Genomic DNA, 55826 nt, shown 5'->3' on the forward strand with positions numbered 1-55826 from the left:
CACGCTATATGGGGCGTGGAAAAAAAACAAAACAAAATAGAAAACAAATATACGTCGACGAAATAATTAAAACATCAAACCAAAGGCAGTTTTTATAACGCCCATCACATCGTACGAATAATATTATATTCACTGCAGTATGTCGTCTATTATAATATATCATATATTATATTATTATTATAATATATGTGTGATTAAACGTCTCGTATGTTTCGTGTTTGTGCGTTGTTAATTGTATGAATGAAAGGCAGAGTGCTAAAGTGTTGTTAAATACGTATTTTAATATCAGTACTCAAATACTTTTAAAAATGTAAATATTTTCCAATTACAATATATTATTTGAATACATTTTAAGACTTAAGTGCCTAGGTATTATTCTTAAATTACTATATTTTCTACTTTTGACGTAAAAAGTTTGGTTTGAAACTACCCCAATAAATAAGTATACTTATTCAATTTATTCATATTTTATGAATCATATTAATTTAGTTATTATAATCCGTAGTGGTGAAACTACTAATTGTGTTAAAAATATAATATTAAAGTGTATATAAATAAAATAAAAAAATCTAATCTAATGATGGTTTTTAGTTTTTATGATAAGTTAGTAGATTTAAAATATAATATTATATACATATATAAATAAATAAATAATATAAATATTTATTTTATAATATTTATTCAACACTCAATGCTGTAATGTCTGTTAATATAGATATTTTTTAACAACGCTTTACGTATATTAAGTAAATCCATTATAATACATTTAGTTAACAATTTTATGTTTTATTGTCATTTGATTTAGAAACGATAGCACAATCTATTTTATTCACTTCCTACGAACCGATAAATAACGTATAAGAAAACGTCCATAAAGTGTCCATTATTAACACAATCAAAGTTATGAGTTATGACTCATATCCGACTATAATAAAAATAAATACATGCGGTATAATTTAATATTGTTTTAACAACCGTGCTATTTAGGTATACTTTACCACATGTATCATACAACAAAGAGAATCGTAATCGATGAATAATTTTATATAACGATCCAGCTACAATAACAATTATTCTACTTGAACATTTCAAATCTTATGGCAGGAGCCAGGAAGTACTCATAATATTGTACACTTGGATAAAAAGATTTTTATTTTCTTATAAATTACCGATATAATTATTTAATCATAAGTAACTTCATGTAATCAAATAATGATTGCATAATGTTTTATCGCTATGTGTATATATTGTATATAAATGTAGAGTCGGTATTTCTATAAGATACATTTTATATAGATATATACATACATATTATATGTATAAAAAGACGATTATTTTAGGAATGAAAAATAAAGTCGTCACGTTAATTACTTTTTTCTCGTTAAAATTTAAATCATGATCAACGTTCATTGCGCTCCGGTGTGCATATAGTTCGTAAAAATATGCCCCCCGAAAATATTATTTGTTATCTGATCTTTAACGTTTCATTATAGCTTGAGACGAGTAGGTATTGTGCATAAAAGATATCGTTGATGAATGCATTTCTGTTTGCTCACTGTACAAAAGAAAGGTAATTATTGTTTGCTGTATTCCGGTGTTTTAATTTCTACGCAGACTTTTTAATACTTCAATAATGACTGTGTAGGTTATAAATCAACAAGAAAATACATTTTTCTTTTTCCATCGTGGTGTATTATATTTCATCGGTATATTAAAAGAATATTATTCAAACGGACAGTATGCATACTAAAGTTTCCATTAAAGTATAAAATGTGTTATTATAATATGGATTGTTATATCTTACGAACTTACGAATACAATCATTTATTAAAGACACAATATACAAAATACATACTATAGCAAAATATTTGTAATCATCTTCAATACATGTTATTCTAAATATAAACATTATCTACATATTATATTTTTAGATAATAATTACTTCTTTAATGGTGTATTTACTAGTTTATTTTTATCATATTTTTAGTCAAATTGTACAAAGTTGTTTATTGTTAAACTCCGTTAGTATTTCTAAAAAATTAGAATTTGAACAACACCTACCAAGCATGTAGGATAATAATAAATTATAAAATATTATATATTTGATTCTTATAAACATTTTCGTAAACTATAAATTAGAATATCAATAAGATCAATAATATTAAATTAATATTAACTTTAAATAATTTTAGCTTAAGACTTTTATGTTAGAATTCCGTCATAATTAATTTCTTCATATCGGGTAACGATTAAATACATAATTAGACTTAGTTAATATTATAATCGCTTATAATTTTTAGTTTTTTATAGTTTATTTAGAATATTGAAAGTGCATAGACCATAGTAAATTAATAGGAATATAAACAAGATATATTAAAAATATAGTCTATAAGTAATAATATTATATTATATATTTTTTGTACTGTTATTTGTTTAATAGAACTACATAGTTATTGGCCTACATTTAATTATTATTTACATTGAATTAATAATACGATGAATAAACTCAATTAATAAATAAAACGATTATATTATTTTCGATAAATTTTATTCTTGATTTATCAAAAAAAACATTGTTCAATTATTATTCTTAATGTTTTTAAATTGGTCATTTGCATGTATAATAGCGCTTTCAGGATGTTATAATAAATTAGGTCATTGAGCAATTTTCATACTGCAATATAAATATAAAATATTGGTCTCATAATATTTTATTCAGTATTGCATCTTAAATTGGATAAGTAATTGAATAAACAACTAATGAAAGTAGAATAGTAGTTTGGAATAATAATTTAGAAGTTAAATTTTTTATTATCAAATGTGCCTAGCTCAATCATCTTAACATAGTATTATTATAAAAAATAAAAATATTTGTTTTATGTAATGAAACAAAAGATAAACAAATGTTGCTTAGTTTAGTATTCCCAAATCCAATTGATTCACATAATAAAAAAATAGAATTATCTAAATTAAATAGTTGAACAGATCAATATTGTTAAAATAAAACATAACGGCACCTTTTTAATTTATATATTATATAATTAATACTATGTAAATAAATTAAACACTAAATTATATATTTTTATACGTATTATTTAATTTGAAAATAATTTACTTACTATATATTAAAAAAAATTACTATACTAAAAAATATTTAGTTTTTAAAATTTGCTCGATTTTCCGTTAGAATATTATAGATAGGTATATTGTGCTAAAAAATGATTTGAAAATACTGATAAAAATATTTTTTAAATTTTTTATAAATAATATTGTATATTTAATCCTAATTGTAAATACAATATCATCATACAGAATATTTAATTTTTATTGATTTATGAAAAATTCAAACTAATTATATTTTATTATTTAAATATGCCATATTTGTTTTAGATAAAGTTTTAGATAAATTTAAAAAGTTTTTAATCAAATTTCAAAAACAATATTTAATTCACTATTTTTTTTTCATTATTATTATTATATAGGTATTATAACCTATTAATTATTATAATATAATTATTATTTTTTTTTGTGACTAATAAGCATACTAATTAAAATTAACTTAAATATGAACCAATAATCTTAAAAATAAAACATAGAAGACATATTATTTTATTTTAAATTTTTAGTGTTATATTTTATTATTATATTGATTAAAATTGTTACAGTCATTTAACATTTACAGAACTTTTAATTAATTGTATAAACAGAATGTAAATTCTATAAAACATGACTAAATAGTCTATTAAGTATAATAAAATATTGAGTTAATCATTTTTTTAAATAAATTAAAAAAATTAATATTAAAGCACATAAATAAGTTTTATTATTTTTAATCATACATACATCATAAGATTATAAGTGCCTACCTATATATTATATATATATATTTTTTAATTATTAAAAATGAATTTACACAACTATTACTGTGTGTCTATATTATTTGACTATAAACCGCATATAAGTACTTATTCAATTAATTAAAAACATTTTTCTCTTTGATGTGATTTAATTTAATTTATTTTTATGTTTTTACATATAATATAGAGTCAATTTTAAGAAAACACTTAAAAAAATAAACTAAAAATTAAGTTGTTAAATATGTTTAATAAAGTTATAGTTGAATATCCATAACTACAATGGTAGGTATCTAGTTTATAATTATTTAACTCTTTTAGAAAATTAGCTAAACAATGAATGTTCTTTTTTATATACAACACAGAAAACATGTTATACACGTTAACACCGAATCTTAAACGATCTAATACTTAAATTTCAGTTATTGAATATTTAATTTTAAAATCTAAATTCGTTTTAAGAGCATAAGTCATTAGTTTTTATTCTCATAACAAGAATCGTTTCCAAACGATCTAGTTCATTTCACCGCATTGGAAAATTAAATGCGAACATGTTTTTGTAACCACGTACAGTAAATTTCTATTAATTCTTTGTGATATTCGTTGAAACGAAAATCGGAGTATATAATTATTTAATATCGTTATTATATCTTGGTTTATTACATAGAATATTTTTTTCAGGAATCGAAGTTGTGTAGTCGTATTTTAATAATAATAAGTAGTTTTTACCTCCGAATCAAATAAAGCCGGTAATCAACTTTGACTTACAATGCTTGCGTACAATGCACGTTAATTGCGAACGGATTCCGGGCGTATATACTCGAATTAATCTGAAAATATCCAAAGAAAAATATTTACTCGGTTTTCCTTTGCTCGGCGACAGATGAGGAGTTTTTGATACAGTTTTCATCTGTGCGTATACATTATTTATGTATATGCTTTATAATAATACGGCTACGATCATATTTCGAAAGTTGTTTGCTTTTCTCTCGAAAAGGGTTTTCGTCGTGCCGAAAATCAACTATCTCTTCAGCCCGGGGGGCGCCACCTCGGCACGGCAAACAAAACGTTTTAATTAATACACATCCGTCGACGAGTGGCGCGCACATACACACCGCAGGGACCGCCGCTGTGCGTACAAATCGTCGTCGTATTGTCTTACGCAGGCTGCATTGTTGTTTGACTTCTTTGCTCGTCATTAACGAAGAAGTGCCCTGCGATATAATATTATGTATTACGCGAAATAATAGGTACACAGCCACAGTTTCTTAAAACGTATATATTATTCACTGGGAGATCCAAAACTCTGCGGCGCACAATGCACTTCGTTATTGCTGTACACAATATTCGTCTTGCCAAATAAACCTTTTACATTTTAGTATATTTTTCGAGATCTGTCACATCAGATGAAACCCTCCAAAAAAAAAGTCAAGAAAATATTTCATGACCAAATTATAATGGTTAGATTGTGTCTACGACATTGAAAGAACGAGTGCACTCACAATAAACTTGTATATTATTATCAATCTCACATATTAATTCATTAGGTATGTTTAATATTACTAAGAGGATAATTATATTGCAGGCTGGTGTGTAATTAATGCCGTGGCGTATTTATGTGAAAACTGTGCGTATAAAGCTCCCGGTTTTTGTCACCAACCGATCTGCCTGACGTGCGCGCATATTAAATTAATTTAATATGAGTAATAATTATTATGAACGACTGTCTTCGTGTACATGTACAAATAAGCGAACGGGTCCGTACTTTAGAAACCGCCACAACTGGTAAACGTTACCGCTTGTAGGGTCGTTAATTTAACGCGTAGAAGTCGACGACGACAAAGTTATTGCACCTTCGAATAATAATGTAAGTGATAATAACAATTTATATACACATACAGCCTACAGGGGCGTATATAATGGGGGAAGTGTGAGTATGTGATCCCAATGGTCTTTTTTTATATAGATAGCTATCAAATTCCCTTGAAAGTAATCTTAGTGAGTATAGTATAATATCTTTAATAGTGTTATAATTAAATAGTAGATTTGACGATTAGTGATAATGCGATTGTAAGTTGTAACAACCATATCACAGAATAACATAATAATAAATGCATATATACCTATAACCAATAACCATATGTCCTATAAGAAAAACACTCTATGACCCTACTACTTAAAACCATGGCGTAGACCAAAGTGTACCACTCTTCACTCAAAGCATTATGTGTTATCTACACTGATCTATCGAGCACACTTAAGGAAAACATTGTCTGGTAAATCAAATTTGTGTTACAAGTAACTCAAAATTCATATATATGTTTAGGTTTTTTACTTTTTCAATCGTAATGACTTTGCTCAAATAACGGTGCACTAACACATTACTATTAATCTCGAGGAAGTAATAATAGAAAAATTGGCCAAAAACAAAAGAAAATTGTATTTTATTTATTCATTATATACAATATAATTTATATAGTACAATGTACATTTTGAAATAAGGTATATTAAATATATACTGTTTATTATTTATCATCATTATTCAGTAATTCAGTATATTATATGTAGTTGATATTAATTTACATAAGCTATTTTTTTTATTTTCCACCTAATAATATTATGCATACGCTATCTCCGTACTCCACTCATATAGGTACGCACATTTGACATTTTAAATGCTGTCGATCTCGCTATAGATTTCCGTGCAGTTCTAGATAATACGCTAGTCATGAATCCGATTTATCGAGAAAGCCGAAAAAATATTATTGTTATTATTATATTTATATTTTATAGTACAACGCTGGAAGAGCTTAGCACCCCAAAATACGCTCTCGTAATAGTACTATATCTATCACAACTTCTATTTCTGACGGTCGTCGACCACGCAGCGTCACGATTTACCGGCCTTTTCTTGGTGTTTTACGCTTTGGAGACCTATAAAAATACGTAAATGTGTGTGGATATATTATTACATTATAATATAATATATAATATATGAGTATATGACACACCAACAGTGTCTGTATAATGTTATGTGTATACGCATATAATATTATGTGATGTCCGAACCATTTGGCAATGTACTCGCGGCCGAAAACAAACGGCAAACGTGAAGGGTGTCGTGCTATAATATATACATGTATTATATCATGTGTGTGTATAATAAATGTGGACGACGAAAAATATCAGCCAGTATACGTCATTCTAGATGACGACCTCGTCGCAGCCTCGAAGGGTGTTTCGGTGGCGACGATATTTCACCATCGTACCGTCCAAATGTTTGGTCGTTTCACAAGAACGGTGTAGTACGTCTGTATACTATAATACTCCGCAATATAAGTATGTATATATATACATGCGATATATCATATAATACACACCGTATTTCCTATAAATATACGTACGTATAGGCGACTCGGCGTCCGAATTTACATACGGCGGAGAGGACGCGGTCGTGAAAAAACGATATGGTGAGCGATAAAATCCCAAGTCGAAAATATTCATACCCCGTGAGCGGACCACAGACGCCGAGCCGACCGGAAGACGACTATAATTCCGCTATATCATCGACGATCTATTATTATTGTTGTTCGCATAGTAAATTTACGAGTCCGTTTGTACATAAATATATACAAGGGGTTTCGCATATATTATATATTATTTTGTATTCGCCGCGTTCGGATGTTATGGAATTACTGTAGTGCCAGTAATTCGAGTGAATGTCGAAAACTCAAAAAGGGATGGTGGTCGTGGATTTCACTATTATTTTCGGTTCTTGCAGTCGATCGATAAAATTCTGATTATAGGATAATTTACATTCCATATCACAAAGCCTCAACAGAAAACAAAAAAAAATCTTGCTATAGAGAAATTAGTTAAGTATAATAATATAATAACACAAATTTGGTTCTAATTTGACTGTGGCTTTCAAAAAAATTTCATTATACAAACAAGCAACTTTCAAAAATATTTTTATACTAACATTTAACTGCTCCTATCTTTATTTATATATATTTTATGGATTTATCGTGTATTGGATATGTAAACTTTTATTTCGTTCATCCGCTTGTATTATATCCATTGTATATTTTATCGTTTTTCCACTGAAGTATATATAATCGGTACCACTTTGCGATGGACGTAAATTTGTGTTACATTTAAAGGTTGTTGGTACGGCGCGCTACATAAATGAAATGACCTTTGTACGAGTATTCATTTTACGAACTATATTGGCGCACAAAAAAGAGGATAAACGCGTAGGTATTATTTCCATAGGTACTGTTAAAAGTTAATACTTGTGTGTCCGTTCTGGTGAAAACGTATGGACAGTTGTAGACCGTACAGTGCATTGTTATTGTACTATACCTGTATTATTGTGTATACGGCGATAAGTGAACCGTGGTCTTATATATTAAAACGTCAGCGGATAGAGAGGATCAAAAAAGCACCCGTTAGTTTTTTTGATTACGATTCAACGACGACGGCTGATCGTGGAAAATTCCCCAAGAAAAATCGAAAACTCTAATCTCTTTCCGAAACGGTTTGTTTTAAAATGGAAGAAACGTGTCCGAAAACGGTGCCCGTCTAATCCCGTGCGGCCGCCACCGCCGCCAGTCTGCAGTGTCCAATACACGCTTACATATCACATATATAATATTATTTATAAAGTATATATTATATGCGAGATACGACGTATAGTGCTTAAGCCGCTTTTGTCCCCTATCGGTCGACCGTGAACCAAACTTCGTATATATATTTTATTCTTCTTAATTCGCGAAATAAATATTACGTGTGTGTGCGCGCGCGTGATGCCAGTTTTTCCCGGTCAAATCAACCGCGTCGCCAAGCAATACCTTTACGCAATAAAGCTTTTAAGCATTATCTGTATACTCGAGTTGGTTGTGAAATCTCTCTTAGAAAAAGAAAAAACAACAATAGTCAAATACGTCCGATTTCCATCGGAATCTGGTAACAGTTTCCGTAATGATTTATTTTAATTGGGTTAACCCCCGAATGACGTACCGCGTACGTAGCTATTCGTCTAAATTTCCGTACTAATTAACAAAAATGAACAAACCATAAGATAAATAAATTGCATGATTTCCTTGACGGAAATATAATTGTAAATTATTCAAAACAAATATAAAATAAAATAATGAAAAAAATAACACTGTTCGGGAGGTAGGATGCGATCTCACCCTCGAGACACCATACACCTAATATGTTATGCGTGTTAAATTGTATGCGCGAAAACAAATGGACATTCGACCGGCCGATATGATTTATTGCTCGCCGTGGACGTAGAACCCTTTCGGATGACTAAGAGGGCTAAGAGACTACCGGACATTAGCAATTCCGATGAGTTGAGTTTCCGCCAGCGTATCCACACCACTGTTTATTATTTATTATTCGAGCTGCTACAGGGCGATATGTATGTACGCACTCGACGGGATCTGCCTGAGTGCAAATATTGTACTTAACCAGTGTAAAGTGTACTCTTGTGTTGTCGCTTCTATGAAGTCGTGTTTCACACGTTCAATTTTTGAAGCATACAACATAATCACGATTTCACATAAAAAAAAAAATGCTAGAAAGTACGGTCACCAAAGCGCAAATGCATTTTTTAAAATTCACTTAATTATATTATATAAAATAGACTAATAAGTAATACTAAAATATAATAGTACACAGTGGTTCTTCTTTTTTTGTCACAACTTAAATCAAAATGAATAGGGTCATATTCGATCATAACCAAAGAATATTATAAATAACATTAAAATCCAAAATAATTTTGTACATTATTAGTCTAATGTCTTTAATAGTAATAAATTGTAGCAGTTTAGCACATGTTTATGATTATAATTTTACTCTCTACTATATAAAGTATAATACAGTTAATAAATGTCTTAAGTATATTATCTCACTATATATATAATATATATATTATAACATAGTATCGTTTGGTTTACCCAATCACTCACGACTCACAGCAAGTCAATCCTTAGCCACCTGTACTTTGGTGACAATTTATATAATATACTAATTAATTCATAAATATTACGTTTTTTTCTTTTATATAGATATGATTCAATTATGTTTCAATTTGTTTTATTATCGTTGCTTAAACAAGGCACTATATTATACTAACAGTAACAAAATAATTTAATATATTATAATATTGTTACTTTGCAACGTCTCTTCTAGCTGAGATACATGATTAAACCACGACCCCTAAACGTAGAACCACGTATATGTGTATATGTGCGAGTTTGGTCGTATACTTCACTATGTCCTGTCTAGGTATATATCATAATATTACTGTACCGTATATCATATAACGGTGTGTGAAAATTCGGATACACCCATGTGCGCTGCGTTTCGACTAGACCCGAACGGAACCGACCGCATCGCCGTGAACTTGTATATTTATTATAATAATATGTTCACACACGCAGTTGATTAAAACTGAGCTCAAAAGTCCCTTATGGGTAACCGAAGTCGGCCGCACGTGATTTACGACCGTTTCCCGCGATAATAACATAACTTCTTCGCGCGTTTGCGGGTCGCCGCCGAGTAGAGCAAAGGCGGCGCGGCGGCGGTCAGTGCCGATTCTGAATAATTAAGCTCGCCCTACATATATACGTGTATATTAACCTTAACCTACTGTATTATACATATATATATATACCTGTATAGTGTATAAATATAAGCTCGACAGGGACGTCGTTAAAATTTGCACCATATACACACACCACCGCCAAGGGACCGATAAATAACGGTTGGTCGGCTTTTATTCCGATGGATAATTATTTCCTTCCAAATTTTATACCTTATAATAATATATACGTATATATCTCCGTCCGAATAAAATGGAATTGGAGTGCTCTGGTCGACTCGACTACCGGCGACCGGGTTGTATAAAACTCACATTGTTCCCGTTCGTGGACATAATATATTATATTATACAAGTTCCTAATATTTATATATATTATATATAAGTTGTACATAATACATAATATAAAATATATTCAACTGAGATCAAACGATATACTACAACTATTATCGTACGATGAAAATCGTTCTAAAGTTAAGTGTATAATTTAAATATTTCTGAATTAAAATTTTCGTTATTGTTGTCTATACTTACAAACTTACCCACCTTTTTAGTTTAATATTCAGGCAAATATAAATATTTAATATTTAATTAACTATAATCTTAAATTAAACCAAAGAATTTTCATTACAACTTATAAGATATGCTTATAATTAGATATAATATAATAAACATATCACAAAATGCATAGATAGGTACTATCATTTAAATCAATTTCTAATGTACATAATTAGTTTAATAATATATTATAAATAATTGAGATAGAATTTCAATATAAATTATACAATGTATATTTTTAAATCATTGTGATTACTACTTATTTCTATATTTAAAATAATAAAATATAATATTATAATTTATTCGACATTAAGTTCCTAAATCAAGTAAATCGGTCAAAACAATAAACACAATTATGAATAAAATAACAATAAATTTCATTGTATAGATTAGTTGATATTAATGATAGAATTCAATGATACTAAACTATAATACATTTTTATATATTAAAAACTATAGCTAATTTGTGTCAACAGATTTCTATACCATTTATAGTAAAGAAATCTAACAACATTTTTACTTTAACTACAATATAAACATTTAATATAATATGAAAACAAACTTGTATTACTACAAATACTAATATATTGTACAGTGCATAAGTATTCAAAAAGAATATTTCAAAATTGTTTTAACAACTTTTGTATAGAGAATTTAAATTGTTTATCTTTTTTGTGTTGAGCTTATATGTTGAATGTGATGGAGATAATTCAAAATTTAAGTATATTGTAAACATTTACGTATTATATTCGATTATTTATAACTTATAAGAGAATAATCCAAGTAGATATATTCTTTAATACTTACTTGATATAATACATTTTATTCAATGATTTTAGAATGTTCTTACTATGCCTAACCTAATCTAACCAAAATAAGATTTAATTAAATGGATTTTATTCACTTCGTCTTATTTTAAGTTCTACGTATACATTTTTTTCATATGCATATTCATAAACTATAATCTATACTAATTAGTAATTAAACCTGTTGGTACTTATATGCAATATGCATAATAAATTATCTTCGTTTTAATAGCAAATTATCAATATTATCTAGTTATTATCTATATATATAATATATTAGTGTACACTAATCGCACACATGTTTATATTTTATAAATAATTTCTCAAGTGTCTTAAATTATGAAAAAAATCATGACTTTTATGTAACAAAAAAATTGTCGCGTGTATATAGATTATTGTTTTACATTAAACTGATATCTATAAGAAATGACAAATTTAATAAGTAATTAGGTCTCATGTATAATTTACTACATATGTATTGCAATATATATTATTATTGTTCAGTAGAGCCTATTATCTTCTTGGAGAATAGATAAAAATAAAATAAAAATATATTATACTAAACTATTTTAACTAAGTAAAAACCAATTTGTATTGTAATAAATATAAGACGTTAGACAATTTGAACTATTATTGTACATTTCTTTTTTTTATGTAATATATTTCCATAAACCATCTACGCAGCTAATTCAAATAATAAACAAATATCTAGAAATACAGAAGTTCAACAATAATGAGTGGATGTTAAGATGATTTTTTGATTTCAATAATAATATCAACACTACTATCATCTATACTTTGTAGTTTTTTTGTTTTCATTGATTAAATTACCTACTCTAGTAAGCAAGCTATGTATTCTATTTACATCAAATATACTTTGTTGTATAAATTTGCAGAATACCTATTGAACAATTGATTTAATTTTATAACCGTTTTATTATAATAGTGTTAATACGATTTCCATTATATTTTCAACTTCACTGGTACAATGTTACATATTATGTATATTGTGTTCTTTTTTTTTTTTTTACAGTTTTTTGAACTTAATTATTTATTATTTAAAATGTATACCACATTATAATAATACGATAACTATTTCGATTATAGCTGTGCACTTCAGTTTATATGCATTATTATCTATTTAGGAAAATACTATCGTCGTATTCGTCTACCGGACATTTGTGTATAAAAATAATATTATCATGCATATACAATATCAAATGTTATCTGTGCAACACTATATGAATAACATATATTCATATTTAGAATTATATGAAATACAGGATGTGACTGTGTGAGACCGGTTACACACTATATTAATAGTGTGTACACTGTACAGTATTCAAATAACATTGTATACGCACATGACACGTAACGAAAGTATATAATATACCAAGCAAAATCCACGACGATTTTTGGCCTATATGTTTCAAATTTTGACATTTTTACTTGCTCTGTCGGCATCCAGTCTTGGTTTGCTGCAGAACATTAACGGTAAGTATATCTCGTCTGACGCTAAGACATCGATTTTCTGCTTTTTAATGAGATATAATAATAATATATACTATTTTTTTTTTGCGTATCTATGTTTCAACTCTTCGCCTACACAAATAGGTGAACAATGTACGACTATTCTTACGGCGGGCTACGGATATCAAAATTGGTACAACGCCACTGAGTATCTGCCGGCAAATGCTTTCGTTACAGGCGTCGCGATGTTTAAGTTTTACGTACAAGGGGCGAGTGATGCTCACATCATGTTAGCCAGGCAACCATATTTGTTCGGATACGAAATCGTTATTGGAGGCGGATCGAACAGTTTTTGCGATATACGAAAATTCAACAGGTACGCACAGTTATATAATATAATATAATGTAGTGCGTCTATATTATAGTCTAGCAGTATTTAATATCATAAACTTAACTGGATGTATCTATTCTCGTATTTGCACAAGTAGAAATTTGACGTCGATGGTCACCGTTGCCACGGGAAAAATTCTTGACAGGTTCATTCCCGTCGGTTTTTGGATACGCGCATCCCAACAATCTGGGCTGATTGAGGTTGGCAAATACGGTGAAAACTTGCCGTTTATTTTTTGGACAGATCCGGTACCGATACCGGTCAAGTATTATAGCTTCAGCTCGTGGGGCACAGCAGTTTGCCAATGGATGTTCAAGTGTATTCCCGACCCGTTCGCAATGGCGTCGAAGACAATGACGAATACGACAGGTTATAATAAAATGTATAAATAAACAATTGTATTTTTATGCCAACCAAAATACGTTGCGTTTCAGAGAGGACTGATTATACTAAGAGATTTTTTACACACATGGAACAACTCAGAAGAGACGTACTGAGAAGGCGTGGTTCGTACGCAATCGACCCGACGACAAACCCTCAGAAAGTGTTAAACGTGGTGATAACTAACAACTTTAAGTTCATACATTTGGTATGTACTATGTAGGACGTATGTATTATACTCAAATGAAATATGATTTATTTTATAATTACAATAATAAATGTTCCCAATGGTTAATATATTTTTTACATTGCATATTGTATATAATATTTTGTTCTGATTTTTTATGTTAAAGGATGTCATGACTTCGACGCTCACACTTCAGGGTATCTCCACTTTTGTAAGTATATTTTCATATTTATTTAGTGGATATATTATAAATGAGAAATCAGTTAAAGCAAAATACTGGTTATAATAGATTAAGTTTTAAAGTTCTAGAAGTTTCAAATAATAATCGTCTATGTATAAAGGATGGACTAGTTATCTTGTCAGTTATCAAGATTCAATACATACATTGTCATCAATATTAATTTTACTAAATGAACCCAGAACCACGATAAAAACATAATAAATTACCTATTATATTATTTTTAAATTGTTATTTCCAAAGGAATGGACGGACAACAGCATTAATTGGAACCCTCAAAACTATAAAAATATTTCCAAATTGCATTTATCGAACTTCGAACTATGGCAACCCGAACTCGTACTACACAAGTATAAATTATAAATTAATGTATATATTTATAATACAACTAAGGATAATTGTTATAGATATTTTGTAATCGCTGTTGATTTCCATTTTCAGCGCCATAGATCCAGCCATGAGTATGTATTCTGAATCGAAAATATCTGTGGACAACAACGGCCTAGTTATGTGGAGACCTAAATTTAATTTTAAAACTAAATGTGACATCGACTTGACAATGTGGCCATGGGACAAACATAAGTGTAATTTATTGTTGAGCACGTGGTCACATAAAGTATCCAATGTCTTCTATGAACTGAAAGATAGTCAAAAGTCTGTAAGTAATCACGTTCGATATGCTGCAAACGCACCTACATGTTATAAATATAATTGCTTAGTTGTGGTGAACTTTAAGTGTACTATAATATAATGTATTATGCATAAATTGATGTGTATGTTTGGTATTATCACAACATACAGGAATGTTTACAAGTATCTCATTCGGATTGGAAACTCGATAGGGTGACGAGCTTTTACGTAGAAGAAAAAACACCGTGGGACGATATAATGGCAGCCATCAGCAGTTCTGAAGATGATCCACCGCAAACCTCATTGCAGCTCGTAGTGGAAATATCGAGAAACACGAAGATTTTCGATAAATTGTTTTATGTCCCGTTAATACGTATGATTTTTATTATTTTTTTTTTTTTTACCTAAATATTATTTTAATGTCTAATTACTTTGCCAGATATACAAGATTATTCATCGGATCAGAACATAAAAATAAAATACCTAAATAGAAATTCTTAAGATTTGCAGAAAAAATATTTATAATATTAATGCGATTATAATAGATTTTTGTTTTTAGTAATCAGTTGTGTATGGTTGTCATCTTTTGGTGTAATGCCGAATTCTTCATCAAAAATCACGACAATCTGCGTGTCAATAACACTTTCAACATTGATTATTGTATACATGACGAAGTATGTACCGGTCTTCTCTAAAGTCTCGCCAGACTTGAGTAAGTATAATATATTTTTATATTACCTATTTAATAAGAGCTAAATAATTAGTTAATTAATACGTTTTAATACATTTCAGCCAAATGATTTATTTTAAATTTTATAATTTTATATAATGATAATGTTTTTTTTCGATTATGACATTTTTTTTTTTTTTGGTTATACGTTGGAATATATTCATTAAATTATAATATAATTAATATAATAGTAGATCTAAAAACAAAACTCTTGTAAATATTTATAATATACTACATCACATTTTTTATAAGTTGTTAGTCGTTTACCCTAAATTTAAATTTCAAAAAATATATTTTTATTATTACATTTGCCATTGACAGATCACAAAAGTGACATACTTACTTTAACAGTCGTGCGCCCTAAAGAACTCCCATAAATATTATTTTCAAAACAACATAAAACTTAAAGTATTTATTAACAATGTATAAAAAGTGTATAGTATATTATTTTGAATGAATAATGAATGACGAATATATTTCATATATATTCAATTATTTTAAGAGCATATTTTGATATGTTTGGTATATCATATTTTTTTAAAGTTAATTAGAGTTTTTTAGAGATTATAAACAACCTAATTTTAGTTGTAAACTTCTAATTTATAAAAATATCAATATGCGAAACTAACAATAATAATAAAATTAATAATATTTTTGTGACACGGCGTATTGAATAGACTAAAAAGCTACACCATTGTCGTATGCAGTTTATTTTACCACAACAATTAATATATAGATAATGTATAGGTCATTTTTATTTTAGTGCTTGGATACTTGAAGCTGATCCTCCTGATATCAATAGACGCGTTCATTTCAGCATTGCTCATAACAGTGCACAATCGTAAATCGACCAGCGGTCATCCTCCGTTCGCATTAACTAGATTCCTGACCACGCCCGTCGTGACGAAACTTCTGATGTTACCAAAATTAGATTCCACCCGGAGCCTCGTCAATGACCAGTTAGACCACAGACTCACCAAAACATCCGAAACCATCACCACACTATGGGATATCGTCATAGTCGCTTTTGAGCGAATCATATTCATAATGTTTTTAGCTTCCACAATGGCCATATTGTTGTCCATCAAGTTTTCCATTACAGCTTTATTTTGATTGAGCTTAACAGTATTTATAAATTATTATGACAACATGTATATTATGTAGTCACAATAGTAGCGTACTTATGATATTTTCTAGAAAGAAAAAGGGCGTTATGTATGCAAATTAAGTATAAGGATTGTTGAAATAAAACATCGTTTTATAAGATATACAAAACAAAATTTTTATTTGTCAACAAAATAGACACTTTTTTAATAGTATGGAAAATTTTTATTTATATTGTTTTATATTTTAGATTAAAGATAATTTACTAGACTAACCTAGTGTTATGAAAAATTACAGTTTTATATTATACGAATAATTTGTATTGTTGTATTACAAATTTGAAATTTAGTAATCACAAAGCGAATGATTTTGTTTCTTCATAATTATTAAAACAACGCGTTTGTTTTGTGTCATGCATAAATCAGAGTTGATACTATTTAATATATTTTTAGGGAGGTGTCTATCCTTGTGTTAATACCTTGCATCCATAATATTACGTCACTCAATAACATAGCTAGGTGTATTATAAACTATACAATTGTATGGTAATAAACTAAAATATATTCAAGTAAGTACATTTTATACATCATATGAAATAATTACACGTATCATTAATTATAATTTATTATAAGATAAAATAAGTTCATGACTATTATATATAAATTGTATAAATATATATACTTAAGAAAAATAAAACCTTAAAAATAACTCGATGTTCGAATATAACATTGTTGTAGAAAACATACCACGATGATCAAAACACTTTTAAATCGATACGTCATCTTTTTCTGGTTGGAAAGGATCTACCGAAGGTTCTAAATTAACTAATACGCAGCTAGTATCCCACAATTCTGCACTGACCTTTTCGTCTTTGGCCACGGCTTCCGGTTCAAATACCTTACAATCACTAAAAAATAAAATTCAAAACCAAAATAATCACTCAGATATAAAAACCATTTTGTATTATGTTGTTATAAAAACCGTTTATGTCATCGCAAAAATCGAAATTTAAAATAAATAAAATATAAAACGTGTATAAGCAATGAAAAAATGTAAGCACACTATTAAGTGTATACAATTAATCCAAGAAAAGTATACAGGTATTGGTAATATTTTTGCCCCATCAAATCACCTGTAACATAAACCACTTTCGTTAGCACATTTCTCGTCCAAAGCACAGTGTAGCGTGGTCTGAGCGCCTTGTTGGGGTGTCTTTACAGCGTACTTGGTGAAACTGTTGTAAAACCACGAAGCGCCAGGGAATACAGTCTGATCGACAAACCGGCTAAGTTCGGTGTTGACTACGCCTGGGTTGACCGCGTACACAGTCACACCAGTACCTGCACAATAAAAAACGTTAGGTATATTTTCCGTTCACGAAATTCACTTTCGTCGTATAATATATAGGCGATCGTAGTTAATGGTTACCGAACTTACCATTTAAACGTTTGGCCAGTTCTGCGGTAAACAAAATATTGGCCAACTTGGAGCGTCCATAGGCACCACTGGGTGTGTAGTTCTTATCCAAATTTATGTCATCGAAATGCATCTTTTGATCGCCCCCTGTATGGTATACACATCATTAGAAAATTTAAAATTTAACTTACAGCTTAAAATTCAAAAGTGTACCCATATAAATAATTAATACTAATGTTTGAAAATAACTAAAATTTCTCAAAGCTCCCGAAAATGTTATTAAATTTATAGTAAAAAGTATGGTAGTACTTATAGCAAATTTAATTAGCTTTAATTATTTAAGCTATTTAATTATTGTTTTAGTAGCTCATCATGGCTAGGTATATTATTACGACTTGATAATATATTCTAACCTAATAAAGTTCTACTATGTAAAAATCAGTTGTATAAAATCTTAACTGTGTTGGAGGATTTAAGCTGTTAAATATTTGTATATTTGTAAAAACATATATACGAGTGAGTAAGACGTCGATTCCAAAAGAATATGTTATTATCAAAATTGAATTGTCACTTAATTCAACAATGATTACATAATAATATTATAAAACAAATAATACAATTATCTTACATTTGTAAGCCGATGAAGTTACATTGATTATCCTAGCCGGAGCGGACTTCAGTATTCTGGGCAGTAACAAAAGCGTAAACAGAAAATGACCCAAATGATTAGTTGCCAATTGAAGTTCAATTCCATTCTCTGACAAAGTTTTCGGGCACATCATTATACCTGTACGAAAATTTCAAGTACATATATTATTATAATTACATATATATTGATTTAATTTTCGAATAATAGTATTTCATATCATTATTGTAGTTTATATGTGAAGTATCAAAAATCGTAGCAGGTATGTTATACTATATTATAATTAATAAGTATATTACAATATAATGTTCATGATAATACTCACCAGCATTATTTACTAGAATATCAATATTTTTCTCGGTACGCAATATCTCTTTGGCACATTTCCTTACAGATGCCAAAAACGACAATTCCAAATATTTGAAAACCAACTCCCCGACGTTTTTATCTCCTTCAGTCTGATTTTTGATACTGTCTATTGCATCTTGTGTCTTAGACGCACTTCTACACGCCATTATCACCCGAGCACCTAAATTGACAAGATAATTATTATGGTGTAACGTAGGTACCTATAGTATTAGGTATATTTATAATATTCCAAAAATAATTCTTTGCGCAACTGAAACCTAAATAGCAATAACTCAATATAATTATTATATTATGATCTTCAATTTATACTTCGGCCACATGAAACTTAAATCCGATATTGCTGATAAGTACTGATAGCAATAATTTTTGTTTTTTTTTTTTTTTATGAGACAATAAAATATACGAAGTTAAATATGGTATACTATAATTATAACCTTTAAGTATCATTTTTTAATTAACAAATCAAAGGAAAATTTAAACAGTTGTTACAAAATGTATTCCATTTTGTATGAAAAACATAAAAAAAAAATACATTATTTAATAAATCATAATACAACTACTAAAAATGGGGAGGAGGGTGACAAATACATACTCAAATCACTCTTACCTCTTTTGTAGAATTCCGCTGCCGTTTCTTTTCCGATTCCTGTGTTACATCCCGTTACAATAACAGTTTTTCCATCGAGTCGCGCTTTTGATGTACAGTGGCTCGGTAACAAATACTCCATGCTGAAATTTTAACATACTAGCTACAGTGGTTTAAATATTAACATAATATAATATATTGTACTGAATACTGAGTATTTTAATTTATCATCGAAAATATTATAATATTATACGAGTATTATATAACATGGCTGTTTTTCCCGGCTAATTTTATATTTTAAAATATATATAATGTGCTTATGCTATAGTTATATTTTATACGTCATCATAGATGCATTGCATGAAGTAATTCGATATCACAGTATTATATTATACCTATAATATACGCATGTATAAAACTATATAGACTTCATGACACACATCTCGTTCGTTTTTTAGTTACGTATTTCATTTTTAGTATTCATATTATATTATTATTTATTATGATGTATCATTTTTATACATATATACAGAGTGATCCACCGAGTATGCTCAACTCATTTTAATTTAATAATTAATACATTCAAATTCTTATTTTTTGAAATTTAAGTACTTAAGGATTATATTTTTAAGCACTTATATTTTGTATTCGTTTGAAGAGTGATGTACTGTGATCTATGGCATTAAATTAATTTATTTTTAAATAATAACTACATTATTTAAAAATAAATAAGCAATATGAATATTATGATAAGTAGTTGATTACAAAACTGCGATGTACATAAATAGATAAACAAACAAGTAGTTTCTGAGTTATTTAACTTTAAATTTCAAATTTAATAAATTAGGTCCATACCAAAAAGTTTAGAAAATGATGAGATTAGACTATGATGATTTGAAAATTATAATAATTAATATTGTTTTTTAGTTAATAAAGTTTAATAAATCAGAAAGTACTCGTTTGAATTTTTATTTAAACTGAAAATCAATACATATAGTAAAATTGAATAATAAACAAGATACTATTTTATTAGTATGAAAAATCTATGTATTAGAAAATAATGTTTTTAAGTAAATTAAAAATTTCTAAATATCAGAAAATTAATAAATTAATTATTAAAATATAATAGTTACGGATCGTTAGATGAGCCATAGCTATACTTAATCAATCATTCTATCAAAACCGATTTAATCATTTATTGATTAGCGTTAATACCTATTAGCATTTTATTAAATACGTACCTGTTATATTATGATATTTATAAGTTGTATTTATAAATATGTATAAGTTCGTCAATTTGATGAAATAGGTACTTCCTCAAAATTTGTCATAATTAAATATTTTCAAAATAATAATGTTATTATAAATTTATAAAAATAATAAGTTCACAACATTTATTTTTTTATACACATGACTAATAAAAGTACTTTCGAATGGAAAAAGCATAAATGAATATTATGTAAAACTTTACTCAAGTAGTCCTTTTTTAGGATTACCAACCGACAACTTCACTATTAAAATGGTACTATAAAACTAAATTATTTTATATAATGAAGGTACCTATAAAATACTTGTGCATATTTTAGTACTAATAGCACCAATGACTGATGCTAATAAGTAATAGATAGTAAATGTTAAAATAATTATATCAATATAAAAACTAAAATAGTAAGAAACAAGGACATATGAGTACACATTACATGTATTATATAATAATGGATAAATTATAATTTATTTTTATTATGTTTTTTATTTAATTGTGAGACTTTTAAGTTAAAATTAAATAGTTGCATACATTATTTATAATTTACTCGGTGATTTTGTAACGTTTAAGTATAATATTATGGAATAATCTGAATAGGTACAATATGCCACTAAAAACAGTGTCATTATTCATTTTAAGTATTAAAAAATAAATATACCTATCATGCATGCGTGTTTGCGTTAGTGTAGTGCAAGTATTATAAAAAGCGTGTGTATATTAGTATGTAAACAACAAATAGGCAATTATCCAAGTTAAACGTCCCATGATATTATATTATATAATCATATTATAACAACGCCGGTAGTGCAGCGCACAATGAATGACCTAGGTATATTAAAATATCAAAATTATTACTTAATTTAAATGTCTTACAGTAAATAATATAAATAAATAACTGCAAACATTATTTGTAAAATGTTTGATTATATCAAAACATTTTCTAGTTTTCGCACAATATGGTGAATGTTTATTTTTATTTTGTTGATATGAGTCTTTAAGGCAGCTTCCCAAACTGATGACATGATTAAATAGTGTGAGTAGTAAATTAGTACCAAGCAACCATTTCTTATATAATTTAATTTAATATGATTTGAAAGAGGTTTAAAAGATAGTATGATACTTGGAGTATTTAAAGAGCCTATATTAAATGTCTCTAGTTATATAAGGATCTTAGTATCAAACTAGAGTAACACCTCAAGCCCTCGAGAATATACAAGTTACTAAATTAGTTATAATTGGTTAAGTGTTGCACTAAAATATTGAACCAAGATGCTTTGTTAATGTATAGCTGATTACTGATTAGTTATTACAAGTCATAGTTACAGTAAAATAGTTACATTTAAACTTTAAAGTTACATTATTATATTTTATGTTTTTAATTCGAAAAATATTATGATGTTACTAAATGTTTGTTTGAATGAGGAGTTCAGATAAAATTACGTAATTATGTAAGTTATAACTAGAATTTTAAATTATTAACATTGGAAATGATTAAAACACTACCATAGTAACAAAATGTTACAATTTTTAGCTAATAGGTACCTATGTATGATTACAACAGCAGAGCATATTAAATAAATAAAATATATAAGCCCCAAATGGCAAACTATACTAATATTGTGCTGACTTGAAATATGTTTAACACGTCATGATACACATGGTCACATAAACAATATACTTATATATTATAAAAATATTGAAAATCATGTATGTTATAAAATAAAACAGTAAAACTTATAAGTTATAACACCAACGCTTGTTTTTGTAAATTTGTAATTTAGCTATGAGATGAAAATAAAGAAAACTAAGGGAATCTAGTTCAACGAATGAAATAATCCGTGTATAATCAAATCAACTTAATCAATACGCATTAATGTAATCGATATTTTAAGTGTTAAAACAGTCCCATGGATACAATAATAGAATATTAAACATTCATTATAGGTAATAATATATATTTCATTTTTTTCAAGTCAACATGTCTAAATTTTCTATATTATTTTATACATATTTATAATAATATCATATAGGTACTTTATATAATAAGCAAATTTGTTGATAAATGATAAGAAAATTGTTGTACTATAATATAATCAGTCATAGTAAAAACACTGTAAAATAATATCATCAATCGACTACAAATATTGTGTTACAAATTACAATCGATATAGGTATAATTAATACAATATTATACATTATAAACTATTTTATCGTAGGATAGTATCAACGTATATCGTCAGTATTATTATATACTGATTTCTAAACCAAAATCGATTAAGCAAAACTTGGATTTAATTTATTGTTAATGATAATTAATTTAAATTATTATGTATAACTCACCTTATTGTTGAATATTCTTCGTATACTTCTAATACTTTTTAATAATATTGTAATTGACGAGTTTTGCCGTTCGTATATAATATGGTATAACAGTATATTTTAATATTTAAAACATTTTGTATTAATTAATTGAATTGTGAACGTTATAACGCAAATAATAATGATGATGGTAATATACTTTTAAAAGCGTAACAAAATACTGTTAACAAGGGTAACAACAAGTTAAATAACAATTTACTGTGTAAACTTTTGATTTAATGATTTTTTTTCGATAAAACTGAACCAAATGACATTTGTATCATTCCACCAAAAAAGTTTACATTAGCGCATGCGGACGATCAATGAAAAGTATAACACGAGAATGATTAACATCATCATACTATTTTATTGATTGCCGGCATGTATAAATTATAACGTGAATATAGATACGAAACAGCAGTAGATAAACGGTGACCAGACTATAATATATGTTTTATTATTATACCACAACGTCATCATTTATTACCCGTGAAATGATATTTAAAAAATACCTATATCATAGATACGAAGTCAAATAGTTGATGAGTGTACACTAATAGGTCAAAGGTTTCTTTTAAATATAAAAATAAAATGAGATTAAAGGTATTTTATATTACTATAGAGGTAATTAATTGATTGCCTCCTTAATATCCGTACCTATACAGGCTATTTAATAATTTATAGTACATAGTTGAATAGTTCCATAATATAGTATTATTGCATTCTATTCATATCATCAACATAAATATATAATTGCGATCACAGTCCTGCGTAAAACTGTAATGCTAAATAATTAATTTAATATTTAAAACAATAACTCCCGTTGGAAAATACATTATGAATAATGACTCACAATAATATATTATATTATTATTTATTATATTGGTTTACGACATATTTCAGTATAAAAAATATTTAACACGTACTACGAACCCGTAATACGTATTCGTCTAAAATGTATCAATATAATATATACCTAGATACACAATTGATATGTAAATAATTCATAATAATAAGTTGAAATTGCACTTATGTTCTGAAACAATTGATGTTTTAAGGATCGAGTTTTTTCAATGAAAATCGTTACCTACTATTATATAGGTAGTCTATACTACAATTTACAATATTATGTATAACTTTAACTGAAATTTTAATATTTTGTTCAATATTTATAGAAGTCGTCAACTTGTAAGCATTTAATTATATTTTAAAACCATAATTGCATGCATTGAAAAAAATGCAAATTATGCAAAAACATGAGTAATATTTATATTTTACAATTTACATACTCATATCATGAAACGTTTAGATTTTCTATAAAAGTAATTTATTTACCTATTATAATAGGACATATGTAGATAGGTAAATGCCTAAAAAATATGCATTTTAAGTTTTCATTTAAATTCGGCCAATATTTTTGAGAAATTCTGTGTAATAATAAATCGCTATGAGTCTTCAACTTTTTCCTAGAAATATCATATATTTCTTATCTTACAAAAATTTAATGAGCGACATATATTATTATTACTTAATAAAAAATGTTTGAAAATTGTAGTCATAACACCCAAGCATTGTATCTCACCCCATGATTATACTAACGAACAATGCAATTAATAACCAGGTAACATGACTTAGTTTATAAAGTGTATATTTTACTCTGCAGACTGCAGCAAACCAACTTTTCAAAAAAAAAAAAATACATCTTTAACAAGAATAATGTGAGACAGTAATATTTATCATTAGATTGAGTACTTTTACACATGTTTTCTTTGTTTTGTTTTTATTTTCTCAGTTAATTAAATTTTGTTATTTACACATAAATTATAATTAAACGCCATTTGGCGTTTAACCACAGAATAAAATAACATTTTAATAAATACTTTCGACACGTTCAAATGATAATGGCAACGCGATCTACTGTCGTTGTTTTAAACTTATCTACGTGCAACATGGATGACTGAGTCTCCGTTAGATAATGTTGACAAACACAACTTTTGTTTTTATCGATCCTATCAAAATTTCCAAACAAAATATTAAATAACGCATTTCAGAATTTGACGGCGATAACGTTGGGTAAGTTGTTCGATCAATCATTTCAGAATTTTACTTAGAATGAAACAAAACTTCCCAATGATAAAAATGATAAGAGCCATTCAAGTACAATTATCATTAAACTTTGGATATTTAACATTAATTCATCATTTCTTCTTTAATAACAACAACAAAAAAAAAAAATTGCAACAGAGGTCTGAAACTGAGAGCACCTTTTTTATAAAGCGAAGACGTCTTACCATACACCATAAACAATTTACACTAACTTTATAAATAATAATTAAATAATATATAAATGTAGGTAACTCGTAACTAACACTTAATAATTTTCGTGTTGCTAAATGCCTAACATTAATTCTAAGACAAAATCTAGAAGATGAACATATTGAAAGACAGTGGCGCACCCTTGGTCGTTAAAGCCCCCCTTCCAAAAGAAAATAATAATAATAAATTATTTTTGCACTAAATTATACATTATTATAGCATTAGTATTGTCACAAAGTATAATAATATCACAATGATGAATGATGTTGTTTTTTTCCAAATTGTATTATTATGTTAGATACTAGATAGTAGATACACATTAATAATTCAATAGTAAGTGTACGTTTATACGTAATAATAAAGGCTTGTGTCAATCACCAATCACTTATTTCGCTGAAAATTATTTTTAGATTTATAGGAACCATTAACCAACGTATTCTAAGTACTAGCGATTACGTAGTTGGATCGGAAGCCGTCAACTTTGATCAATACTATATCGTATACGATAACAATAATAAAATTATTAAAAAATAAAAAACGTTTATTACCTGTAGAAGCGGCGTTAGAAGAAAATTCAATCGTGGAATTGTAAAGACTCGTCGTCAGACACATTTTTACTAAATGGTATATTCATCAATTTACATTTATTATTTCTTTACTTTATTCAAAAAAACTATTAGCTTATACCTATGCCTACTTTAGGTACCAACAAAGTAAAATACTTCAACTGGCAGACATAGATCTATCTATTGTAATTAAGCAAGTAGAAAGTGTAGTGTCTATTTTCCATTGACTTAGTAATGCGAAAAATTTAAGCAATTAATTCTAAAAACACAATAAATTTCCTCTAATTTAGACTTCATAATCTATTCATAGATAGTCTAGGTAACCTACACTCTACAGAGTTCAATCTTTATTCTATGGATTGGTTTTTTGCTATTAAATTTATTTTCTGATCAATTTTTAAAACAAAAAAATCTACTTACAATTAGTTTTAAAAGTATTTTACCAACTAGACATAATCCAATAGTTGATAAAATTTCAAGTTTTAACAATCTTTTCGAATTCCATGAAAAAGATTTGCAACAAAATGGTTTTTTTGTTACAAAGACCAAGTTTGAAATGTGGCACGAACAATTAAAAAACTGTTGCTATATTATACCGCTAAACAGTAAACACAATTGATGGTTTAAAATTTTAAATGTATGTGATTGAAAAGTATTTGAATCAATATTTTTTATACTTTTGAAAATATTCGAAACATAAGTCATTACCAGTAAGAACAAATACGACTATAAGAGATCGTTTTCCACACTATTGTGAATCCAAATACCTAATGAAACCTATCTCGGAAAAACGATCATTAATCATCATCATAATCATGTCCAACGCACTATTTACAAAAATAAAAAAAAATATATTAATAAAATAAGTTTAAGTATTATGTTCGTTTTTTGTGGTTATTTTATTTTATTATCTCTTTTCACATAATTGTTTTCTTAGTTTAAATTTGCTATTTTTAATGAATTGTGAAGGTGATACGTCAGTTAATTTTGTTTGTAAACGATTTTAGTAGGGGGAAATGTTCTCCGGTGTTCAACCAATTTGAAAAAAATCTAAAAACATTATATGATACAAAAAATTATTAATTCAACATTATACATGATATAACCTGTATTAATTCGTAAATTTTAAGACAATTAATAGGTACTTGAATACTAAGTATATGAGAACTTATAAGTTATAGATAATTACCTAGATATAACTTTACTTAAGTAGATACCACTTGTAGATTTTCTGTAGTCCGTAGCCGATGTAACATATAATATTATTCCTCCTCCGCAGACATAGTATGGTTAGCTGTGAGTACTGCCCTCAAATGTTCGTTTTCAGTTTTCAAATAATCTCTGAACGAATAAGCCTCGACCAGTTTAGTTTTGATTTCCGATATTTTTTCTTCGTCTGGATTCGGTTTTACCATCATCTTCCTGATGTATCTACACGCAGTAACAATAATAAATAAATATATTTATATGGTTGTTTAGCGTGTACAGCTAGAGGTTAGGTCTTAGCCCTCGCCCCTCAGGTATGATATTTAAACACATCGTATATTATGTATTTTATTTTATTTACTCGATGTTTGGAAATTCCATAACTGGGCACTCGTATAGCTCCATAAAAATTTCGGTGAACTTGTCCAGCACGCCCTTCCGGTCCAGATATTCGCGGAAGTCTTTGCGTCTGGTCATGTGTCCAATCTATGAACATCAAATATTATAATAATACACTGCACCGCGGAGCACATGCAGTACCGCCAGTACTCGAGGATCTAAGAACTTTAACATCCAGTAATAATAACCAAAAATGGTTGTTTTCATTTGAATAACTGAGGTGTAACTTAAATATTTTACTATAATATTAAATACCTTTAAAAAGAAGGTTTCTTAATTTGCTGTTACGGTAGAAACTGTTTATAATGACACCAGTGACCAGTTATAATGACATATTGGGTGTAATAACCCTAGATTGAAAGTCCCAGCAAAGCTCCTATATAGAGTTATATATAGAGTTCTATTATTGGTTATAATGACAAACGGTTATTATGACCTATTTTCCTTGGTCCTTTGAATGTCATTACTCATTATAAATAGTTTCTACTGTATATTTCATATTTTCATACCTAGGTATACTTGGTGTTCATACTAACAGCAAATAAATCTTGATATGCACACACATACAATATGGTTCAATAGTTCATAATGGTGAGTTTTACAATATTTATCGATTAATATTTTTAAATATTTAATTAATTTACTTACAATTATATTATATTTTATTTTTAAGAAATATTAATATATAATATATTGTTTAAAGTGGAAAATATTTAGCACCTACCTACATACATATTATAGGTTAAGTAAATTTTAATAAAACAGAATTTTTAATTTAATATTAAAAAGCATCTTATAAATTAAAAAATTACTCATACAAAAAGTATTTAGAAGTATAAAATTATTTAGCAATATTCCAAGAGATATTGAAAATTCGTTGATTAAAGGTTTAGTTAATAAAATTAATATAATAACTATAATATAGTTTATAGATTTCATCGATTATTACCTTATCACTGAATAGATTTCCGCTGTTCAAATAAAACTCTTTATCCTTAATTGGCTGGTTTGTCATTCTTTTTACCAAAATATCTTTACGAAGAAAAGGTTTTAAATAAATATTAATTTATTAAAATGTGGCTGTAATATATGATTTGGTAGGATTAATTTTCAATATTTTCAAATCTAATTGACAATACAATTACGTCACTACGTAACAGCCGTAACTATAATTATTATTATTTTTTTAATTGATAATGCCATTCTTTGATTTATAAAATAATTAAGGTCGCTTAATCTTTCGTTAGCCAAGTATTATAAACTTTTAATTTATTCACATTAGTTTATAGAAATGTTACAGGGACGTAGCCTGATGTAGGTTCGAGGTTGTTTGTGTAGCTGTAGCATACACATAAAATTGTAAGAACTGCTAATACTTAAAAAACGTAAAATAAAAAATTACTGATGAATCATAAATTATAATTCAAATTTCAAATAAAATTTTATTTTTTACTTTTAAAAGTTATTAGAATATGGAATGTGTTTAAAGAAATAATCTTGAGTCTTGACGACCACAATAATATTAAACAATGTGCTCCGTAAGTTAATTATTATTTTTAATATTTATGATTATTTCTTTATAGTTTATATACCTCAGTACCTCACAATCTTATAAAAAATAACTAGATAATGAGTAATGACTAATGAAAAATGATAAATGTGTTCTTTACACCATTAAACGTACCCTTATGCGCTTAACCATAAAAACGCCGATTATGTGATTTTCTCAAACCTTTTTTCAATAATTATTCCGATTTTCGAAATTTAAACTAGAATAGAAAGATTGAAACATTTTAGTGTTCGAAACAGTTGTTGAACACGCTAGCGTATTTTAGAAGACTCACTTGTAAGTTAGGTACTCACAAATACCTAACATTTCTAAGTATAAATAAAAAAAGTTTTTTTGAAAAAACCGCTTCAATAGGTGCCATATTAAAAAAAATTAAATTATTAAATTATTTTACGTTTTTTTCACTTACCTATATTTCATCCACAACACACCTTATATATTTTTCATTTTCTATGCAGAAAAATATATTATCATCTAATAGAATATGTATTAACAGAAGTAACTTGACCAAATATAAAGTAGTAAATTCCTTTTTTAATAACTAATTAAATGTGTAATATAAATTTGCTTTTTTTATACAATTAAAGTTAATACCTAAAGGCTAAATGCTTTTTCAAGGATTTATTTTGTTACAAAATCCGAAACTTACTTATACCTAATGCATATGAAGTTTCGAGTTTCAAAACCAGCTCCTTTACCATGAAAATATGTACATTATAAGTGAATTTTAACTTTTAAATGAACCAGATACTTATTATGTCAAATGTAGAGTTGCAAAAAAATACAGATTTTTAAATATTTTTTAACGTTTTTAAAACAATATTTAAACGTTTTTTTTTTTTGTTTAACATGTATTTTCGTTTACCTACATAGTTTAAATTATAAACAGCTTTTTTTGACTTTAGGGAAAATATTATTAATTGTAAATAAAACAAATCCACTTGTTTAGATAATTTGGAACCCTGATTAGAGGCGACGTTGATCGAGAAGCTGTCAACTGAAAGTGAATTTATGCGTCAGTTAAATAAATAGGTATTATTATAATAAGTGATCATATACCTAAAATCGTGTTCATTGTATTATGTCATTATAATATTACTATTACTTATTAGTACTACTATTAATTATGTAATATGTAGGATACATTAATACATAATATAATAAAATTAAAATATAGTATAGATAACCATAGTCAATGGATACTATATATCTAGTATCTATAACATTATAATACCTACACTAATAAAGGTAGGTACATTAACATTAATTAATTAATAATAAATATAATGGGTAAATGGTAGGTATGTTGTAAAAATTATCATTTTATAAAAAAAGAAACACGTTCTTATATTAGAACTTGTATGAGTGGTTATCTACTGGTTAAATTTAAATTCAATTTAATTGATAAGTTTAAATTTGGACAAAATGTCTTATCGTGGTGGATAGGTAACACGCAAAATAATATACCTATCTTCTATATGATATCGTCCAATTTATTCTTAACAAAGTATTTTTTATGTAATTAAACATCAATTTATTTATTTACAAAGACCTACTTTTGTCCTATTGAACCGACTCCGTGTCATTCACTTCAACCCGATCCGATCACACCAACTAATTTGGTTTAAAATTTAAATGACACTCCTCCTTGTACACTACACTTAACTGAAAGCCTTTGTGACCCCTCTCATTTACTCTTAATCTGTGACAGCGACTGTCCCTCTTTACATATCAAGCAATAATCATATAATTTTACTCAATTAGATAGGTACTTGAAATTTCTTAACATCTGCCCTACCAAACTGTTCTCTACGGTCAATATTAAATTTACAGTGGTCATCAAAAACATAATTAATTTCGTATTATATAGAATCTGGTTTCATTATTTAGTATTGTATTTGTTTTTGATTTCTTTCTATCTATATTATCATAATTTTGTATTACTAAAATAATAGTTAAACAGTCAGTCACTAACTAAAGCTAATTAAATTTTAAAAAAAAAAACAAGACTAGGTAAGTAATAAGTATATTATACCTATATCCTATATATAACTATGTTCAATATCCATATGAAATAATGATTGAATCAGAGAGGAAAAAAAATAGTTCACTCAAGAAAAGCTGGGTAATACAGCAACCAGTATTAATACAAAGAACACAATTCCTCATAAGTTAATTATACAATTTAAAATAATATATAATATTTAGTATTTTTTTGGAATGTAAACATATTTATATTTATGAACTCAATGCTCTTTTTTTATATTTATTATGTATTATAAATACAGTAGTTTCTTACTGAGTGCACCAGTAGATTGCCAGGGTCAGACAAATTGAAGAGCACAAGTCACGCACTCAAATACTAAATTACATAAACAAATACAATAAATGTTGTTCAACTTCAGTTTATGATTACTACAGATATATATACTAGTTATATATATTATATATCTATGGATTTAGTATTATGTTATATTATTATATTTATTTAAAATCATAATAAACTTTGTCACATGTGATAACAACTTTAAAATCCATAAAAGCTTTACAACAAAATTTCCTTCACAAGTTTACCATTATCATTGAGACTTAAGAGTAATATAAAGGGGTTGGTTATTTAAGTAATGCAATTTTTAAAACTTAAAATTTTTTTTTGTAACAATTATAAATATTATTCTTTATAAGTTATATATACTTTCACTTAGTCTGTAATACAAAATTATTAAAATGCAAACTTACATAAAAACTTGTCAGAAACCAGTCGAACCATGTATAAATAAGTAGGTATAAGATAATAACTGTTTTGTTAGAATATTAAATATTGAAATACCACAACTTGATGGCAGTACCGGATTGGCAAGATATAGGTCTACCGAATCTTAGAATTTCTAACGTTTGATTACAGCTATAGTTATTGTATAGTTTCAAATCAATTTTATTTCTACTAATGTTTGTACTAATTTATCACAAAAAATACGATCGAACACTCAAAAGCCAGGCTTGTTGGTTGTTACTAGAGTATAGAAGTAACACACAATTTTGTGTTAATTTAAAATTATATCTTATTCAAAAACACATGAGTTATTTCAAACCTTTAACTAATAACACCTAGAGAACAAAAGGAATATACTTAATAATTAAAAAAAAAAAAAAAACAATTAAAGAGTAATAAAATAAATATTTATTTCATTCATTACAATTGAAACAAATAATAAATTTATAAACTTAAACCAAAAGTACAGCATTAATACATCCATCATTCTCTGGATTGTTAGTAACTTGTGCATATTTTCCCCATACTACTTTACCAGACTGTGTTACCAAACCTAGCTCGCTAATATTTACTTCTATTACAGTACCTTTAGTTATAACTCCTAAATTAGTATACATTGGAGAATTAGGATTCTTTTTTACACCAATAATAGGTAGACAGAATGTAGCCTTTAGTTCGGGATGAGTAACATGAGCCTTATTGAAACGCAAAGCCATTGGCCTTATAAACCTTTCAAACTTAGGAGGTTTACGAGTAAAACCTTCCCCAACATAGCACACTTTTGTCACCATCCTCTTCCATCCTTTCCTCTTGGATTTGCCTGTTCTAAATACCTTAAATACTTCATTATCTGATTGAGCACGCACTTTGGGTATAGGTACATCCCATTTTCCAGCCTTTTCTTTACGTTTCTGTTTGATCATGTTAGAAAGTACTTTGGCACTTGATTGAACATCTCTGTCAAGTAAATAAACTGGTAATGCACCTTCTTTGGGTTTTTCTTCTTTCTTTTTCTGTAATTTTTCTTCATGTTCCTTGATCTTTTTCTTCATTTGAATCTTTTCATTACGGCGTTCTTTGTTATAAAGTTTAGCTTTTAGACCACGAAGACGTTTTGCTTTATCTGAACGTAAATGAGGCTCACGAGCTTCCTTCTTACGCATACGTTGTTCATAATCCATACGGCGACCGTATAATTTACGGTGCCTTTCCATATACTCATTTTGTGGCATGATTTATTTTTCTGAAAATAAGATAAAAACATATTTAATAGATGAATAATATTAAAATTAAACAAAATACAAGTTGTATAACTTTAAAGTAAAAGATTTAAAAGTTCTACAACTTTAAAGTCATGAAATAAAATATTAACAGGATAAATTAAGATTTAAAAATATGAGCTTTAAGTGCTTAAGAACAAATGCAAGAAAATATATTTTTGAATAGTTGTGTAAAAATGTCATATCATTACCTATTATTTTATAATTTTTTATAATTAAAGTTGTTCTGTGTTTCTAATATTGGACAATTAAACTCTCGATTTCAAGACCAAACTTACACTACCAATTTAATAGTGTTTAATTTTAAAATTATATTAATATAGATTGTAGACATACAATGTATAAAGACATGCATTAAAAGATAATACTGAACTGAACTAGTTAATAAATAATAAGTTAACTATTTACATACATCCTGACAATTACTTGAACTTCTACAAGTATATAGTTATATACTTATATGCTTAAAGTACGATGTACATATTTTGTTATCAATTAAAACTTAAATGTTTAAAAACATAATATTATAAATGTTATCATACAACAACGTTAGTCGACTAAGTACTACATGTCATTTAAAAATCAAAATAATAAAGGTTTAGAAGACTTACTGTTTTGTTACTGTTTGTTGTAAATTGTAATAAGTATTCACAATAATAAGATTCAATTTGTACTAGAATAGAATGACAGAATGTTTGTTTTTTTTTTGAAAAAATATTAACAAATATCTTGTTGTTTTTATAAATTTGCGATTTTGTAAAGGAAGTAACCTCAAAAAATATCGTGTGTCCAGTGATGACTGAAGTAGTGATACTGCGCTCGACAGCTTATAACATCCTTGGATAGTGATACCATTACTCATACCACCACGGCTATAATTGATACCCTACCACCCTACCACCACCGTATGAAAGACTGATAAAAGCAATTTCCGATTGGTATTTCTTATTTTCGTGTGATCCATGATAAATTATAATAATAGTGTTCGACGTCGTCGTCGAGAATAGAAAATATGTTTTCCGAGCCGTGTTTGATTAGTGTGAAAGCAATTAATATTTGTTCGTAACACCGAGTATCAAGTGGCTACGTCCAAACATTTACGTTCGCATTTACTAATTGGTAAGTGGACTTTGTATTAATATTAATTTGGAAGGATTCCTTTATCAATTAATTTACTCTGCTCACTGTTGACATATTGTGGCCGTTGCCCGTGAAAGAAACTAAATTATTAAGTTTCATAATCCAACTGGGCGATAAATTGTTAATTATAATTTATTCACGTTTTTATAATATGTGTAGTTCAGATTTATTGTTGTAAGGAACTTTTCATAATTTAAAAAAAAAATCTTGTTATTAATTGTGATGTGCACATAGTACATTATTGATTGTTGATACCTATTAACATTACTTATGGTTTTGTTGTTTTTACAGTACTGGTGATGATTTTTATCCTCAATTATGGAAGAACCATATGAAAAAGAATTGTATAATATATTTAAAAGTTTTGATAGTGATGAAAATGATGAATTGGATCATAAGGGGGTGAATGGTCTTTGTGAAACATTACAGTTGGATTTTAGCCAGCGTAAACAATTATGGTCATTCTTGGATCAGAATTCTTCTGTTTCATTTGAACAATTCCGTGATGCTCTTGTTTATTTGGCCAATAATGGCTCAAAAGATGAAACTTATTCTAGAGACATATCTCCTGGTAAGAACATAGTATTTTTAAATTATATACATAGAAACTAAATTATGTTATATAGTAATATGTTATATGTAGTTTATTATGTTCTGTAAAATTGTCAAATATTGTAAGTATGTTTTTATATCTTCTGGTAGGCATGTTTGACCTTGTTTTCTATATTCCTTTCACTCCACCTATCTATTATTATTTATACTTTATATAAAGATAAGCCTATTATATTTTTTTATTATCATACATTACCTATTATTAACATGTATTTATTTTGTGCCAATGAACTAACATAGGTTTAGTAATAATTATCGTATAGGTTATAATACTTTTGTTCTTATTTATTAAAATTAATAATAAATTACAAAATTTTTTAGTGATTATCTACCTACTCAAATTTTATTTATAATTAAATAGCCTATTCTTTAAATTAACATTAAAGTTTATTATTTTTGCCTACAAATTGTAGGTATACTAGTTAATATTCTTAAGTTTCTTTTTATAATTATTGATAGATTATTTTAAAATTAAAATTTTAATAAAAAATATATATCTTTCATAACTATTTAAATTTTTTAGGAAATTTTAATTAATTGGATCAGTTTTTTTTAAAAAATATTGATTAACAATTAACATTAAATAAAATAAATAGTACATACATATTTATACATATAAGGATTAATATTTATAATTTATTTTAGTAGGTACAATCAAGTTATTAATACATTCTTTAATATATAATTAATTAATTCATTGCTAATTACTTATTAGGTATAATTTATATTCATCTTATGCTATTAACTTATTAATACTTAATAATATCATTAAAGTGAATATTTTAATAATATCTATTTGTTTTTAATATCAAATCATTTACATTTATTGTATGTATGTAAACACCTTTGTATAACAATTATATTTTACTATAGATAAAATTCATGTTAGAAATATTAAGTATACTTTAAAATAAACTAATTATATTAGGTAGTCATTATGGTATCTCTTTTTTTTTAATAAATCATTTGTAATTAATTAATATAATTCTAAGCATGGTATATTATTTTTTGTTCATAAAAATAGATTTTTATCATATTGCTATAATTTTGTAATACTTACCTATAATATTATAGTATTACAGATTAAAGTAAAATGTAAATTAACGTTTCTCAAAATATGAAATTGATTTAAAATGTTTAAATTTAGAAAACGCATTATTAAGATTTAAAATTTCTGAAATCTTACAACTTATTCTTGAAGAGTAAAATATTTGTTTACTTTTTTGATAAGTGATAGAATATCATTTTAAACGTATATTACTATATGACAAAATAATAAATAATATAAAGATCAATAGGTATTAAAAACCATTTATCATAAATATGTTTATATCATGACAATAGTGAAAGGTTTTTCAATTCCAATCTGATTGTGAAGGACGTTAACATAGTTTAGTGCGACCTTATTAGACAAATCATTATCTTATTTACGTATGATTTTATATGGTTATTTAATAATTTAGTATTTTTTTCTCGTGTTATAGTTAGAGAAATATCTCCTAAGTATGTTTTTGGTGAAAAAAAATATGGTCGCCGGACAAAGCCTCGAGAAGACAGTTTTACATTAAATCAATCAGATATAACTCAAGATTTAAACAGCAGTATTCCATTAACTCCTCGAAAATTAGAATATGTCCATGTAAGTTAAATATTTTTTTAAAAGTTTATTTTATATAAGTACATAATGATTTGTCAATTTACAGATAAATCCTGAGTTTAAATTGGACGAGGAAACAAATAATAAAGATATATTATCACAATGTGATGACAAACATGGTAAGTTATTTTCAAAAAAACCACTTTCTTTCAGATAGTCATTTTATAAGTCTCACTAAAAAAAATATTGTCTTTAGATTTGTTAAAAGAACGATTGATAATGGATAAACACAATTTAAGTTTGGCCTGTGAACACTTGGGTATTACTTCTGATGGACTTATATCAAAAACTCAATTATTTGATGTAATCCAACATTTTGACTGCAATGAAAAATTATTTGAGAAAATCAATGATAAATATTCTAATGACAGAATACCAATTAAAGAAGTTCTCGAATTAATCAGTTGTTTAGATTACCGATCTGTTTCACCAAATTCTGAAACATCAACATCAGGTGTCTCTTCAACATCATATTATCATAGAGAAGATAATTTACCAAACTCAATGTTAGTGTTCATAATTTACTATAAATAATTTATCATGGGAGTTAATATTTATGTTTTATTTATAGGATGGTGAGTATAAGTACTATTATTGAACTTTGGGAAAGTTGTGGTATACCAGAATCTATTAACCTATTACAAGAACTAGGGATTGATACATCCCTGGATTCTGTTTATGTACCTGATCTAGTAACAACTATCAGCAATCAACTCCATAAAGTTCGAAATAATTTTGTTGATTCTTCATTAACAGAATATGATTCAATTAATACACCATTTATTTTGCTAAAAGCTCTAAGTTCATTGAATGAATATCAGGTTAAATGGCTCAAGTAAGAACATAATTAAAATTGATTCTACTTTCTCGATTATTTATACATTTTTTTTCTTGCAGAATGATTATTGAGCAAATGAATTGTGAAAGAGATAAATTAAAGTATGATGTTGATACTGCCAATAACAGAGCAGTAATGCTTGCGCAAGAAGTTGATGAAAATCATATGCGATTGGAAAAATCTTCAGCAAATAAAATTGCGTAAGAATTAAATTTAAAGACACTATATGTATTACAATAAACAAACATTCTAATTAAGAAATGCAATGTAATTTAGTGCTCTAGAACACAAACACCAAGAAGAACGAAAAACACTCATTGATCAATGGGGTTCAGAAAAAGATCAATTACTTAACCAAAACATTTTGCTCAATGATAAACTACAACAAGTACAAAATTATGAAAACGAATTACAATCTGAACTTTTAAATAATAAAAAAGTATGTTATTATAGAAAATTTATCATTAAATTTATTTACTGATAATTTTAATTTAAATTTTTGTATATATATAGCAACTTAACTTATTAGAAAGTGAAAATGCTGCATTAAATAAACAATTAGATGATGTAAAACAAAAAAATATTTCATTAGAAGTTCAAGTTCAAGAAATTCCACAGTTAAAACTGAAAGTAATGTATCTTTTAATTTATTCTTTTATATATATTTAATTTATTTCCCTATTCAAGAACCTAACCATAGTTTACATTATCCTTTGTTAGCTTATCAAAAAAAAAAAAAAAACTTGAAATTATAGCGGTTAATTTTTAACATATAATTTAAAAATATTTTAAGTACTAAGTAAAATTTAGTCTTTAGTATATTATTCTTAAAAAAAAAAAATGATTGATTTTAAGTTTATCTTTTTATTTATTTAATTAAAATATAGGAACTAGAACTGGAATCTAATAATGAACAAATTATTGATCTCGTGCAAAAAATTGATTGTTTGAAAAATGAAAATAAGTGTCTTAGAGATCAAAACGATGAATTGGCTATGGAGCTTGAAGCAACTAAAATGTTTGTACTGGAATATTATTAAGTATTAACTGTTAAAAAATTTAGGATTTATTTATAATAGTTTTGTGGTTTTTTTAGGATAGAAAATGTGGGTACTGATAGGTCATTTGACAGCAATGTCAGGAATTTCTTGGCAGAAAAAAATAGTCCGAACTGCTTTGGCAAAGTAAAAGAATTTACTACGGAATTTTCTACCGAGGAAGGTGGGAGTGATTGTACAAATACATTTGATACATATACAATTGAGTCTGAATTTGAAACATGGAATAAAGTAAATAAAACATTTAGCACTATATATTTGACATTTTTTATATTTTTATGTTGTTTGGTAGGTTGAAAATTCTCAAAAATCAGATCATGAATCCCCTCAGACATCTTTAATGCTTGTGAATAATATAAAAACAACTCTATCCACTCAACCACACATTGAATTATGTCATTTAAATGAATTAATCGATTATTTGGAACATATGAAACAAACACCAAAATCAGATCATTCACAACAGATTGAGCTAAAAGAGTCTTTAGAATCTTTGCAAGAATCTCCAAATAGTTTTATGACTTCTTCACCTTTAAATAAATATCCAACCAGAAGATCATTGAATAAGCAATTTGAAAATTCAATGGAAACAGAGTTTATTGGTTCTACATTGATAGAAGTTACAAATGGCAGTGTTGAAAAATTAAAACAAATGTACAATCAATGTAAATTAGAAAATCAAGAGCTGCGTGACAAGTGTGAAAAGATTGAAAAATACTGGGAATCTAGGTATAATCAACTTTGTGAAGTAGCAGACAAAGCTCTGGATGAGGCTAAACGATTAAAAGATGAAAGTACTGAATTAGAAAAAGGTATGGATGCATTGCGCAATGAATACTTTGAATGTGAAGAATATTGGTCATTAAAATTAGAAGAAGAACGTAAACTAAACGAATTGGTTAGTATTTTTAATTTTCTTGTTAAGTTATTAGCTGTTTATTTTATAATGATTGATTTGTCTTAATTTCATTAAACTATAATACTTAAAAGTATTAAAAGCATAACAGCTTTATTTTCTGTATGCATAATTGTTGTAAAATTTGTATTTTTTCCTGTATAAAAATTAAGAATTGAATGTTTACTTAGGAGAAAAAAGTTAGTGAAGAAAAATTGAATAATCTAGAAGTCAAAATTAAAGAATATAGTGATATGTTAGAAGATACAACTGATAATAAATTACCTTCAATAGATGAAAATGCTGAACTCGAAGAACAAGTAATTATTTTTTTCAAAATATTTTTTATCTGCATTTTTACTTAAGTAATTTATAATATTTTCACAGATCAATTGCGTTCAACAAGAATTTTCTAGCTACTGTGTAAAAATCGAAGAAGAGATGGAAAAGCTTAAACTTGAAAATGAAAAATTGAAATCTCAAATTATCATTCCAGTTGAAAAAGTTGACCGTGAAGTTCCTAACTGTCAATTTAAAGAAGAATGTGAGAAATGCCTCGAAAATTTAAAAGTATGTTTTCTCTATTATATATAATATCAAATTTATATTTATTTATGTTATTTTGCTATTTAGACAAATGGCGAATTTAAAAACAAGCAGTTTGATTTAAAAAAAAATCGTGAAAAGTTAGGTATAGAGTGCCGAAGTCTGTTGCAGCGAAGGAGTGCACTTAAAAACGAAATATTGCAATTACAAGAATATCTTAATGTCCTTTCAGTAAGTAGTTACAGTTGATATTTAATACTAAAATACTTTGGTTTTTACTCTTGTGTTAAATTTGAACATTATTTAACTCATAAATATTTTATTTAGAATACTTTTTTCCTATTACCCATTGCAATATTTGCTGATCCATATTGATGAAGTTGTTTGTTATATCTGTAACATCTGCTAAAAGTATATTTATTGGTTTCCATAAAACATATAATATGACAAGTGCCAATCAAATAGTGTACATATTGATGTATTAAATAAAATAACAAGCTTTCCTAAAGAGCATACATCAGTTCTGCTCACTCTCCCCCTTCTACTGATTATTACCTATGTTGTTGTGTAAAAGATGTGCCCTCCCGGATTGAAACTGGTTGCCACCTAATGTACAGTAGAAACTCATTAATTCGGACTATTATTGAAGCTTTAGATTGTCCGGTTTAAACAAAATAACCAAAAACAGTGTATTATTGATTTGATAATATGTATTTTAATATATAGAACACAAATGTATAGTAATAATAGATAACACGAATGACAATATGTTATTGACATTAATTATGGTATACTATACTTACGATAACATGTGGGAATTTTATGAAATTTGAGAATTGAAAACAGCCTTAAACAGCTGTCCAAATTGAGCAAAGTCCAGTCTATTCTCTTTTGGAACGTGTATAGATTAATAAAAAAAAAACATAATTTATCTGTATGGCATAAGTTATGAGCCAACTTTAGCTAAACTGATAGATTATCATGTTAATAAATTATATGGATTTGCTTATATTGAAAACCATCATTGTGTTTCAGAATACCCACAAAGATTTCTTCATGCGTAAAGAAATTAGTCAAGCAAATCAAGTATCCATAGAAGCTAAGAGGTGCAAAGAACTAGAAAAAAGGCTACATGACGAACAGGCCAGACATCAAAAGTTGACTAATGGTCAGTAAAACTAATATAATATAGTAATGCTATTTTGGAAGATTCTTTTAACAGACAACACATATAATTTTGAAAAGGAGTTTTTTTTTAAATATAATTTAAAGTTATTAGTTATTACAAAGTTTAAAAAAAGCATCATTAATTGATACTTTTCATTTTTTAAATTTTTACTTTTTAATCTCGAGCTGTAGAGTAGCAGCACTAATATAACTTATATAATCTCTCAAAACATAGGTCTATTACTTGTAAAGTTAACAAAAAAAAAAAATATTAAATTAATTATTATTACTTCAAGAAATATTCAAAATTAAAATTCAATGTTTTAAATTATCTTATCATTATAACAATTAAAATTTAAAAAGAGTTCTGATTAGGAGTTACCAAAGATTTACCAACTCAGAGAAACAAAATCTGGAAGTAGATCAAATTGTATAGCCAGTGTTTATTTTAAGGGGGTGACTAAAAGAGTAATACCTTCCCCCTCCCGCAAAATAATTTTGAACATTTATGATACTCTCCCTTCTTTGGGATAAAAGGTCTGAAATAAACACTGGTTGTATCTATTTAGAAAAATAATTATCTATAAAAATATTTTATTTGAATATCACAATACGTTAAAAAATACCAAATTAAGAGCATTTTAATAATATATTTGTTTTTTATTCTAAGTATTATAAATTTGTTTTTGATTAATGATAACTTAAAATTGTTGAAATACATTAAATGTCTTAAACTCTTGAACATTTTTTTGTAATATTATTTTGAATATTATTTTATTTATTTAAATCTTTACTTTATAAAAATAAAAAGCAGATACACATCTTGGAAAAAAATATTTTAGAGAAAAAAATTAAATGAAAATGAATTGGACTATGAATCTAATTAATTAATTAATTAAATTATTTTGTTAACTTCTAAAGTAGTCAAATTTGATCATAAAAACTTTTTCAATGAGATTATTGTGTTGAAAATATTTTGTTATTTAACCCATAATACATCTTTAATAACCTTTGATTTTTAATTTATTTTACCTTATTGAGTATACATTGATTTGATTGTGTATGTAAATGTTTTTAAATTTAGCCATATGGAACGAGCATCAGTCAAAGATTGATATGGTACACAAATTATTGCGGTCATCACAAGATAAACTCGAAGAACAAATTAAAATGAGAAATGAACAAGTTAGTGTCGTATCATATTTTGTTTATTTTTTAATCAAAATAAGACATGTTTATAAAAAAAATTCTGTATCTACTGATATTGTTTTTTTTTTCAGAATAAACAACTCATGAGCGCTGATATGATTGTTAAAGAACTTTTCATCGAAAATGCCAAACTGATGTCAATGATTCATAGCCTCCAAACACAAATTGACCATTCATCAAATTATAATTCGGTGTAATTGGTATTATTACTACTACTACTATTATTATTATTTAATGTTTTTTCCCACTAATTGTTTTTTAAAATACTGTGCAATAATGTGCAGCTTATTTTACCCACATATGTAGCTTTAAGGACTTAAACACTTCTAGTTTTTTAAAGTGTGGATCTTTATCTTTTTTGTTCTATTTTTTATTATCATTTTTTTTAAATTTATTATTAATAATAAGTTAAGTTTAAATATGTTTCCTAAGTATAAAATTACTGAAAACAGTGCCTTAAACAAGGAGCTTACTATATAAGGGTTCATCCTATAGAGCCTTTATGTTTATATATATACGTAAATTACAGCAGGGTAATTTTAAAGTGACAAAATATCCAATAAAAAAAAAAAAAAAAACAATATATTCTATTGTATTTTAGTCAATCTATTATCATACTATTGTTATATTATATATTAATGATGTAACTTTTGTTGTGTTTACTGTTAATTACTTTTAGGCTATATTGCATGAATGAATGTAATAACAATTATTATTTATTGTAACATATTTACTATTTAGTCATTAGTCAGATTATTCTACTACATAGTTCTTCAATTTTAATTGCATTAATATAACATTGATTATCTCGAATCTAAACAAAATTTACCAATTGGAATTTAATCTGACTAATGGCTATTTTTGTTTAACAATTACTATTAATCTAATGATCTTAGCACTGTAAGCTTTTTTTATCTATATTTATGTATACTTAGGCATTGTTTTTTCACCAACTTTTCACATCTTAGTATACAACACACAGTGTAGTTTGATTTGTTAACTTGGAGATGAGACAATTTTATTGAAAATTTGATATTGCATTATTACCTCTATAATCCATTTTTTGTGCATGGTTTGATAAATCAACACACATGTTTAATATGTCTAGTCATTTTTATAAACTCAAATCATCTTTAAAATAAAAGATTGTCACAGTACAATTTTTATCATAACAATACTAGTCAGGTTTCTTTATCTCATCTCTAAGTGCATGTAGTTGTAATGGTTTTTGTTTTGGAAATTATTTTTGTAAAATTTAACTTATCAAGGCACAAAATAAATGGTTGTGTTGGATGAGAAGCCGTAGGATGTTGGCCTAAAATATCAGATTTTACTTGTTCAGATTTGAATAATAGTTAAATAATAAATAGTTTAAATTACGTGTTTACGGCTCATTACAAACCAACCGAATTATTACTCTTTTTTTTTATTATTATTTTATTATTAAATGTTTTTTTGTTTGTAACTCAATTTCTAGTTCTATTTATTTTTTTGTTATTCCTTTATGTTAACTAATAAGTTAATAAGCTTAAATATCATAATGTTATCATATATTATTTCACACATAACATAAAGTAGCCAAAGACTTGTTTATTATTATAAATAATTAAAGTTATGATATAAAATGTATTAGTATATGAGTTTTTGTAGTCAACTTACACACTAATTCTGAGAATCATTTGATCTTAACATTAAATTACTTGTTTAAAAAAATACATAAAAAGAAAATAGTTATAAAAAATCTGTTTATGTATGTACACTAAACGAGCAAAAGTATAAAAGTATGACTAAGTCTTGTATAAATAAAATTAAAGGTTTAAATTGTGTAATTAAAAAGTTGACAGAAATATTCAAATATTAAATATAATTAATTTAATTAACAAAGATATAAGAATAAAATAAATATTTATCTTAAACCTGGACCCAATATAGTGGGTCTAAAAGAGCGCTTCTCCTGTTCTTTCTTCTTGTTTGGATCTGGCAAAAAGCACTTCCACATTCGCAAAGTTTCATCTGCACCAGCTGAGAGGACTGTTGATCCATCTGGTGACATTGCCAAATTCAGAATACGATTTGTGTGTCCAGTAAGCTCAGCAACCTTATAAATAGAATTAAAAATTAAATAATCATGATATTTAATGAAAACGTGTTTTGCTGTCAATTAACTTACTTTGGTTAGTGAAGGATATTTCCAAATTGTGAGTTGGTTATTTGCAAAACCGTGCGCTGATACCAATTCTCTGTAAGTTTTTGACCACAGAATAGCGCACACCTGTGAATTGGCATTGACTGAATTAATACATTGACCGTTGTTGCAATTCCAAAATCTGATAGTTCTGTCAGCTGTTCCACCACCACTGGCTAGTACATTGGTTTGCCACGGACACCAGTCTAATGCTTTAACGGCAGCTTGATGTTGACTAAAGTAAACATATAGAAAATTATGCATTGTTTGGTTATACATTAGATTTTCTAAATATCTTAATATTTATTTATTTTTAATAATAAAATAAGGGCATGTACCTAATAAACAATTTATTATAAATGCAACAAAATCAAAATTATTATGAAGGTAAAAAATATTACCTGAAACTGTATATTGGTTCAGATTGGTAAGTTGCTTGGCCTGGTAAGCCACTGTACACATTCAACAGGTTGTCATTGCCTCCACTGGCTAAATAACGACCGTCAGTTGACCATTTAAGACCACAAACCTATAAGAAACCAAATAAAATTATATTAAATACTTAATCGGTATGACATCAAGATCAACTATACAAAATATATTCAATATGGATTGGTACATACTTCTTGAGTGTGGGATTGAATCGTACCAACAATGTGTTCTCTCTGTCTGACATCGTTGTGAACAAGTTCTCCATTTCTGCAACCAGTAGTTAATATATGACTGTTCCAAGACATTGCACCTACTCTTGAACTATGACTGTTCATTATACGCAGCCGTTTAGTCTGTGATGCATCCCATAACTAAATTCATAAATAATATAATTAGTTTATAAATGTATTGTGCTCGACAACAAGTATTCTACATACTTGTACAGGTCCTAAAGCAGTTCCAACACTTAAAAGGTTTCCATTGGGTACCCAACTTAGAGAAGTAACATAGTCTGCACCTTCTAAATCTAACAGTTGATCAATGGCTCCTGAGTCAGCATTCCAAAGATATACACTTGTCCCCAAGGCGACGGCCAATATGTTGGAAAAGCTCCAGTCAATTAAATTTAGATCTGTTAAAAATAAAAGATGTTATCTATAGTGGTATGGATAATTAATGATATACTGTACAATAGTCGTCAACAATTTCAGGAGCATCCAAAATACGGTCTGGTGCGTGTGGTATATAACGAGTTGCTCCTCGTATATTCATGGGAGTCTTGGATTGACTATAAACTACTTTTAAAGCATTTTGATAACCCTAAAATAATAATAAATTATATAAATGCTTGTAAAATATAAGTTATAATAAGCTATTAATTATCATACCTCTGGAGGAGCCGGTGCTTTATTTTGATAAGATAGAACACGAACATTATTTATATCACAACCATGGAGATTCTCAGACATAGCTTTTCTGTAGTCTGTTTGAGTGGGACTTAAGTCTAGGTTTTCATTTTCTTGATTCATCTATAAAAATAAATTAAATCTTTTAATTTTAATAATTTGTAAAGATAAAAATCTTAAATGTATTTAAATATTTAATATGTATTTGTGATTTACTTTGAAATTACTTATGTCGAAATTTGTAGACATTCTGGAAGGAATGAATCTGTCCCCACCAGGTGTTTTAGGTTTAGCTGGCGTGTTTGATGCTGATCTTGAAGCTATTAAAATAAATAGTTTTAATAAGTTGAAATATTTAAAAATCAATATCTATAAATGTCACTATTTTTTTCACATGGGTAGATACAATAATTCAATATACAAGTATACATTAATATTTAAAATACTGTTAAAAAAAATCAATATTTGTTTAATTGTCTGAGCTTAAATTACACTAGGTATATTTAGTTTCCGATTTAGTTCATTATGATAAATAATGATGGAAGTAATGTAACAATAAATTTTATTAATAAGTGCGTCAAGATTCAGGACCCACATTCTTTTGAAATGTGTGTAAAATTTATCAATATGTTATATTCAAATTATATATTTAATTCAATATAGAACATGACTACATGAGTAATATTATTATTCCTTACTTTGTTTGACAGTAGATGTATTTTTATAACTATTAGTAATTAATAATTCTGGAGAGTTAACATTTAATTTTCGAGGTTTTAATTTATTTCTTTTGAAAAATCTATTTAAATGGTTTTTACTCATGTTTAATGGTTACTTTTAATAAATCTGTAAACTACTTTTTATAGATGGATAAATATAAAAACAATTGACACTATAAATAATTATTAATATTATAAATCAAATTATAGTATTTGATAAGTGTATGTATAAAATTAATTTTGATCATCACAGTGACATAGATGCAAGTTATAATTATTAATAACATTACTAACCTGGTGATTTTGATTTATTAGGTGTTTTTGATGGAGTCTTCTTGATAGCCATTAAATCATTAGTTTTTCTTGACGTATTTGAAAAACTATTAAATAAAAATAGTTGAAACATAATAAAGAACACGCCTCTTAAAGAGTACACACAAGCAATACATAAACATACACATACCTAGTACTTGATTCCACACTTTTCTTCATCCAACGCGGAGCTGGGCCATTGGTGATCGGCTCATCCATTCTTACAGCACTTTTAAGATCATTGACAAAAGTGAATTGAGACATTCTAAAATTAATTCGTTGAAAATTAAACTACTAATATTTTTCACTGTGGAGTCAAAAAAAAGTTAACCAAAAACTTTGTTTGCAAGAAACAAAAATAAAAAAACGAAAAAATGTATGAAAGTTATGTTATAAATAAGAACTAATATTTGGTTTTAGATGTCATAATAAAAGCGTGTTTTATTTACTTACATGTGGATAACACGGCAAAAAACAAGAAGATTTACTAGAATGTAGTTAAAAATGTTAGCAAAATGTGAGAGTAAAAATTAAGGATTCAAATAATTAAAAATAGGAGAGGAACCTTGGGGGAAGTCAATTTAAATTAAGGATAAACAAAAAACAATGGCTTTTTCAATCGACTACCTATCTATTATTTATTAAAGAATAATAATACACAGTCTAATATCTGTAACAATCGGTTGAAATAGTTTTATTTTTGAACAACCGTTGAAAATTTAAAACTTTGGAATCTTGAGTCCAAAAACAAGTTTTAACATGAAGTTATGTAAAATCAAGATTATAGCAACGAATGACTAACGATCGTCGACAGTAAGTTGTCCGTTGTCCGTTAAAAAATATGGTTTTGAATGTTTGGCACTATTAGATAGTATTTTATCTATATCTGTGATTACCGTGGTCATTGTTCAGATTTTGCTACCAAGTCCAAACGATAATAGCAGCGCTTTCTACTGCCGATGTTCAAAACTAAATTTAAACACTGCGATTTTTCACCGATAGGTAGCGTTGTGGTATATGATTTTAGTTTCCGAGTCACCAACCACGGTTAGATATTATATTATTATAATATTATAACTATAAATATAAAATAAATGAGTTATGAAAACAATTTATTTTCATTAAACACTTCTTATCGTTTTTAATGTTTTCATAATTACTTAATATTATATAATATTATGTATTTATAAAAGTAAGGAATCACGGATATTTAACTATAAAAAAATAGTTAATTTGACTTTAAATTAACAGTACATACCTAGCCTCTAATACTTTATTGTTAATTTGTATAACGTACGGACGAAAAGTGCGTGAAAAATAGATCTGAGTTTAACTTTTAACTCCAGCGTCATCTATCACTCCCATTACAGCAATTTTTTTTAGAGGGTTTATTTTTTGGAGAATTTATTTATCAATTAATCCTTAAATTGAGTAAGCACTTATTTTCGGATTGACAACTTAAGATAACTTAAGAAACTCTTAAGATTCTCTTTTAGTTAAATGATATTTCACATTTTTCTTAGTATTCCATCTTTTCTATGAGATCTCTGGTATTTTGATATAAATCTCAAACCAGACAAATTTTTCTAGTTTTTTTGAAGTATAGAATGTTAGTAAGTAATAACGATTAATATTTATAAAAACTATTTTGTTTTCTATTATTTATACCTACAATATATTAAATAGATATATTTTAACGAATATAATGTATTACCTATACTCGTATGTATAATATGTTACTGGCATTGTACCTATACAATTTTGGCGCTATACAAAATGATCTTCGTAAATTGGACAATATTAAATACCTAATAATATAATATTTAATAATAAATTTAAAATATAATGAATAATAGGTATATATTTATATTATTATTAGAAAATATAGTTTTTTTTTTTTTTATGTACATCACTTATTATGGCATATTATACTGCTTCAGTAGAATTTTAATGTGCATAATATAGTCGTTCCGCTGCTTCTCGGTCGTAGAACTGACCATCCGTGCTTTATGAAGGAGTAAAATTTTGGTTTGTGGCATGTAATCGACTACCAGAAGTCTTTTATTTGCAAATTACAAATTAGTTTCTACTGTATATAAAGTCGAAAAGCGGTCTTCTTTAGTCCAATGTCTACTCCATTGTAAAATAATCGGTAAGAACAAACGAAAAAGCACACTAACTAATATAAATCTACAATTAATAATTACCAGTACTTAATCTGGCAATCTGACTCTGATATTTTGACTATACTTTACGATTAAATATTATATCATCTATATTGTCCAATACATGAAGGCCATGGTAACGACCGGACATTGTAAAAAATGCCTAAATTGTACCTATACCTATTGTATAATAGGTATATATTTTGAATATAATATATAAATATATTTATTATTATACAGGTATATATGTATAATATATTTTATAAGGAATTTCGCATATTTTCATATAGGTTAAAAAATATTGTATACCTAGGTAGATACATATTAAATTATCACATTACAGGTATTTTAGAATGCTGGATATATTTTTCTATTGAATGATAAAGTAGGTACGCAAATAAACAGTGAAAGTTTTATATTAGTCAATACACAGATAATATATAGATCATTATTTAATCATTTCAATCTTAGAAAAAATTGAACATCAATAAACCTATTACTAATTTATATTACAGCATATGATAGCTCCATATTTATTTAAATTAAAATGTACACAGTTAATGAATTGGTATGATTAATAATTATAATATAGGTAAGTATGCCTATGTTTATTATATTATACAGGTAAAATAGACACGATATTATAAATTAAATTTGTAAAAAAGAATTATAGTGTTTAATCCAATTCTAATTTTTTAAAAGATCCTTCGATCCCATATTGTGATCCATTAAATCGATTATTCTTATCAATTCGCTTGTTTTCGTCTACACGGTTGTTTTTCTCGTCATCTTCAAAAAAGTTCTCGTACATCGTAAAACGTTGCTCTGCTGCTTCTATAAAATATTTAAAATACAACCGATTATATTATTTGTCCCTACTATTTTACATTTATAGCTAAATACTAAGACACTGGAAACAGCAGGAATAAGGTTTTAAAAACTTTTATAAATTGTTTGTTGTGCTTGTGCATAAAATGAACTATGGGGTCACAGGGATGATAAAGTAGGTAATAAATATGTGTGTATGATATACGGTACAGCCGGTTAGGTATTGGGTATCAAGTCACCTGCTTGGATGTTTAATTTATTAGCTAGGTATTAGAGCCTGGAATTGAGCTTATTATTTTATTTTATTTTTTTAATTAATCGTTGTATAAATCCAACTTTTTTTATACTTTATACAGTTAAATAAATCAGAACAGTATTTATAATACAAACTTGATTTTAACATAAAATCATTCAAATCACAAAACTAGTTTTTTCTCCATAAAATATTTATAAAAATGTAAAAGTTCCAACGATCATGAGGCAAACTATTTTTATTATTATTTCTCTTGAATACGTATTTAAATATATGATAGTATAATTTTATTTGCGTAAATTGAAGTAGAACGACTCGAACGCGTCTTAAAAAATATACTAAATGATATGAATATTGTATATTACATAACGAGCATTACAACTTATAAGTATTATAAGCGCGTCGCTTATCGGTAATAGTGTAATAAGTATTCAATTTATAGAATTCTACGAATTGAAAAACCCATGGAAATAATTCTTGTGCTCTCAATTATTATTTTACTTACAATTTTACTAGCAAATTAATAATATATTTTTATTATATATTACTCATATTTATAGATATGACATTATCGAGGGCCCGAGAGTTGATTGCTCTCTCGTTTCCCTGGCCAGTCTACCCCTGTGGCCTTGCATAGGATAAAGATTTTTATGATACCATGTTTATACCTTTTTGGGCTTCGAATGAAGGAGATTTTCCACCCATATCGCTGGCAAAATATTCTTTTGGAATAGATTTGTAAACACTGTCCATGTCACTCGTTGGGTGTACTGAAATCTGCAATTTAAAATAAATAATTAGTAGATACTATTATCTTTTGACGTGCACATACTATTTCCTCGAAAACAATCGAGTTTTAGAGGACATAGCACTAAGGTTTTGTTATCTATCTGCCATACGTAAACATAAAAAAAATTATGATTTTTTTATAGTAAATAATAATTGGAAAGTGATTCTATTACATAAAGTTAAGATGTAATGAAGCTTTTATATTATATTAAAGTGTTTTTGATAAAAAAAATTTCAGTTATCAATGTTATAAAAAATTATAAAGAAAATGCTACGAGATAGCTACAAAAATGTAATTTTTTAAAAAATAATCAAGTATTATTTAAGCGAATCTACCTCTATAATTAAGTTCCAATCATTTTTAACAATTATTAGCAGGTTTACTTTGATTAACGTTTGAAAAATAGACGAAATTATAAACCCCTAGAATAAGGATTTTATCAAATTGTAGTTAAATCTTACCAACGAATACAAGTCTTTGTGCATTAATGGCTTTAAAAACATCATCAATTGGTTAGCTAACGGTGGAGCGTTTATCAAATAGATTGCTGTTAAACGCATTGGCAGAGCCATCTACAAAAATAACATTTTCAAATTAATCAAAAAAACAATTTTGTGATTTACAAAAAATATCTTAAGAGCTTTTACATCATAACTGAGTATATTTAAATTTTAAAATATGACATGTGTAGGTGTACCTATTAAACATGGGTTATACTGAGATGGAATCTAGAATTGCATCCGTTACCAATGCTTAAGATATTTATAAAAAGAAGTTGACAATTCAGGAGTGGTTTCGATACTCCAGCCCACTTATTTTTAATCTATTAGTGTAAGTGTTTACAATATAAAACTTAATTAATTTCAAGCTATTAAGAATAAACTTTATAGTTATATGTTATATTAAACAAAAAATATTTTATATATTAGGTAACAACATGGTAGATATTCAATTTATTATAATACGATATGCAAATATCAATTATATTTTATATTTGAAGTTTGATTTGTATAATTTTGGTTGTGATCGCTTAGGTAAGTATATTTACTTAAAATTCGTAGTATGTGTAAGTATAAAAGTGCTTAAATAATTTATTTTCACAAAATTGCTGAAACCAATTTTATAGTTTCTTGATTCAAAAATAGGTACAAAATGTAAAGTTTTAGCATGATAGGTACTTATTTCTGTACAGATATAATACTATGTATTTTCACTTAAAAGTTAAATTCATATGACATTATTTAATATTATAACTTATATTTACTTGCACGTAGGCTAAGCATTTTTTCATTAGAGCTAAATTGGTTAATTTAGTCAAATGACCAATTGAGAATCCAGTCATGTCCATCACGAATTTCCATTGTGGCGCTAGAGGATCTTCATAGATGCATATGTCATACATTGCAAATACAAGTCGTATAGTATCTAACGTGTTAAAAATATTAGAATTGAAGTCTCGTAAACGTGAAAATCCCGCTCGGGAGCCATCTGGCAGCAACGGCATTTTGTGAAAATAACTGTAATTATGAAAATGATACAATTCTGTTTTGTTTTTTTGGATCAACGCACAAACGGATGAGACTGTAGTGCACTACAGTGGTTCAGGTTCTTACAATATGTTGAATGTTTTCGCAAGTTCGGATATCTTCCTGTTGTCAAACATGTCGGGATTGTGAGTTCTCATAGTATAATATGCGTCTATCATTTTTTTCGTAGTTTCTAGATTACACCGGCAGCAGTTTAAAAATATCACCAATTGCTTATCTGCATAAATATAACACAATAATATTATTAAAATTTATTATTGTATATTATTTATATATATGTTATTTGTATATACATGTATGTTTTATAAAATTTATTTTTTATCATTTTACACAATATTTCTGTTTGATTTTGTTGATTTATAATAGGTAGGTAGGTATTTGATATTTGCTATTTTTAATCAATGGTAATTTATTTTCATTCATTCAAGAATTAAAATCCTTTTAATTGCGATATTCACTAGATAATATGCGTTTAATTTATCTGTATAAATTTAATTTTAATTTAATAAGGGACGAGTCTTAAGTATTTTATAAGCGATGCTGTGATTATTATAATTTTGCACATTTATAATGTATAAAATTGACAATCAATAATATAATTTCTTATCTAAAAAAAATATAGACCAACAATAGCCGATATGAGTGCTTAATACTCTCTGTTAGATCCACCCCTGATTTTAAATAATACAAATTATTAATTTTAATTTTGTATACTGACGCAGTAGACTTTGATATTACCATTTGAGTATTTTATTAGACCTAACCATGTTGATGATTAATATGTATAATCTATTTTAAAAATAAGTTATTCCTAAACTATTACGACTGGTCTAATTTAAATGTAAGTAAACAATGTAAACTTTTCTGTGATTTAAATGCAAAATGCATGTTTTTCAAATCCTATTTTTAGATTATATGTATTATTATTATCCAATAAACAATTTATTGGAAATTTAATAACAGTTTTAAAATGTCATATTATTCTTAATTTTTAAATAATAGTACATATATTGTCCATAGGTTGGAAAAAATTGTTTTATGGTTTTTTTTTTTTTTAATATGTAATAATATAATGGTTCTTCATAAGTTTTACTTATAGTTACCCAACAATACTTAAAATACATACATTTCTTCACTTTTTTAAGTTCAATTTTAAACAAAAAATAACGATTTTAATTATTATTGGGTATTATTCAAAAATTATTATTTGAAGAGACTTGAAAATTATTGCCACTACATTAAATTTATAATTTACAATACTCAATAATGTTGTTTTAAATTATTAAAATATTTTTAAACTATTTATATCATGAACACAGTATAACTATTGTGTTCATATATAACTATGGTACATCGGAATTTGCTTGAAAGTTTTGGTTTTATTTTATTTTATATATACCTAGTTTTAACCATTTCATAAAACATTTTAAAAATACAAATTTTGTATCTATAATACATTATGTTTCGTTTTATTTTAATTAAATTTAGTTTATTTTTTCACGTAAATATAGTATCATAATATTATCTAAATAAAATACTTGTTACTACTTTGATAGTATTTAATTTCTATAATTACCTATGTATAATTAATTTATGTTAAAAAATAAATATTGTTGAAATAAAATTTTGAGTCCAGAATAGTTGACCAATTACAGAGAATTTATAATTTTAAATCAAATCAAATTATTACAAGTTATGAGTACCTGATATTTTTGGTAAATGGGGTTGCTTTGATAACCACTCTCTGATGATATTGACATTGTTACTACCGACTTTGGTAATTAGCTCTTCGTTATTCATATCAACTTCTTGTTTTGATTCGGAAGGCATAATGTTTCAACGGCGTGGGTCCTACGGTTGCTTACTATGACAGACTAAATACTATTAAACTTAAATATATTGACAATAACGTTTATAAGTAGTGCATATATGAATACGATGAATTTGTTAATCTTATCTTTAAGAGTTATTTGTTTATTGTTTCTTATAATATAGTGTTTATATAGAATAATGACTAATCGTCAAATTGGTACTAAGAGATTACGTTTTGTGTTGAATAGAATATGTCATAAAAATATGAAATTTTGAAGTGGATATTTATGTGTATCTATAAATAATAAAAGATTTAATTATATTATAAATTATTTAGTGTAAGACGATTAGAAACTAGAAAGTTCAGTATAAAAATTTAATTTTGAAAGTTTTAGAAATTCGCTTATTTTTATTAGGTACGGATAAGTCAATAATTCATTATTATCTATTGGTTAATCAAAAAAAAAAAAAAAATTAACTATTATAATTATTATACATTTCTTATTTTTGATACGTGTTAGTTAAGTTATGTGCTTATATTTATTATGGATTTAAATATCTGGTATACAAGTATATTTAATCTAGTACAATACAGCTACTATTTCTTTATATTCACTTCTACATATTAATTTAATCACAGACAAACAAAAAATAAATTATTATATATTACAATATTAAAATTAAAATTGTTTTAGACCATGTTTTTTTTTTTCAGGAGTGCGGTGGCTTAATAAAAGTTATTTATAGATACCAGAATAAATAGCTACCAATCTACCATAGATCAAACCAGCATGAGTTAAATAAATATATAGTAATATAAATGTACCATAGTTAAATTTATAATTATACACGTCATGATACATTTGATTATGATATTAACTAAGTTAAGAAATAGGTATCTAAAGATCAAAACTATTTTAGTATCTTAATATTTAACTTATTAAGTATCGAGATACAAAAATAACTGATTGAAAAGTCTATACATATATTTTAGATTTTTTAATAGCTGCATATGTATTTTAATCCTGTGACACTTAATTTTTTC

The 55826-nt window shown here is 26.7% G+C and overlaps 7 protein-coding genes across 9 annotated transcripts; 2 read left to right on the forward strand and 5 right to left on the reverse strand.

Annotated features, from left to right (window-relative positions):
* The first annotated feature begins 13128 nt into the window (after positions 1 to 13128).
* LOC114125369 (acetylcholine receptor subunit alpha-like) lies at positions 13129 to 17675 on the forward strand. Its single transcript, XM_027988985.2, has 10 exons — positions 13129 to 13325; positions 13446 to 13677; positions 13790 to 14061; positions 14127 to 14281; positions 14427 to 14471; positions 14742 to 14848; positions 14940 to 15156; positions 15300 to 15501; positions 15688 to 15840; positions 16622 to 17675. The coding sequence occupies exons 1-10, from the start codon at positions 13256 to 13258 to the stop codon at positions 16969 to 16971; spliced, it is 1803 nt and encodes a 600-aa protein (XP_027844786.2). The 5' UTR covers positions 13129 to 13255; the 3' UTR covers positions 16972 to 17675.
* Positions 17554 to 23969, reverse strand: LOC114125370 (retinol dehydrogenase 11-like). Its single transcript, XM_027988986.2, has 7 exons — positions 23584 to 23969; positions 20001 to 20122; positions 19350 to 19553; positions 19007 to 19165; positions 18400 to 18525; positions 18095 to 18302; positions 17554 to 17869 (listed from the first exon to the last, which is right to left on the reverse strand). Exons 2-7 carry the CDS (start codon positions 20119 to 20121, stop codon positions 17728 to 17730), a joined length of 960 nt encoding a protein of 319 aa, XP_027844787.2. The 5' UTR covers position 20122; positions 23584 to 23969; the 3' UTR covers positions 17554 to 17727.
* A 3394-nt stretch (positions 23970 to 27363) lies between these two features.
* LOC114125385 (c-Myc-binding protein-like) lies at positions 27364 to 29464 on the reverse strand. Of its 2 annotated transcripts, none has more exons than XR_003592515.2 (4): positions 29038 to 29454; positions 28051 to 28175; positions 27673 to 27914; positions 27364 to 27533 (listed from the first exon to the last, which is right to left on the reverse strand). XR_003592515.2 is itself a non-coding variant. In XM_027989001.2 (4 exons), exons 1-3 carry the CDS (start codon positions 29101 to 29103, stop codon positions 27746 to 27748), a joined length of 360 nt encoding a protein of 119 aa, XP_027844802.1. In that variant the 5' UTR covers positions 29104 to 29464; the 3' UTR covers positions 27364 to 27533; positions 27701 to 27745. The 2 variants fall into 2 exon arrangements, 1 of the variants encoding a protein (XP_027844802.1); XM_027989001.2 differs by having other exon boundaries at positions 27701 to 27914; positions 29038 to 29464.
* Positions 29465 to 32816: 3352 nt separating this feature from the next.
* On the reverse strand, positions 32817 to 34468 carry LOC114125388 (ribosome biogenesis protein NSA2 homolog). Of its 2 annotated transcripts, none has more exons than XM_050198676.1 (2): positions 34323 to 34468; positions 32817 to 33674 (listed from the first exon to the last, which is right to left on the reverse strand). In XM_050198676.1, the coding sequence occupies exon 2, from the start codon at positions 33661 to 33663 to the stop codon at positions 32884 to 32886; it is 780 nt and encodes a 259-aa protein (XP_050054633.1). In that variant the 5' UTR covers positions 33664 to 33674; positions 34323 to 34468; the 3' UTR covers positions 32817 to 32883. The 2 variants fall into 2 exon arrangements, with proteins under 2 accessions (XP_050054633.1, XP_027844806.1); XM_027989005.2 differs by lacking the exon at positions 34323 to 34468 and adding an exon at positions 33903 to 34042.
* Positions 34469 to 34608: 140 nt separating this feature from the next.
* On the forward strand, positions 34609 to 44303 carry LOC114125386 (ninein-like). Its single transcript, XM_027989002.2, has 18 exons — positions 34609 to 34830; positions 35143 to 35422; positions 36948 to 37102; positions 37167 to 37239; positions 37317 to 37626; positions 37692 to 37955; positions 38018 to 38158; positions 38235 to 38397; positions 38472 to 38588; positions 38846 to 38976; positions 39055 to 39247; positions 39309 to 39914; positions 40103 to 40231; positions 40299 to 40481; positions 40545 to 40688; positions 41493 to 41625; positions 42709 to 42809; positions 42905 to 44303. Exons 2-18 carry the CDS (start codon positions 35170 to 35172, stop codon positions 43028 to 43030), a joined length of 3222 nt encoding a protein of 1073 aa, XP_027844803.2. The 5' UTR covers positions 34609 to 34830; positions 35143 to 35169; the 3' UTR covers positions 43031 to 44303.
* Positions 44304 to 44398: 95 nt separating this feature from the next.
* On the reverse strand, positions 44399 to 48224 carry LOC114125387 (cell division cycle protein 20 homolog). The gene is made up of 11 exons (XM_027989003.2): positions 47840 to 48224; positions 47538 to 47651; positions 47369 to 47454; positions 46572 to 46675; positions 46338 to 46478; positions 46140 to 46269; positions 45888 to 46081; positions 45642 to 45821; positions 45420 to 45547; positions 45004 to 45253; positions 44399 to 44931 (listed from the first exon to the last, which is right to left on the reverse strand). The coding sequence occupies exons 2-11, from the start codon at positions 47648 to 47650 to the stop codon at positions 44740 to 44742; spliced, it is 1518 nt and encodes a 505-aa protein (XP_027844804.1). The 5' UTR covers position 47651; positions 47840 to 48224; the 3' UTR covers positions 44399 to 44739.
* A 1725-nt stretch (positions 48225 to 49949) lies between these two features.
* Positions 49950 to 54867, reverse strand: LOC114125382 (uncharacterized). Its single transcript, XM_027988999.2, has 6 exons — positions 54673 to 54867; positions 53036 to 53186; positions 52687 to 52939; positions 51884 to 51994; positions 51301 to 51409; positions 49950 to 50385 (listed from the first exon to the last, which is right to left on the reverse strand). Exons 1-6 carry the CDS (start codon positions 54797 to 54799, stop codon positions 50228 to 50230), a joined length of 909 nt encoding a protein of 302 aa, XP_027844800.1. The 5' UTR covers positions 54800 to 54867; the 3' UTR covers positions 49950 to 50227.
* Positions 54868 to 55826: the final 959 nt, after the last annotated feature.

This window comes from Aphis gossypii, chromosome 1 (assembly GCF_020184175.1).
Source record: "Aphis gossypii isolate Hap1 chromosome 1, ASM2018417v2, whole genome shotgun sequence".
In the NCBI taxonomy this organism is placed as follows: Eukaryota; Metazoa; Arthropoda; class Insecta; order Hemiptera; family Aphididae; genus Aphis; species Aphis gossypii.

Excerpts from the sequence above, each read along its gene's own strand:
- LOC114125387 (XM_027989003.2), bottom strand. The coding sequence starts at position 47,650 with ATGTCTCAATTCACTTTTGTCAATGATCTTAAAAGTGCTGTAAGAATG. Across the intron at positions 47,455-47,537 it reads AGTGTGGAATCAAGTACTAG|TTTTTCAAATACGTCAAGAA; the intron begins GTATGTGTATGT and ends TTTATTTAATAG. Across the intron at positions 46,270-46,337 it reads AAGCACCGGCTCCTCCAGAG|GGTTATCAAAATGCTTTAAA; the intron begins GTATGATAATTA and ends TTATTATTTTAG.
- LOC114125386 (XM_027989002.2), top strand. The coding sequence starts at position 35,170 with ATGGAAGAACCATATGAAAAAGAATTGTATAATATATTTAAAAGTTTT. Across the intron at positions 37,103-37,166 it reads GAAAATTAGAATATGTCCAT|ATAAATCCTGAGTTTAAATT; the intron begins GTAAGTTAAATA and ends GTCAATTTACAG. Across the intron at positions 38,589-38,845 it reads TTCCACAGTTAAAACTGAAA|GAACTAGAACTGGAATCTAA; the intron begins GTAATGTATCTT and ends ATTAAAATATAG.
- LOC114125370 (XM_027988986.2), bottom strand. The coding sequence starts at position 20,121 with ATGGAGTATTTGTTACCGAGCCACTGTACATCAAAAGCGCGACTCGAT. Across the intron at positions 19,554-20,000 it reads AGCGGAATTCTACAAAAGAG|GTGCTCGGGTGATAATGGCG; the intron begins GTAAGAGTGATT and ends TTGTCAATTTAG. Across the intron at positions 19,166-19,349 it reads TATTCTAGTAAATAATGCTG|GTATAATGATGTGCCCGAAA; the intron begins GTGAGTATTATC and ends ATTTTCGTACAG.
- LOC114125388 (XM_050198676.1), bottom strand. The coding sequence starts at position 33,663 with ATGCCACAAAATGAGTATATGGAAAGGCACCGTAAATTATACGGTCGC.
- LOC114125382 (XM_027988999.2), bottom strand. The coding sequence starts at position 54,799 with ATGCCTTCCGAATCAAAACAAGAAGTTGATATGAATAACGAAGAGCTA. Across the intron at positions 53,187-54,672 it reads CCATTTACCAAAAATATCAG|ATAAGCAATTGGTGATATTT; the intron begins GTACTCATAACT and ends ATATTTATGCAG. Across the intron at positions 51,410-51,883 it reads ACAAAGACTTGTATTCGTTG|ATTTCAGTACACCCAACGAG; the intron begins GTAAGATTTAAC and ends TTTAAATTGCAG.
- LOC114125385 (XM_027989001.2), bottom strand. The coding sequence starts at position 29,103 with ATGACAAACCAGCCAATTAAGGATAAAGAGTTTTATTTGAACAGCGGA. Across the intron at positions 28,176-29,037 it reads GAAATCTATTCAGTGATAAG|ATTGGACACATGACCAGACG; the intron begins GTAATAATCGAT and ends TGATGTTCATAG. Across the intron at positions 27,915-28,050 it reads ATGGAATTTCCAAACATCGA|ATACATCAGGAAGATGATGG; the intron begins GTAAATAAAATA and ends TACTGCGTGTAG.
- LOC114125369 (XM_027988985.2), top strand. The coding sequence starts at position 13,256 with ATGTTTCAAATTTTGACATTTTTACTTGCTCTGTCGGCATCCAGTCTT. Across the intron at positions 14,472-14,741 it reads TTCAGGGTATCTCCACTTTT|GAATGGACGGACAACAGCAT; the intron begins GTAAGTATATTT and ends TTATTTCCAAAG. Across the intron at positions 14,849-14,939 it reads CCCGAACTCGTACTACACAA|CGCCATAGATCCAGCCATGA; the intron begins GTATAAATTATA and ends TTCCATTTTCAG.